Genomic DNA, 72,089 nt, shown 5'->3' on the forward strand with positions numbered 1-72,089 from the left:
GGGGAGTTGGGAGGATCTGGGAGATGTGGCGGAAGAGTGTCTATGAGTTTTCTATTAATGTCAGTGGGGATCAGTTCATTTCTGGGACCTTAGTGGATATTGCATCTACTGCTAGGGTACATATCGGTGTTGTGTATGCCTCAAATCATGTGAACGAGAGGAGGAACTTGTGGTCTCAGCTGATGGATGTGTGTGTCTCGTGGCAGTTTCCTGGAGTTGTTTTGGGGGATTTTAATGTTATTCGTCGTAGTTCGGAGGATTTTGGTGGTTGCCCTAGATTGAGAGAGATGGAGAAGTTTGATGGGGCGTTATTAGAGGCGAATCTAGTTGAGTTAAGTGTGACAGGTAATTGGTTTACTTGGACTAGTAAAATTCAGGGAAATGGTGTCTTGCGCGATTGGATCGTTGCTTGTCTAATAAGGCATGGAAGGTAGCTTTCCGTATTCGGAGGTTAGGGTTGGTCAGTGGGGAATTTCTGATCATAGCCCTCTACTAGTGTCTATAGGAGAGACGAGGAGTAGGCCGCCTCCCATTTTTCGTTATTTTTCTCATTAGGCAGAGGCTGAGGGTTTTATTGATACTATCAGGTCAGTGTGGAGAAGGTCTGAGGATGTGGCCTCGATGGTTAACTTTGTGCGAAATTTGAATGCAGTGAAGAGAGTTTTACGTGCTTCGTTTGGGAGACGTATCTCTGTGTTAGCTGATGAGGTGAGGGCGACTAGGCAGGTTATAGAGGTCGCTCAGGCGAAGGTAGGAAGGGATCCTAATTTAGAGTCGGTGTGTACAGAGGCGACTTGGGCCACTGAGGTGTTCTAGTCAGTGGCGAGATTGGAGGAGGCGTCACTCTGACAGAAGGCCAGGGTGAAGTGGCTGGAGTTAGGTGATATGAAAACAACTTTCTTTCATCGTTGTGTTCGTTCTCGACGCAGCTGTAGTAGTTTATTTACGGTCATGGATGCTAGGGGGACTTGCCAGACAGTGCATGACAGGGTAGTAGGGGTGGCAGTAGATTTCTTTAGGGGTTGTTTAGGGTCTCAGCTAGTGAAGTATAGGGATCTTACTGCCCGAATTGGGGATATTGTGCATTTTAGCTGGTCCGAGGAGGGGGTGGAGGCGCTTGGTCACCCAGTGAGTCAGGATGAGATTAAGAAGGCTTTATTCTCGATGAAGTCTGGGAAGGCTCCTGGGCCTGATGGGTTTTCGGTTGATTTTTACAGAGCTGCTTGGAATGTGGTTGGAGATGATTTCTGTGATGTTGTGCTGAATTTTTTTTAGACCTGTTACCTAAATGGTGGAGTTAATTCTACTGCTATCACTCTTATCCCAAAGAGGCGGGGAGCAGAACGTATGGAGGAGTTTCATCCTATTTCTTGTTGCAATATTGTGTATAAGTGTATCTCGAGGATCTTAGCTGAGAGATTACGGTTGTGGTTGCTTGCTTTCATCAGTGGTAACCAGTCTGCGTTTGTTCCGGGTAGGTCGATTTTCGAAAACATATTATTATGTCAAGAGCTTGTGGGGGGCTATAAGGAGGGCATAAGAAAGCCGCGTTGTGTGTTGAAGGTAGACTTTCAAAAGACGTATGATTCGGTCAATTGGGATTTTCTATTTGGTGTGTTGCTGGCTATAGGTACACCCCTTCAGTTTGTTAGTTGGGTGAGGGTTTGTGTTACTTCGCCTATGTTCTCTATGATGGTTAATGATTCCCTTGAAGGGTTTTTTTCCTGGTAGGAAAGAGTTGAGACAGGGGGATCCGTTGTCTTCTTTTTTCGTTTATGATGGTGATGGAGGTCTTGTCTAGGTTGTTGAATAATCCTCCTGTGTGGTTTAGGTTTCATGATCGATGTGAGCGTGTGGGCCTGATACGATTTGATGGTTTTCTGTGTAGCTGAGAGACATTCTTTGGAGTTTGTGAGGCAGGTTCTAGCAGATTTTGCAGGGTTGTCTGGGTTAGTTGCAAATGTTGGAAAGAGTTCCATGCTTGTTGCGGGTGTGGAGTCTGGGGAGACGGAGGAACTAGCTGTATTTATGGGTTTCTCTCTTAGTTCGCTGCCTGTTAGGTACCTGGGTTTACCTTTATTGGCGGGTCGGTTGAGGGCTAAGGATTGTACTCCTTTGATTCAGAGGATTACGGCTCGTATTAGAAGCTGGGCAGCGCGGTCCCTCTCCTTTGCTGGGAGGTTACAGCTTGTTAAGTCTGTCTTACAATCCTTTCAGGTGTTTTAGTGTAGCATCTTTGTGTTGCCTTCGTGTGTAACTCATGAGATTGATCGTCTGTTACGTAGTTATTTATGGAAGGATAGTGCAGTGAGTCGAGGTGGTGCACAGGTGGCATGGGATGAGTTGTGCTTGCCGTTGGGCGGGAGGGGGGTGTTGGGTGTGAAGCATGTGGCATTTTGGAACCAGGTTACTATTATGAAGCTGCTCTGGCTTCTCTTAATTAAATCAGGTTTATTATGGGTGACGAGGGTGGAGGCTTATATTTTGCGTGAGCGGTCTCTGTGGGCTGTTCGGAGTGAGGTTAGGAGGTCTTGGTGTTTGAGGGCTATCTTGCGAAATAAAGATAGATTCAAACATTTGGTTGTTTGATGGTTGGCGATGGTCGGTCTTGTTTTGTTTGGTGGGATCCTTGGCTGTCGGGGGGTGCGATTTTGGATTCATATGGGTCTACGGTGGTTTATGATGCAGGGAGTAGTTTGGAGGTGCGGTTGTCAGAATTCATGGATGGTGAGGGAGGTTGGAGTTGACCAACAGTGTCTTGGGAGCTTCTTGAGATCTGGGTCTTATTCAGGCAATGGGGCCGAGGGTGAAGGGGGAAGATTATTGGGTGTGGGTACCGAATGCGAGGGGTCGATTTTCTATCGCTAGTGCATGGGAGAGTTTGCGTCCTCGTCGTCCTAGGGTGTCTTGGGCTGGTATTTTGTCGACGGGGGGTGGTATTCCGCGTCACTCCTTCTGTGCGTGGTTAGCTGTGAGTGGACAGTTGGGTACAGAGATTGGTTGAGGAGCTGATTGTGTGTTGTCGGAGGGGGGGGGTGCCTTTTGTATGGGGGAAGTGTGGAGTCGCGAGATCATTTATTTTTTGAGTGTGGGTTTGGGAGAGAGGTGTGGTCTGGTGTGTTGCGTCAGTTGGGCTCGTTGCATTGGGTGGCGAGTTGGGATGTGGAGTTGAGTTGGTTGTTGTCGAGTGGGGTCGGGTAAGGGGGTGCCATAGTAAGTTATTCCGTGTTTTCTGGTGTGCTTTCATATACTACATCTGACAAGAACGTAATCGGCGACTGCATGGAAATAGACTGAGGTCGATTGTCAGCTCTAGTTCACCTTATGATCTCTACGGTTCGTGCTCGTGCTCTTCTTGGCGGGTTGATCTTCTTGGTCTTATATAGTGTGTTTACGGATGTTTTTCTTGTTGTACTTCCCGTTGTTCTTTGTTTTTGCTGTTGTCCCTTGTTTGTGGGATTTTGTTTTCTTTTCTCTGGCTTTCTCTCCAATGGTATGCGAATTTGTTTCCTTTTGTATTGGTTTTGTTCTGATCTTATCTTGTAGGCTTTGTTTTGGGTTTTGTTACCCTGTCTTTGCTTGTACTTTGATGCTATGATGTCGTGATGCCTTGATCTCGGGCTATGGGATCCCCCTTGTTGTTGTATAATAATATCACCTATTCTAAAAAAAAAATATTGACATGTTGACGAAAATTAAATACTAGGGCTATAACCATAGTATTAAATTTATGTCGATACTTTTATCAATATTTTCACGTTTCCATGAGTTTGATATCAATTTAAAGGTATATAATATTTCTATTATATTGTAGAAAAATACATGAAACATAATAATTAAACAACAAAATATCACTAATGCAAATATAATATACATAATAAACATGTTAACTTGTTTAAAAATCATAAAATATTTATTTATTAATTTAAATTTATTTTTGAATGGTTTGTTTTTATAATTTTTTCAAAAATATTAATTATTATCTATAGAAATCGAAAAGTTACCGATATTTTCTTTGAAATTTCCTTAAAAATTAAAACCAATTGGCATCCACCTTTTAAAGGTTGGCTATAACTTTGTGTTTCATAGGTCCTTTGAAAATGATCAATTTACAATTTTACCCATTTAAGGTGTAAAATTAACTAAAATTTGGAAGGGTTAATGAAAATAATTTTCTAAGGTTCAGACAAGAAGTAAATAGAAGGCTTTTGTGGAGGAGGAATTTCAAGCTTCCCTTCCAACATCTTCACCACCTTCCCCATCGACGGTCTCTTCTCCGGTTGGCTTTGAAGACACCACATCGCCGTCTGCACCATTCGATTAATAATGGCGAAATGAGCTCCACTCTCGTATTCATCCCTTAACCGAACGTCTAAAATCTCCTTCATCTTCTCCTCCACGAACGCCTTCTCAAACGCCCATCCTGGGAAGTACCAATCCGCGCTCTCCACCGTCGATCTCTTTATCTCGAAATTCCTCGTCCCACTGATTATCTCCAGCAGCACCATTCCGAAACTGTACACATCCGCCTTCGTCGTGATCGAATTCGAACCCAATTTCACCAGCTCCGGCGCCACGTAACCGGGCGTCCCTCTGATCCGAGACATACTCACCGCCGTCTCCTCGTTTTTCCTCAGTTTCGACAGCCCGAAATCTGATAGTTTCGGGCAGAAATCGTTATCAAGAAGGATGTTCTCTGGTTTTATGTCTCGATGTAACACCCATTCTAGGCATTCCTCGTGCAAGTACGCGATTGCTCTCGCGACTCCAATGGCGATTCGGTAACGGATGCTCCAATCCAGCGATGGGCTTTGTTCTTCCGTCTCTGTTCCGTCTTTCTCGGAATCGGAAGGTGAAGCTTTCACGAAGAGGAATTTGTCGAGCGATCCATTGGGGATATGCTCGTATACTAACATTCTCTGGCCCTTTTCTGCGCAGAATCCCCACAATCGAAGCAAGTTGAGATGGTGCATCCTGGCGATGATGGTGACCTCCGCCCAAAAGTCGCGGTCACCGCCGGCGACGTTTTTCAAGCACTTGACGGCGACCACGCGTTTGTCTGGCAGCTCCCCTTTGAAGACTTTGCCGAATCCGCCCTTTCCGATGCAGTTCGAGAAGTCGTTTGTGGCCGTTTTTAGCTCGGCGTAGTTGAACCGCTTTGGGCCGCCGGCGGGAAGTGATTCGAGACCAAGCGTGCGAGCCATGTCTCTGTATTTTATAAATCTCTTCAAGAATGCATAGAAGAAAACTGCCCCGGTAATTAGTTCGGCAACGAATATGGTGCTGATTATCAATATGTTTCTGGTGGTGTTGTCTTTATTTACAGGTGGTGGCCGGAGGGTGATGCGAACTGGACATGTGGTTTGGAGTTTGTACATCATTCCGGTGAAATTTGACTGATCTGTTTCAGAATTGTCGACCTTCACGAAGGCAGCTGTCTTCATCCCTGGCGACCACAACCCGTTTGACAAAATGTCTAGCTGAAGCACACACTGGGCGCTGCCGTCGAAGCTGAATGTATAACCCACGCAGCTCGAATTCTTTAAGCAATCTGCTTGACAGACTGAAATATTTGGGGTTTGCAGGGAGATTTGTTTAGCCCCACCTCTGAAACTCACAAAATCCAGTTGAAGAAACTTGGGTTTGTTCGATACGTTGAGTTTCCGGTGGCATCCTCGCCGTGCTCCGCCGCGAGAATCGGGGCTGAATCCGGGAGCGCAGACACAGTAAGTGGAATTGTAACTGCCACTACTCATACAGACAGAATTTGGGCCACAAGTATCAAAGATTTGACACAACTCTACATGTGCTTGCCAAACCACATCCCACCGCGAAGAATTGGGGTTGAAGCTGAAAATCTTGAGGTTCCCATCGTCGTCAACAATCAATTTCCGGAGGCGGGTCGAGTTAAAATCAGAAGGGGTAACTGGGATTTGATTGTTTATGATGATTTGACCTCCAATTAGGAAAGTCTGGAAGGGATTTCCAGAGGTCCAGTACCTCTCTGTACCAAACGTCAAATTAACAGAGTTCACAAACGAATATTTGCCGTTGTTGGAGACGATGGTGGTTCCATTCAATGTCTGATTAGGCAAGATAGTATTGGTGGGGAATCGGAAGCTCTCCCATGTCCCGTAAATCAAATCACCATCGTTGCGAAGGATTAATTTTGTCAAGTTTGGATTCGCAGAAACATGGTTGGAAGGCCAGAGGTTGCGACCGGAGCCGTCATTGAGACGGAGCTGGCCCGTGGCTGTGATGACCAGAGCTGCAGAACGGTTGACCGGAGAAAGACGGTTGGCGGACCACACGACGTTGTCTATTGAGATGTTGAAGTACCAAACGGAGAAGATGAAGAGATTGGAGTTGTTGGGTAGTGGGCGGAAGCCGGCGGCGAAATGGGAGTTGGGGGAGAGGAGAATGAGATTCTGAGTGGGCCGCCATGGGGATTGGGATATTGAGAAGGCGGAGAAATTGCGGGGGTTTGCCGTCGGTTGAGCGGCAGCCAGAGACGGAGGAGAAGTGAAGAAGAAGAGGAGAATAGAGAGAGGGGCGGCGGCGAAAAACATCGTTCCGTAGAGCTTTGGTAGCCGGGAACAATGGGGAGATTTAAAATATATGAAGGGAAGAATGAATGGGTCAATGGGGATGTTTCATTATTTCGTCAAATCAAACCATTTTGAAAGCAAAAGAGATTAGACTATGAACAGTGTGAAATTCAAAGTCGCGCACTACCACTAACTACTTTTTTAAATTTTGTTTGAATTCTCAATTTTCCTTCCTTCCTTCCAAGTTCGCGAATTGCAATTAAGGTGATTAGAGCAAAAACTATCCTAAAATCATAATAATCACCTCTTGTTACAATAATTTTTTCCTATTTCAAAACTCAAATTTGCTATAGATTTATTATTTATTATACCTTTTAGTATTTTACATTCATTATTTTTTAATTCTTTGCTATAGTATTTACTATTTCTTTCTCAAACTAAAATAATTTACACATCAAACACATACTAGTATAACCCAAGCTAAAATAATCTACGTCACAAATACAAACCATATTAACCTAATAATAACCAACTCCTTGTCTCAAATGCTCTCTAAGTTTTCAAATCTAATATTTATAGTATGATTTTAGTATTTATAGTTTGACATACATATTCTTCAAAATTTAAACTTGATTTTTAATTAGTTCCTAGAGTTTGAAATGATATAATAAGCATAACCAATGAAACAAATTTCTACTTCATAAAAAAAAAAAAAAAATACATGAATCGAGGGAGTAGAAATCAAGTCTTCAATAGTAATAATTTGAATCTCTATATTTTAAGGAAGAACACATGTCAATTAGTTAATATAACTTGTTTGAACTATTGCAGTAAACAAAATATATCTAACTTAATATGTATGCCATTAACATATTCATAAAAAGAATTTCGTAGAATTAAAACAACAATATATTACTTAATTATATTTAACAAAATCTGGAAGATTCAACTCCGAATCTGTATATTACATTTAAATATGAATAAAATACTCTTTGTAAACTTGGATATAAAAGTTGGATGGAATTATGTCACTTTAACTTCATTACATCACAATCCATTAGTCCCAAAAAAAAAAGAAGAAAAAAGAAAACAAAGAAAAGAAAAGAGAAAAGAAAAAAAAAAAAAAACGTAAAGAGAAAAAAAAAATTCTTCATTACATTTCATTCATCGATGTTCATGTTATCATGTACACATGCAAATTTTCACGCTCCAATCTCATTTTTAAGTACTAATCAAGCAACACGTGCAATATACGTAAAATTTCATAGTTCTAATTATTTTTTTAAATAGTGAGTTTTTAGCATATGATAAATAAATATTATACAATTTTATTTTAATTACCATCAATTTTTAAAAGTTAAATAATCTAACAATTTTTATTTTAACGTTCTCATATTATCACATTTTTCAAAAAAGAAAATTCTTATATCTAGTAAAAAAGAAATTTTTTTTATAGTAATTAAATTATCGAATTAATATATTAATATTTCAGTATTGTAATATATATATATATAATGCAATAATTTTTTCTTATGTTGTTGTATATTTATTGTAAAATCACATGAAATGATGCATTATTTTATCGTATTAATTATTACTTTCATTTAATTAGTCTTCTATTTTTCTTTTTTGTATTTTCTCTAAACTTTAGATCTCATGGAATTATTTTTTAAGAATGTAAATACAAGTATTTATTTTATTTTTCTTTTACATGTGCATCTCTTATATTGGAAGAATTAATGAACTAATTTGATGTATGTAATCATCTCCACCCCGAACAAATGTATCCAATTGGCATTATTGCATCCTATCTCGAAGAGTTGCATCTCATCAACATCAGTGCACTTATTCGACCTATGACTTTTATTTTTAAATATATAAATTTATTTTATAAGCTAAAAATGGAAAAAATCACATCCAATGTATTTCAAACAGACAACTATACTCGAAAAGTCACTACCACTCAATAAAGGGCAATATGAGAATTTATGAAAAATGTAAGAGCAAAAGAGACATTTAAAGATTCTTCTTACATAGCCCCTTTTAATATAGTAGAGATAATTTTTAGACTCTTACCTTCCTTACATTTTTAGTCATTTAAACTTGTGACTACTCCATTCTAAAACTACATATTGAGAGTAAAATTTCATAGACAACACACCAATTCAAAAGACAATTGGTTCTATACTTTGCTCTCTCTATTTTGCTCTCCCCATCACCTTTTTGTGTTGCTTTTATTAAAGTCAAGGGTGTTCAAATGATCCAAACACTCGAATAATTTGGACTACTCAACCCAAATTGTAAGGGTTGGGTTGGGTTAATTTTGATTTTGAGTTTGATTGGGTTGAATTTTTTATATTCTTTTCAGGTTGGATTGGGTTCGGGTAACACTTTAAAAATTCAGGTTAACACTTTTAATATATTTTTAGGATATTTGTGTTGGGTTTTATGTCCTAAAACTTGTAGATAGTAAATGTAATATTTGACCAATCATTAATAAATATTATTAATGTTTATTACAATAAATAGTTATTGTTTATCTTGTATTTATCTTGCCTAAATAACTTTAATCTAATAAACTAACATCCTAGACCATTGTATGAGTCTTGAACTATATGTGGAGACATACGGGGATCAGTATTCAAGATACAGCCTTAAGAGTCTATAGTATATGGATAAGGTTGGGTACCTTATATTGGTGGCACTATGGATACTCTAACACCCCGAATTTTCACTTTTTATATAATTTTCGTAATTTGGCTAGTGGAGGGCATTTTTGAAAATTTCAAAAATAAATATTAAAATGAGTAAGAAAAAATTAATTATTAATTAAGTTGATGAACTTTCTATTTTGTATCTTATAGATCATTGAATTTTAAAAATATCTAATAGATCTCTAAACTTTCATCTTAGCATGTTTAATACATTCTTGGCATATATGATTTTTTAAAAAAATTAATCAATCTATTAGAACAAAAAAGAAAAGAATTTAAAAGAATTGCATGTAGAAAGATTCAAGCCTAGCTATTAAAATGAGGTTAGAATTTGGAGTATCCTATCATTGTGTCATATAGTCAATTTGATAGGTAAAATGACTTTGTTTTATATTAATATAAAATACATTGAAATTGAGAGAGGCTTGAGCCACTAAACGTAAATTCACCTTGATTGATCTTATCCATTAGTTAAAAAAGAAAAATCGCACTTTAGAATCAATTGTTTTAAAACTATAAGCACTACTATTCAATTTCAGTTGGTGAAAATGACAAGATTATTTGTTTATATCTTTGTAAGTAATAATTTTTTTTCTTGTTTTATGAAAGAAAGTATTAATTTGTTTAATAAGACTACAATTTTACGTTAAATCATAAATTTAATTTACAATTTACTATAGTATTAATTTTTTTCTAATAAAGAGGGATGAAGCTTCTTTTGTCATTTAGGGAAATTCTAATCAATAAAGTCCAACTCTATTGTTTAGTTTTCAGAGTGTCAAAATGGATTATTGAGAAAAATAATGCTATTTAAAAAGAGTGGAATTCAAACCTATTTAGATGGAAGGATTTTTTTTTTTAATTATCCAATAGGATTTTAACCTTCCAATGTACTTTATATTGAAGATTAATTCATCATTCTATTTTTTTCTTTTAATTCACCAATAACATCTAACCTCTTTGTCAATGAAAAATATTTTAACCAATTTAGGTAAAATTGAAGATAAATTTATTTTAAGTTTACCTAACTATATAAAATGGTTATTGATGAGTTAAACCCAAAAGAGTTTGAGTCCCTTAGTGATGGTGTCTCTTTTGGGGTCACCATTCTTGATTGGATCACAATTTCTTTTTATTGTTCCATCTCAAAACCAATTGGCAATGAGAGAAATAGCTCATCTATCTAATAAGGAGTGTGAGGTCCTTTGATTTTTCCAATATGAAATGCTAGTCTATTTTTCCTGGTGTAGTGTTGAGAGTGTATAGCACAATGAAGACTAGCATTGAATTCTACGTCAATAATAATGGTACTGGACATCGTGCTTATTGAATTCAATAATAATGGTACTGGGCATCGTGCCAATAGATGAATTCAAATCAATCGTTTCATGATCGTGCTTATTATTAGATAGATGAATTCAATACTAGTACCATCTATCTACGTGAATTCAATGTTAGTCTTGATCGTGCTTACCTCTCAAATCAATCTGGTATAGTGTTGAGAGTGTATAGCACAATGAAGGTACCGTTTGTCGCAGAAAAAATTATCTCACGATCTGATTGATGCAACTCTATGGAAGCATAAAAGAAGGCTTATGGTCAACCAAATGTCTTAACCATCACGACAGTAATCAGTCGGTAATGACCAAATATCTTGCCTGTATGATATCAAATTAATTTCAAGTCTAGTAATTTCAAAAATCCCATGAGTTTTACACCGACATGTCTGTAACCTCCAATCGCATCCCACTACTACGACCAGTTGTAGATATTCTTTAGTGTCAAATAACATTCCTTTTTGTATTAAACTAGAATTATCTACATATTACTCCTTTCCTCCAATGTTGATCCTCGTTCACATGTTGAATTAATAATAGTAATGTCCCAATATATTTGGGTGAACATCTCTGACGGTACAACTCAAGATCACATTCTGCACTTCTATCGTTTTCAAATATTTCATCAAATTCTACGTCAATATCACTGTCTCCATCATTTCAATGTTTAAGAATGACTAAATCTTCAGGACGCATCGACATATTTACTCAAATCTTTACAACTGTTATAGTTGACAAAAAAAATATATGTTAATACTACTAACAACCCAATCTAACATCAATATAAAAGATACTTCAAACTCTATTTTATGACCATTCCAAAAAGTTTGATATTATTTTATGACCAGTTCAAACGGTTCAAATATTTCTTTTAAAATTAAAAAGAAAAAAACAACTACAGCCCAAATATCCAGTCCAACTTATAATATTAAAACAAAATAAATAAATAAATAAAACAATTCAAATCATACACAATACAAAATCTATGGAGCACAATCCAAATTGTTCCACCAAAATAGATCAAAACTCTAGTTTTCATTTAAATAAAATAGTAGATTTATGGAGCACAATCTCATATACTGAAAAAATATAAAACAAAACATTACCTACGATAGGCAATGGCAGGAAGAACGACGACGGTGGTGGACGGCGGACGGTGGACGTAGGGAACGACAAATGGAGTCGACAGATGACGACTCGGAGAGAGGCAAAAAGTGAGGAAGTTTGTCATAGGAAGAAAGTGAAGGGAGAAGTTAATGGAGCTACTCTTGAGACCATTAATAGTCGTGGACCCATCCACAATTACCTGGTCAATATTGCATATCTATACATGTGGCAGTCTACCAGGTCACTTCCAGGTGTGCCAGATTCACGTGATGCAAAGTAAGTTGTAGATCTCGTCCATGATTTAGGTGTAATCATGTATCGGTCCACGATTACACTACCTCATTTTCATCAATACTTTTGGTCCAACCCTATTTTTGTCAATAATTATTAAAAACTTTATTTTTAAAAAAAAAATCTTGAAAATGACAAGATTATTTGTTTATATCCTTTTAAGTAATAATTTTTTCTTGTTTTCTGAACAGAAAATATCAATTTGTTTAATACACAGATTACAATTTACGTTAAATCATAAGTATAAAATATAAATGTGTCATCCATCTAATAAGATGAATGAAACTTCTTTTGTCATTGAGGGAAACTCTAATCAACAAAGTCAACTCTATTGCTATAGTCTATATAAAGTCATATTAATTTTAAGACTGTCAAAATGGATTATTGAGGAAAATAATGCTATTTAAAAAAGAATTTGTGGATTTCAAACATAGAATGTTTTGTTTTGTTTTTTCTTTTTTCAAGTGATGCAACTATTTTATTTAAGGTTGATTTTCAAAAATAGAAAAATAACGAAAATTATTTATACAAAATAATAAAATTTAATCTTTTTTTATAGAGTTGATAAAGACTAATTGAAGTTTATCGGTATCTATCATGATAGAAAATGATAGAAGCCTATATCTAATAAACGCTGATAGAAGTCTATAAGTGTCTATTGGTATTTTTTTTTTCTCTCATAAAGTTGAGTTCATTTCTATCTTTTGTCTCGTGAAGTAACTTCACAGGACAATCTATTCATCTTCACAAGACGTTTTTATTTTTTCATAATGTTGTAAGTTTGTCTCGTTAAGTAATTTCACGGGACAATCTATTCATCTTCACGAGACATACTTATTTTTTTTCATAATGTTGTAAGTTTGTCTCGTGAAGTAACTTCATGGGACAAAAGGCAGAAATGAAAGGAAAGTTGCAAAAACCGCCCCTGAACTATGGAATTGATTACAATCACACCCTTAAACTTTCAATTTGATCCATTAACCTTTTGTAGTTTCAAAATGGTTGCAATTAGATCCTTTTATTAAATTTAATAAAAGGACCTAACTGCAACCATTTTGTCCTCAATGCAAAGTTATTAATAATAGATTCACTCAACTAAACAAATATAGAAACATAGAGTAGGTATTAGTATTACCATTGAAGTCTATCATTGTCTATCTGAGATAATATTCTATCTCTGTCTATCTCAATTCAAAGTTATCAATAATAGATCCACTCAACTAAACAAATATAGAAATATAAAGTACCGACGATATAGGAACTATAGAAACAAATATTGGTATTTACCTATCATTGTCTATCTTAATTCAAATGTACCAATAACAGATGTATTGATGTTAAAGTTTTTTATAAAATTCTTAAGATAGATAGTTGACATACAAGTAAATTATTAAATAAGCATTATTAAAATAAAAATAGAAATTAGTGTTTACTATATAGAAACATATATAGAGTGCAAACCATATAAAAACTATAGAAATAGGTATTAGTATTTACTATATAGAAATGATAGATGGTTATCATGTACTCTTTTATGAAGAAGAAGTCGTGGGAAGAGGATGGGTATCGAGCGTGAGCAAGGATATCGAGCCGATTGATGGGTAATCCGATTAATCGTAATTAATCGGCTGATTATCCGTGTGGGCTAGGGATACTTTTGGTATTTCACTACCGTGGGTTGAACTTTTCTTCAATCATTTTGGATTGAGTTCAAATTTTGCTATTCATATAAATATTTTGAGTTTTTTCTTACATTTGAAAAGACCCCTTCTTTCACAAAATATTAGCAACAATGTAGGATACTTCGAAAATTATTTGCAAAACTAGGGTGAACTTTTTGTCCTTACTAGATTAGACTCAACAAACAAAAAGACAATCTACATAGCATCCATTTTCTTTAATTCTTCTTTCATTTTTTAACTCATTTTATAAAAGAGTTCATATGGCATATTTTTTTAAATCATCCTCTCATTCTCTTTAATTCATCTTCTCAAAGTTAATATGCTATCATTATTTTTACTAAAAGCTAAGACATGACATTTTATAAAAATATTAGAAAAAGACTAGGAACTAAGAAATCTATTTGCTTCTTTATTGCATGTGAACAAAAGATGGTATTAGAAATTTAAAATGAAAAAGTGTAAGGATCTAAATAATATTTTAATTGAAAGTATACATTAGACAATGATCCAAAATTCTTAACTCAATAAAATGTACCAGATTTTCTATTGTGAAAATAATTTCTTATTTTATGTCTTTAAAATAAAAAGTGAGAAATAATTTGTCTTTTTAGAAAAAATAATTAATTAGGATTTAAGAATAGTATAGTCTTAAGGCGGTTTTTAACATAAAACTAAATATTTTCTATAAAAATAATTAAAGTTAGTTACATAAACTTTATGGAGGAGTTTTACAAACAAAATATTCTTATTCATAATTAGAATAGTTAAATTAGTTACACAAAGATTTAACAACAGTATATTCTTATTAATTAAAGTTAGTTACACAAAGATTTTATGGCGGGTTTTTACAAACCTTGACTAGTTGTACTTGGTTTTTCAATACTAGTCTGAAAAAATGTGAAAATAATTCAAGGTAATATTTTGAAATGATAGGTTTTTAAGGTTTTATTGAAGTACACAATTGTATTACTTAATTAAGATTTAATTTAGGTACGTTTATCAATTCGTAATAAAAATTGATGTAATCATAATAGAATTCCAAATGTAGTTATATTGCTTTTGATTACATTTACTTATAAATATGGATTTTGTCACACATACTATTTTCGTTACCATTACTTTTACCTCTAAGGATCAAACAATAATGGTAACAGTAACAATAAAAGTGTCAAAATTCATTATTTTTCCTTTGGGATAGTAAGAACAATGGTAATTATAACAATAACATTAACGATATGACGTAAATTCCATATACAATTGAATTGAGTACCCTTCACTCACCAATCAATTTTTGTTTTCTATTACAACTTTGGAAGTGGACCCATGTCAGTATGGGTACATAACACAAGTAAACAATAACAAAGGTAATCAAATGGAACTTACTTTTCACATTATCATTGATTTATTACGTTTTACTGAGGGTTAAACGTGGCCTTAATGTAAATGTTAAATGGTCAGAAAAAGTAAAAGAATACAACCAAATGTTGATTCACCCTATTCATTAATTGACCGAGTAGTTGTAATTCAAATTCTTTTGTAAAGACGCGGTTTAAGTTTTGTTGCAGTTTTTTCAAAAAAAAATAAATAAATAAATAAATGCAACACAATAAAGACAAAAAATTCACTCTATTTTTATAAAAAAATTTCGAAGTACTCTTTTTTTTAAATATAGAAAAATAAATCAAAATATTTACAAGATAGAACAAAATTTTAGAACTATCAATGATAGACACTGATACACTTCTATCAGTGTCTATCAATATCATTAATAGTTCTAAAATTTTACTATATTTTATAAATATTTTCAACAATGTTACCATTTAAAATATCCTTTTTAATTTTGCCAAAGAAGTCTAATTTAGTATATAATCCACAACCAACCAATAACACACCATCAAAAGACAAATCAAACTACTCCAAATAAGGGGGAAAAAAGAATAAACTTGCGATTCTAGGTCCCCTTTGCAAAGGAATGAGCTAGATAATTACAATCCTGCCTCACATGGGAACAGAAAACCCTCTCTATTACGTTCGTCAAGGATTTAACCTCTTCTATGAAGTAAGAGACCTCGGTGTGATCGATATCATAGTTTAATGATAAATTTTTTGAAACATTAAGAACAAATTACCTACAAATGTAGATCATTTGTAACTTCTACTTATTTTTATTTGTAAATGTTACCATCAAGTTTACAATAACTAGTGTGTATATTAACAATGAATACTGCTAGAGACATATAACGAATTTCAAAAACCATGAATTTAAATGGCTAAAGTTTAATCATGGTAAAAGTCCAAAGCTAATTGACATATAATATGTTAATGAAATATACACCATCCATTACATAGTAAAAATAAATTCATAAAACATGAAAAAAAAAAAAAAATAAGCCATTTGGGTTAAAAAATACTCTTGATTCCTGAATTTTCATAAAAGTAACCATTTAATCTCTAAACTTTGGTTTATAATGATTTAGTCCCTATATATTCAATTTTGTAACAATTTAGTCCCTTAACTCTACTATGTAACAATTTTGTCCTTATACTTTTAAATTATAACAACTCAATCCCTAACATTAATAAAAAATCATCAAAATTAGATGTCAGTTTTTAATACTTTATGATGTAAACTTTGTATTTTGTAAAAAAAAATATTAAGTCTCTAATTAGTTTAACGTTTTATTTATGCATGAAATCTCATTAAACCTTAATATTAATTTCTACACAATGGACTAAATCGTTACAAATTTTAAAATTTATGTTTGAACGGCTACTCAGCGAAAAGTGACAGGAACGGAAGCTCAAAATTTAACAGCAGTGAACAAAACCTGTGAAAGGCTGAGTCGCGGATCACACTCTCTTTAAGACGCTTCGCGGCTCTACCTTTGTGCAAATAGTTCAGAAAGAATGTCATGTCGTCTCCAAGTTAAAACAACCCAGATCAGATCTGTCTCAAAAAGAATGTCATGCTCACACCCTTCTAGACCATAATCGAAAGACATAAAAAAAGGAACATGTGAATGAGAAAGAAGATAGAACGAGGAAAGAGAGGAAAAACAGATGATCTGTTAATAAAAGAAATTATTATCCACCTCATCCGATCAAACGACAGCGATGCATGTATGGAAAGACCATCAAACCTTCATTTGCCTACCTCCTCATACCTTTTAAAACTTAAATACCTCTTCACACCCAAACCCCACGAGAAGAGGTAAAGGTAAACAAGGAGCATCTTCTTGTTGTACCAACAAATGTGGGATTCTCTACTTTTCTTTTCATTCAAAAATAAGAAATTTTTACTCAATGACTAGTAAAATTTAAAGACTAAATTGTTACAAAATTAAAAGTAAATGGACTAAATTATTTACTAAGGAAAAGTTTAAGAATTAAATGGTTAGTTATATAAAAGTTGAGAGATTAAAATGGATTTTTAAGCCACATTTCTGTAAATAGTAACCTCGAAAATTCCATCACATCGATTGCATAAAATTTCTTGTAATCGGAGCACTTGTGATTCCCCCAAAACTAAGAGATTATCAAACGGTTATTCGTTTTGTCAGATTGCATAAAATCAAACTCCTAATCCAACTTCTTTAAAAAAAAAATGCATTTACCATTTCATCTTTGTTTCTAAAAATCCTCTCTCTTAGTCTTAATCCATTCATACAATGCAGAGGAGATTCCGGCGAGTTCTCACCACTGTCAAAGAAAATTGTTCCGTCGGCTACGCCAAAATCGTCACAGCCAGTGGATATTCCGACGTCGATCTCATAGTCATCAAAGCCACCGCTTCAAATGACTCACCGTTGCCGGAAAAGTACGTTCAAGAGCTTCTCACAATCTTCGCCTTCTCTCCCCCGTCGTATCGATCCTTTACCCTCAGCTTTTCCCGTCGATTTCGAAAAACTCGCTGCTGGCGAGTTGGACTCAAATGTCTGCTTCTCCTCCACAGATTGCTCCAATCAGTCCTCGACAACACTGAATTCCGATTACACCTTCTTCGCAGCCGAGCTAATGGCTCGATTTCTTTCCATCAGCACCAAATCCGTGAGGATGAAGATTATTCCTCTTTCATCAGATCCTACGCTCGGTTGCTCGATGAATCTCTGAATTCCGATTTATTCTATTACACAAAAACACCAGATGATTCATCTGGAAACGAAGCGAACGGAACAATTTCGAGTAGAATCAACGAAATTAACAGAGTAATTGAAATATCGAAACCGATGCAGAACCTAATCGACAAAGTAATCGATTGCAAACCGGTTGGGAGAGCAGCACAAAGCTTCACAGTTCGATTAGCGATGAAGCACATAGTCCGCGAGAGCTTCAATTGTTATCAATCCCTCAGTCGGGAGATCGATTCAACCGAAGACAGTCTTCTTCAACTACCGTACCGGAGTTGCATAGCGGCGATGGAAATATACAAGAAGGCCGGCATTCAAGCAGACCGACTCTCGGAGCTTTACGATTGGTGCAAGTTGATGGAAGTGTGCAGCATTCATGAATTCCCTGACATCAATCGTATACCGGAAGCGCGGATCGAAGCCCTAGAAGCATCCGTGGGGAGGATGTGGCAGGTGACGGAATCTTCGTCTTCGTGTACCAGCTCGAGCGCATCAAAGTCGTCGACGACGGGTTCTCCGGCAACGGGGAGTGAGAATGGAGTGAAGGAGAGGACAAGGGGGAAGCCATTGATGGAGTTAGAAGAAAGGAGTTGGGAAGATTTGCTTGAGGCTTCTGCTTCGTTTACGTTGGAATGGGATTCCTTTTGGGAATGCAATCGAGAGGCAGAAAGAATGGAATTCTTCGACCCTCCTCTTAATCCCTTCCACCATCATTCTTTCTTTCCAACAAATACAACAAAATAATTAGGGAAATATATACCTCAACTCATAATTCCGTGCATGAAACTTATTATCATATCACTTTAATTTCTAAACACTTATGAATCCATTTATATTCTTAATCATAGTTTTCTTTGAGAATCGACCATATATTTATTCTAATCCCATTTATATTTAAATAAGTCACGTATTTAAGAATTAATGCATTAATAATTTTTAGAGATAACAGTAATGATTGATATTAAAAAAAACTACTATGTGAAAAATTCTCAATATATGTGATAATGACATTAATAATTTATGAAATTAAACAAATTAATAGGAATCAAAGTTAACTTTTTGAAATCATACCAACTAAATTCAAACCAAATCAAGGACTAAAATGGAACTTTTAGAGTTATATGGAAAAATGCAAATTAATAGTTTTGCACAAATCACAAGAACTAAATATATAATTTAATCTAATCATTTGATTCTTATCATATTTTGTTTTCTTGAGTATAAATTGTATAATACGTAGGAATGAAGAGACTAAAAGTTAAAACTCCTACCACTTTTCAAACAAAATCCTTTATAGAATTTTCATAATTTTTTTAGTTCAAATAGGGATATGAAATTTAAACCACAAATCTCGTTGTCACAACATAACTAGATGCTAATTGAACTATGTTCAATATATTTTCATAATTAACAAACAACCAAAAAAAAAAAAAATCTGATTTCGGTATTGAATATATCTCATTATTATAATACCATGCATAACTTTTGACATTCGATGTACTTAAAATCTACCTTGCTTAAAAAATAAACAATTACCGTTTAATGATAATTTGAGTGTAAAAATATCTCAACTATTAAAGTAACTGCATAAAATCGAAAGTTTGAATGCAATTATAAGAATACCTTTAAGTAAAGGACTTTAGAAACGTTCCTTATATAAGAAAATCAGATGGTTTCAGAAAGAAGCCTCGTAATCAATGTTTCAGAAATGGAAAAGCAGACCATAAGCAATGAACAGAGTGATAGAAATTGAATTAGTTGAGATCCTTTCCTCAAAAGAAAACCGTTAATGAAACTCATGAGGGTGATTAAATAGCACCCTGATCTAAATTGGGGTGAAAAATTTTCTAGAAAACAGGGCAGGGGGAACTATCATGGAACGGACGGGGAAAAATCCCTACGTTCACACTAATCTTGAATAACTCATACTACTCATGGCAAACAGAACAAATATACTCGGCGGGGGCCTAAAATATGATACACAACTTTATCCTAATCTAAATTTTAAACAAGTTATAATACTTCTCAATGGCAGAACACCCCAATGTCCTGTCCTGTCCGATTATGAATTGGTCGTCATTACGGGAGCATGCCATCTATTACCTCTCGGCAGGCTCACCGACTTTCCATAAATTACAACACCGTCTCCCTCTCCATTTATAAATTGGTCAATACATGATGATTGGACGCCTGGTCTCTGGGGCAGCTTATATACCATGTTTGCAGTGCTCTCCCCAACAAGGAATGATCAAGTGTAACAAGAGCTGATCAAGCAGCTTATTTCCGATGTCTCCGCTTCTGATCTGCTCTCATTCTCTTCTCATCATCCCATTCTCGATCATGCATTCTAAATTCTGGTTAAGGAGTAAATAAAAATTAACGAAATAGATGAAACTCAGACCACTAATAATAATGCACAAAGCGAGTTGTGATATAAAGGATACAGATCAGCTTCACGTCTTGTCATCTTGTTGACCACTTCTTTGCCGTGAATTCTCAAGCCTGGGTCATCCAGGTAACCAGCACGCTGCATCATAACTCCCTTCCGGTCTCCTCTTTCTCGTCCATCATAAGACTGAGACACACCACCACCCATGGGGGGTTGTGGTGGGCCAACAGGAGAATATTCACCAGCCTCAACTAATGACAGATGCTCCCTTTTAAGTTTTCGCCTCTTAGAGGCGGCAGACGCGTCCATGTCCTCCTTCAAAAGGTTTGCCTTTTCCCTCTCCCTCTCCCTGTCATCCACCTACATGAACGAGAATAAAACTTACAAAAATCATGACTACTAATTCCAGGTTGGCACACCTAGATACATTTGTTAGCCCAATTTAAACAAAAGAACCCAAGACCATCTCTAGAGGAAACTAAAGCATCTGTAATTCAGATCTAAAAAGAATGTTTACTGGGCTACATCTTTTCGGCTTTGTCACACGTAAAACTTGAGAGTTAAGACTTAAGAGTAATAAAACATAACTTTCCATTGACATATAGCCTGATTTCCTTACCATGATGGGAGTATGTTACGTATTACGATAAGAAGAAGAAAGGCATAAACCATCTTGGCCCAACCCAAGAAACTGCAATCCCTTTTCAAGAAACCACAACCCAAGAAATTGTATGCCCTTTTCTAAAATCGGTTCCTGTTACAAGTCTAGATAGATAAATGGAAACATTCCATAGTACTAATTAGGGTTTAGTGTTTGTCTATCAATTTTCTGAAGGCAGAGCACTAAACTAATCACCTTTACGGGGGTGTCAACAAAATACAAGATTAAGTAATATGATGTTAAGTACAAAAGGTTATATGACAAACCAAATAAATTGCAATGAACTTGAACAAGCATTACCTTCAATGACATCCCCACGTCTCTCTCTTCTCTCTTTCTTTCTCGAAATTCCTCTTCCCTTCTGCGTTTTGCATCATCCTGTGAAATTAAATTTTCCTCTGATCGTCTTCGTTCCTTCTCTTCATGCCTAGGAGAAAGCCTTTGAGCATGTCTAGTAGTTCCAAACCTCCTATCTGGATCTTCTTCTCTTCTCCCACTATTAACAGATTGAGGGACCATGTGTGGAGGCAAGGGTGGCGGAGGTGGCAAGCTCTGTCCGTGGAACCGATCATCAATATGAGACTTCTCTACAGTTGAATCACTGTATCGTAATTTGCTCCTATCGTCTTTATTTCTCTCATCCTTAGATTTTTCGGGATACCTATCAGAAACTCTCTCCACCTTCTCGACTGAGCGCTCTCTTCCATATCTTTCTATTGATCTGTCTCTTGTTCTTTCTACTGAAGGATCATCTCCACGGGACTTTTCAGGGCGCTCAACCCGGTCTCTGTAGTCCCTATCATACCTTTCATTTACTTTATCTTTTGTTCTATCCAAAAGTTTGTCTGAGCCTCTGTAACCACTTTGTTCATCTGTTCCTAATTTATCAACATCTACAGATCGTGGGTCCATGGATCTATCTTTGTCAGAGATACGAAAATCCCCATCTACATCCCTGATTTCACCATCTCCTTTCCGGCGTTTACCTTGTCTGTCTGGTTCTTCTGCGGGACTAGCTCTTTTTTGCAGCTTATCACTAGATCTAGAACCACCGGCAGAACTTTCATGCCTGGGAGAATGAGCAAGTCTGGAAGAAGAGGATCTGGCAACATCAAGAGCTTCAGTGCCATCATCCTTCACTGATGAAGCCCTAGCATCAGATGTCCTCCCAACCCCACTCTCTGCCTTCGATTCATTAGTGTGACTATCTGAAGCTTTTACCGATAAGGACGAGCCTTTAGTTAATGAACTTTGTGTATTACCGTTTGGCATAACGGAAGAAGGTGCATTGGAAGAACTTCCATGCCTACCACCATCTGTTGCATGAACTGGAAGCTCCCTTTCATTTGTCGAAGACCCAGGATTCTTGCCAGCAGCTTTTCCTGATCTAGTTTCATCTTTTGAGATATCTTGTTTTGGTGCTTTATTAAGAGACGCAACAGGCGCTGATCGTTTTGCTGGAACTCTTAACTGTTAACATGATAATATAAAAAGTCATAATTCAATAGGCACACACACACAATCGAATGCTCACTAAAACTATAATTTAATACTACCTCCGATTCAGAAGAGGTCTTTGAAACAACTTTTGATGAGCCCTCATCCAACATCCTACTTAAGTCATCACCTGGTTTCTGACTTTCCACCATTCTTAAGGATCCTGAATTCACAGAAGTTGAGGGTACCAGTGGCTGGGAATCTGGCCCGTTCAATGTTGTGCCTTTCAGTTTCCCATGCCCAAGCTCAGATTTTGGAACAGAGAGACCATCTATTTTATCCGTTCTCACATCAGTAGTTCTTGACCTCAATGAATGATCTTTGGCCATATTTCCAGAATCTGAATTAGGGTTGGTTAATGCAGTGGTCTTCCCTCCACCAGGTTCATTTTGGGAGAGATAAATGGAATTATTTTGGCTAGCAGCTAAATTACCAGCCGAAGGCTTTGATGCAAGAGATGGTGCAATCTTTAATTCAAGGTAACCCATGCCAAATTCTTCATCCGTAACCCATGAAGGCTGCAGAATGAAAGAACGTCAATTAAGCAATTAAGTTTGAGAAGGTAAACACACAACAGAAAAACCCAGAAAACCTTTCTAGCAGCCAAGGCTGCAGCAACGCCAGTAGCTAAAACCTTCAAATCTTCTCTTTCATCGCTTTTGATCTTGGCAACCTACATGAAGAGGAAGAATTCTTAGTTTTTTTTTTTTTTTTAATTCCAAACATAACTTTCATTATCGGGAGAGGAAATACAAAAGGAGGAAGAATTCTTAATTGACACTAACAAAGTGAAATTTTTCTTACCCGTTTCTCAAGGTTGATCCCACTCTTTCTAGTGACGGGAAACACATTGGAAATTTTTGTTAACATTATAAGAGCATTTCTAATTTCCATGTATTCAGTAGATTCCAAGCATTGTATCAGTAACCGTGTAATTCTTTGACTCCACTTCCAATGAACCTATAAGAAAAACAATTAACGGATTATTAGATAGTGACAGAAATATATACGTACGTAAAAGTTTAAACCAAATATATATATATATATATATTATACTTGAAATGGGACATTGGATCCCCAATACATTGAAAGTTGAATGATAAAGGAATTAAAATTGAAAATTCTCTATGAGTAGAGAAAAACTCAAGATCTATATGACCACAGAATAATGAAAGAAGCCAATCCTGGAGAAACCAAGCCAAAGAAGATAATCTTGCAAGGTAATTTAGATTACTGGAGTTACACTACAGAACTGACCGGAGTTACACCCCTACAGCAAATTAGTTATCTGATAGAGCGCTAAGAGGGGGAAGAGCGATTGCTTTTTACGTCATAATAGATTTATGTATAGGATATATTATTTTCCCACTAGTGCATTTCCTATATATCTCAAGAGATACAGTCTAATAGAACAACTTAATCCTAAACAAGAATTGGAAAAGAACTACATAATTCAAGCAACCTATTATCAATCTTCATTAAAATGTACATAGTATATGCAAAAAGCAATCAAAAGATGAAAATGGCAGAAATTCAAGTACCTTGATGAACTGGCCGTACGTTACTCTTTGGCTATTTGGATACCTATAATAGACAGCGAATCCAGGCATATTTCCACATTCACGTTCATAAATGGATTCATCACTCTGACAAAACGATTGATCAACATGAACAACTGAAGATGGGGAAGAACCCAGTAACAGAATTCAAGCACTTTGCTGAATGATGTATAACTTTTTTAACTTCATTTGGTCTTGATCATGATAAAGAAAGATTAAGTGATCAATTACCTTCCAATGATATGCTATCTTTAGTGTCTCATATAAAAACCTTCCAAGCCTGCCGGCTTCATATTCCGTACAGCAGCATATCATGGGTTGCAAGGTTTTACATATCAAAACATCAATATGGTTGACTGTATTGAAAAATGGTGTTCCAAGGGAATGAAGAGTGTGCACAAACATAGCACAGTAGACAGCGTCAGGCATACTGAATGTACAGCGAGGAAAAATACAACGCTGAAGGAACTCCATGTTAATTTTCAGAGTATCAGGACAGGAGCTCAACCACTTATCCTTTTCACGAGAAAGTCGTCTACGAACGGATGCAACATTTTCTTCATGCTTAACAAGTTCATTGGACAGGCGATCAAGAGATTCTTGAATTCTTTCTTTGTCTTTCTTCCTTTTGTTGATTGCAGAACTTGAGTTATCAGAGAGCTCTTCTAAAGCTTTAAGAGCAGAATGCTGCTTAGCAATTTCAGATTCATATCTACTCCGAGGAACATAAAGATCGTAGAGAGTGAGACCCCAAAATGTGGTATAGAGATCTGGAGACAAGCTATTCCAAGCTTTTGGAGGTAACATAGACTTCACAGTATCAAGCAGATCTGACCACCTATTGAAATAGAAGTTAAAGAAAATCAAACTATACCATCAAAATCACAAAAATGTTAAACTCCCTATTTCTGTACGTAATACATCTGACTAAAGTGTCAGAGTAGTGTGGCATTTCTGTACGTCAATGCTTCTGAATATCATTGATATATGAGAACAGGGATAAAACCCCCGAGAAAAATTACATCAGGGATTGCCCATTGCTCACTAAAAAGGATAAGCTAAAATGACTAAAAGGATGCTTATGAATATCTTACATTTAGCCAAACTAACAACATAACGTTCTGTGGAATGAGAATCAATATCTTGTATGATTCCTCTGAATGCAAAAAGAAAAGGACACGAGGAGAGGTTATACTTCTCAGCAGTTGAGGGAGAGATTACAACAGTGAAGGAGTAAGAAGTCGAAGGAGAAATAACACTTCTCAGAATCCTTAATATTATGTGCCCAATAATAATAATAATAATAAAATCATTTTAGTTCTAAACTCAGATCCTATCACAGTATTAAGGAACTACATGTTATCAATAGCCTTTAATTGTGCATAGTTTAATCATCAAAATATAGAATAAAGTGAACAAGCAAATCGAGTACATTTACGTCTCTAAAGCCAAAAAAGCAAAGGTCCAAGCATGTAAGAAAAGTGAGCTTCAAAAGAAATAGATCTCTTACCTCACAGGTTTCTGTAAAGAACCAAGATCCAATACAACATCAGCAGAACATTCTGCAGGTTCCAGATCAGAATTATTGCCTACAACATTTGCATCATTTCCATCCAGTGGCCAGAAGATATCAGAACCACCCTGACACTTAAATAGCCTCATTATTGGCCGAAAAATCAGGAAAGCAACCTACAAAAGGGAAAAAGAGTCATCCAGAAGTACTTTAAGAGCATGCAAAAGAACTTTAAAGCATATATATTGAGAATTTAAATCTCATAAATAAAGAATAGACAAATATCAAGAGTAGTTCAATTATGAGAAAACACACGCACACACAAAAAAAAACCCCAAGAAAACAGAAGCCATATGATAATGACACAAGCAAACGGACCTCAGGATCTAGATGATAAAGATGGGCAAGATCGTTGAGTGAGGGAATCAACTGAGCATAAGCCGAAGCAGGTGTAACTGCACTGCTAAGAAATTCCACATATTGAAGCAGAGTTCCATGACATCTATCAAACTGCTCGCTGACCATCTTTATATAAGGAGCATCTGCATTTATAACAACCCTGAAGGAAATAACTCATGTTAGACCAAAAAATTTGCTAGTTAGAACCAAGTGGTAGTGGAGGGGAAGAAAAGAGAAGAGAGACGAGACAAGACAAATAAATTGAATTACAGTTGCACAAGCATGCATAAAGAAGAACAGAGTAGTAGCAGGTAAATGTAATAGACATCTCAAACGATTGAATTATGATAATTTTACTGCAAGAGGATTGTTAATGGAAATCATAACTGAATAGCATGCTAGAAGGCACAATAATGACACCATGAGCAGCCAAGTCGGTAGTTAACTTATTCTAGGAGGTCACCGGGGTGGGGGTGGGAATAAGAAACAAAGTGGGTCAGGGTATGATCTTTTTCCCGTTAATCTGAAGTGGTTCAAGGGCATGTCAGAAAATTTAAAATATTTAATGAAAAATGGCATCAATCCCCCAACACCTACATAATATACCCCCAAATTGATGTATGAAATTTACATTTTACAAAAGAAAAAAGGGGAGAGAAAGGGCCCTTCTCGTTATCAAGCAGGAAAATACAATATCCTTATACTTCGCAGAATACAGTGAAAGTAATAAAGCATACAATGAACGGTGTTGAGCAATAAGTAGCAAAAGAGGGACCGCCAATTTTGGTTCATCCTTAGGAAGCAATGAGTCACGTAGTCTGTTGCTTGACTTGATCAACGCCTGCATTATTTAAGATGGGAAACAGCAAATACTGAAAGTTCTGACAGAAAAATGTGGCCATCATAGATCAAACAAAAATAGAACGATATAATAACTCTAAATCAATCAACAAACCCTCATGCTTTGTAGTTCAAATGGAATATAACTTTTAGATAACAGAGTGTAAAATAACAAAAAAGAAAAACAAATAAAATAAAAACAATAATAATAATAATAAGAGTGTAAAATCACAAATAGTACACAAAGAATTTGATTTAAAAATCTATAAATATGCATTAATCTGATGATAGGATGTGTCTAGGTCACATCAGTAAGAGCGTGACAGACTAACACACACTAGCTCTTTGGAGCTTAGGTACAAAGTGGAAAGTAATATTATACAATATCATGATAATGCTATAACGAAAAACAAAAGAAATCAGAGTTTTTGTAAGAAATGATGAGTCTTTTAAGAGCATTCATTGGTTTCCTAATGAAAATATTTAAGAAGTAGCTACTAACTGAAAACTCCTAGCTTGCTACCAAAACGGCAAAACCCATCAGGACTCAAGGTAGCCCTACAGTCATCGACTTTTACAACCTTCAATGATCAGTATCAAATTAACAACGGGTAAGAAGAAAATTATATTGCCAACCAGTCGAATACCTTGTTATTTCGAGTAACTCCAAAAGAAGTTGCTTGAAAACGAAGTGTCTCACTTCCTGCCATAGCATCCAACTGCTCCTCTGTTAGGTTTTCTGTGTATTGGACATTAGCCATTTGTTGGACAAGTTCCTGATTACATTACAAAAACATATCTCAGAACGTAGTAAAGTAACAAAGAATGGTGATAAAATATCTAAATATCGTGCCATGTGGCTAGCACAAAGCACCCCTTGTAGATCTGTACCTGCAGGAGAACTAGCTCAATTCCTTGGCCTTTTTTCAACTGATTAACGAGATACTGAAACAAACCCCTTAATTCCATAGATGGGTACTTCTTACACCTACCACCAGAAAAAGCCCAAGAAAGTCATCAATAAATTTATGGTATCTGTGGGAGACAAATGTGCCAAATATCTGCATACGCAAAAAGTTTTTGATCTACATTCTGATGATAAAACAAGTAAAACTATATAGAAAACTAATGTTCCTTTAAAAACTGTTAAAAAAATGACACGGGTTATACAACAGTACAGCACATCTTAAATCCAGTTTTACCATCAAATTTTACAAACAAACAAAAATAAATCAAATAAATAATGATAATAACCCAGTTTCACTATGGCACTGAGCATCTCAATAAATAATGCTGCACTGAATACATATACAAGTATGCAAGTTTAAAGCCAAAGAAAAATTTGACAACATGAAAATGCACGAAGATGTTCTGGAATAAGCATAGCAGAGAAAGATCACAAAACAAAAGCTCCTTGGTGATACATATGAAATTTTCAAAAAGAGGTAGAGAATGAAAGGCTACAGAAATCACCAATTGCTCCACATTGACCCATTGAGTAATTGCAACATTGGATTTCATCTAATAGACAAAAATATCATATTCTGAACTTGATTAACTGTATCCACATCATTAAACATGATTCTTATACATTCAAGCTAAATTTCTCAAGACAGTAGAAAAACAATTCAATCAAATGCTCAACCCTATCTTTCAATCTGGGGCCTCACAACTCTTCTTTTTTCTTTTAAGGAGAAACAAAATTTTCAACGAAAGATGAAAAGATAGAAAAAAAGTTCAACAATACCAACTTCTGAAGGGAGAGAAAGGAACAAGCAAACCAAAAATGTAAAGTAAAAGATCCAAAAATTAGAAAGTATTCAGAGGTAGAAGAAAAGGAAAATCAAATACTAAGATATGAAAAAAGCTACTCCATTGTGTAAGCACCACTGGAAATGAAGAAACAAATAATCCAAATATCCAAGTTCTTCTGTTCTTTCTTTTTCTGTTGCAAACACAGTACCAAATTGGGTAAAGGAATGTCCTGCGGTTCCTCCATGTTTTTCGGCTTAATCATTATCTATGCCACCTACGGGATGAGAGAACAAATAACTGATCTTTTTTAGGGATTTTCCAACCTCCACAGTACCATACATAATGTGGGAAGGACAAGATCACCTTGAAATTATTAACATACAACCAAAATATGTTTGAAATTTTAGTAACCAATCTGACATGATCTATTTTCCATTTTTTTCTAAAAGCAATTGAGATAAAAATGAAAGAATACACGGGCAGCTTGTATTTAAACTTTTAAGGAAGGAGACATGCATAACGATTTACATAGAGTCACATGGACAGCTTCCTTCAATGAATATTTTTTAGTATAAATGTTAAAGTTTTTCTAAAGAGCAATAAAAGGAGAAAGTCGAGAACAAGAATGTGGAAAATAGCCGACTTGATTAGTTCTTCTTTTCGAATAGGAGAATTTAAAACAATATGACAAATGTAAGAATTTGACACGTTAAGAAGAACTCTATGGGATTGGTTGCAATTCAAGATTACATGTAAATAGTGCAATCATTTTTTTTTTTGTTTTTAATATTGAGGATGTATATAACATGGTTCATGATTACTTTGACATAGTGCAAACGTACGTCTCTGCTTTGGTTAATATCAAGTATGTACATATCATGATTACCTATTCAATAAAAGAAAAAGAAAGCAAAGTTCACGTCCCAATTAAACCATTCCCACTCCTTGGACCTCTGACTCGCCTCAAAACCCTCAAAAGGATTCCAATAAGAAGCTCGAGTAAAAAATAGCAGCACAGAACTTCTGACTGATCCTACTCAGTTTCTGTTTTACTTCAGTTTGCTCCTCCAATCCCTTTTTAAATGTACAATATGCTATTTATCAGAAATCATAGCATACATTGAATGTAGGACCATGAAAGAACCCGACTTTCCATAGAGCTGCAATGAAAGTAGGCAAAGAAACTAGAATTTCCTTGATGAACGACCCTTTTGTACAAGAATTTCATGCTTCGACCAAGTCTGTGCCTAGCTGGAATGTGGAATTTTCTATAGGCATAGCCAGTACAAAATTTCAAGATCCTCAAAGAAATTGACAGCATGGAAAATTGAAGCAATCAAAACTGATAAAAATCTTCAAAGTGACAAACCCATTTGTGCTTTTTCAACTATAAGTTGAAACTAAAATCTTCATGTGATTCATTATAATTAAGGAACTCCATATCCTAATCAATTTCTGTACGTCAGGAAACTTGTCTTCACTAGAGCAGTTAATAGCACTTCTCTTTCAAGGTTCAACCACTCAGAAGCCAATGCACCCGACAAAATAACAATTCACCTCCCATTTTCACTGAGCTAGTTACAACCTTAGCCCCATTTACATGTAAGGTCATATAAATTACTCCCTTCCACATTACTGGATCTTGCAACCATCAAACTGTTTACTTTGTTTCTCTATAAAGTTTTTACCAATATCTTGATATTTAACATCTTAGCAGATCTTGAACAAAGGCAGCATAAGAGAGCCAAAATATCAACTTCGTCCTATCGCACCCTGTGTCTTGTCAATGAAGCAACAACTGGGGTCTTTCACCTCCCAATCGATTATATTATCATGAACTTGAGAAGGAAATTGAAACCCAACTTCAATCTCGATGGTCAAGTGACTGTCATAACCCAATTGAAATATTTCATCATATAACTGCGGCCCCCAAAAGCCATGTATGTCGTTCACAGAGAATATCCAGGAAGCAAGATTAGGTAGTTGAATAGATCTGAAATAGCTAATCAAGGTTCAAAAGTTGAGTTGTCCATAACGCCCTCAGTTCAACTAATCAACCTTTGCTGGGTGCAGCAACCTGGATATTAAAGTGTGGCATTCCAGGTATAACCAAGGACAGATATTATGAAAAACTCAGACAGTGATGCATGCAAAACCAACAATAGAAAATGATAACCGATTAGCAATTGCCTAAAGCAGAAAAAGAATTAAAACATCGAAACTCAAATATACCAGGAACAACCCAAACATTTTAACCAGCATTCAGCTAATTATTGTGGAAGTTCCCCTAGACCGAAGCCAGATAGACACATCTACTTGAAGTTCATCTCTTACAAAATTTATAGCAAGTGTCCTAAAACGTAAAAGCACATCCTCAACAGCAGAAATCAGCATAAAGAAAAATCAAATGCTTTATATGGGAAAGAAAAGAGAGACGTACAGATGACCCCAAAATGAGGCTAATGACTGGAGCCAATCTGAGAGATTAAGGCCATCATCCTTCAACTTATCACGCCCTCCTTGTGCCAAACGTTCAATTACAACATATTCCAATATGTCATACTCAAGCTGCAAAAAAAATGGGGGAAATAATTATTAAAACATCTTGAAAATTAATAGTTCACAATTTACATAATGTATCCATGAAAATACAGAATAGTTTATACCTGAGTCAAATATTTGAATGCATCTACTACCGGAGTAATCATATCCCTATATGCCTCAATCTGCACAGAATGTCATTTCAAGCATGACCTCTACTCTAAGAAATTGGAAGGCAAGATATATCTAATTGAATATAGATAAATCAAACAACACCTGGTGTACTATTGTCCGAAGGACAGTCATTGGATTAGCATGAGCAAGTTTTGCAACCATCCTACCCAATTGCTTCAAGTTCTCCTTAGCCAACCGCTTCAAAATCCTCCGGGTATCCAACTGAGAAGTAGTTGGTCGTGGTTTATATGATTCTGAACTATTATAGAGGAGAGGCCAAGAAGAAATATATCAATTAAACAGTACCTTTGCAGTTTGCCTTGCAGCCAAAACCATTGGAATCTTCTCATCATCTCTCTCCCATTCACCATATAAACGATATCGCACCTAGGAATGCACGAGATTTTATATCAAAAGCACTGATACAGATTTGGACTATAATACGAAAGAAAGGAACAGTTAAATTCTTAGGCTACAGAATCAAGCACATAGGATAAAAACAAAATAACATCAATCTCATAGAAAGTTCAAGTTTGAAGAGAAGTGGAGGTTTTCTGGCAAGCCGAGGTTTTGTACAATGTTCAGGTTTGTGGGAGAAAATGAACAGTAGAACCTTTAGGAGAGTGGAGAGGGACTATTGCGATGTATGGTCGCTCGCTAGGTTTTATATTTCTCTTTGGACGTTGCTGACGAAATCTTTCTGTAATAATTATTTGTTCCATCTCATTTTATTTGTTGGAGTCCCTTTCAAGTTTCAAGGTTTTCAATTACTAATAATCAAATTCTTTGATAGAAGCAAATGGTACTAACACAATGATTTACCTCATAAGGAAGAAGATTCATTACTTCCCATATTCCTTGACCAACAGCTGGATTGGCAGGTATCAACTGTAAAGAAGGAAGTAGGCATGTTCCTAAGGCTTCCTCAATCCTCAACCTAGCTTCCTTTAAGTGAAGATGAGGAACCCGATTTCCAGCTGGCATAACAAGTTCAAGATTTGGACCACTTTCCACACTGTTGACAAATTCAATTGCTGATGCATAATAACCTCTCAGCACCCTACAAACCTGCAAAAAATTAAAAATGTAAAAATAATAATTTTAAAAAAAAATAAGGTTGGAAAATTAAAGGGTAGTGATTGGCGAACGCATTACCTTCTGGAGCAGAATAGTATCACGATAGAGATAAGGTCCAGCAGCGGTGAGCATCTGGAAAAGTTCTCTCGGAAGATCTATAAAAGAACCACCAACTGGCAAATTTGTGGTATCAAAAGTATCAATGCTAGTTCCCGAAGAAGCCCCCAAGCTCTGATAAGGATTCTGACGAACAATAGAGTATGCAGAAGAGATTGATTCTTCAATGAGCCTAAGAAGACACCAAAAAAAAAAACTGATACTGGAATCCAGGCTCATATGCATGTTTATATAGATATACTTCAGCATCAAATCAGAATTACCTAAACAAGCTGTTACAAATTGGAAGATGTTCCACTGGATTGAGAGGTGAAAGCCGATCAAACAGTACATGTGCATGACACCTGCCAGGAAAAAAGAATAAAGCTAATAAAGTCTACATTCTGCTTGGTTAAGAGGCGAGAGCTTCAACTTTTCTTTCACAGGATAGGAAACTTGTATTATAGACTAAAGGCATACAAAATGATGATGAGCCATCTCAAAGAGCCAAAGAGATCACAAAAAGAATTCCCAAATGGCATGAAATCCTCAACCACCCAACTCTTGAAGGCATGGAATTTGGCATAATGTTAAAAGGACTCCATTTTATTTCTCACACATACAATCAGGAAATAGTTGATATGCTATATTAACATGTAATCAAATACATGTTGTAACAGAAAGATGGAAATAAAGAACGACCCAATCATCTCATGCACACGGATGTTCTTTTACAATTACTCATGCACAGACGTTGACTCAGAGAAGTGGATTTGAACATCAAAGTTGGACCTTCAATGTTACTATCAATTACACAGACAGAAGGAAGGCACAAAAAGTTACATCACCATCATATACAATGTTAAGGAAATTCAATTTTACGTACCAGTCACCCACAGAAAGAAATCCAGTAAGCAAGCCCAATGTTTGATTATTTTCCAGCTCTGGAGACCTTTCATTGACTGCCTCACTTTCCATGTCAAGAGCAGCAAAAAGATCAATGCTTACATCTCCTTGCTTTTCGTCATCCATTAGATCCTTTCCAGTTGCCGCAAGATTTATTTTACCTATTCTGGTAGCCTGTAGAAATTAATTCACATTCGTGATAATATATACATCGAAATTTTAAAAAAAATAAAAATTAAAAAAAGGTTAGCCCTTCTAAAACTTCTAACTTAAACTCACCATAAATACTGGAATTATAATTTCATTCACAAAGGCCCACAATCTATGTGTAGAAACTGCCACGTAGCCAACAGGCTACCCTAATAGAGTAATTAACAAGTAAATTGAATTTCGTCTACTGCTGAGGATGGTGTGGAGATTAGAGTCGGAGGTAACTGGTAAGTACTCTGCTTAATCAGCTTCTTCGAAATTGCATAAGAAAAGAAAGATTCTTGACGATCTTACTTGCAATTCTATATGGAAAGGAGCCACCCCAAAAAAAGTAGCTTTTCCTGTGCACCACCGTGCTTGAGAGCATTCATACTAATGACAAAGTTCATAGAAGATATCCTAACTTTGGTCTCTCTCCAAACATGTGCACAGGAAGTTCAGTTAATCTTGTCCAAGAAAAATGAAAAAACTTTGAAGTTCAGTAGAAGGGCTTGGGAGCATGTTGGCAGCTTGTTTAATTTGAGTTGGTGCATCCCTTGTTCTGTTAAGGTTTGGATGGTCGAATCCCTTGGTGGAAGAGGTTTGAAAGACAAAGTCAGCGTGCTATTAAGCAATGTGTCAAATGCTATTTCGTGGTTGGTATGAAACTATGGAAGGAGAGAAATTAAAGAATATTTTCGAATAAGTATAATTCTTTTAAGTATTTTTGTGAGCTTGTACAGTTTATGGCTTCTAATTGGAATAGCCAACACAAAATCTTTTGTAATTGCACCATTCGCTCTATCAACCTAGACTGGCATTTGGAAGGTCTTCTTGTAATCTCCCTTTTCTGGAGGGGGCTCCTTGTTCCCTGGCCTTCTAGATTGTTCTCTGTTTTTTTTTTTTTTTGAGGAATGAAATCTTTCTGATATTATCCCAAAAAAATTAAAAATTAATTAACTAATTGAAAATAACCAACCCAGCAAGGTGACAGCGAGCTATTTGCAGGTAAGTTATCTTGCTCTAAAAAAGAACACATTTCTGAGTTTAAAATGCACCAGAGGACCTCTAAAACTGCCAAGAAATTAACCCTTCCAAACAAGAATCAACTGAAATACATTCCATCTCATAAAAAAAACATAACATTAAGATTCTTCGAATCATTACATAATCAATGTATTGATTCTAAAACCTGGAGTTTATAATTCTGAACCTGATTTCCATAAATTTCAAGCCAACAAAATACAGAACATTTTTTCCTTTTGGAAACAATGGATGCATTGATGAAAGATAATCCCTCATAAACATAAAATGTATAATACATGATAAGACTCATTGTACACCTTTCATGATTATGATATCCCTATGGGCACTTATCGCAAATGAAGCCATAACAAAGGAATCCAACCTACTCAGATTCAATTGTAAAGATATTTTTGGGTAACCAATCAGATCGGGCATTGAATTTGCTGTGAACAATACCCAAAAACTGTGGACCACAATTTTATGTCCTTTGTGAAGAGTGTTAATAGTTGAGTTTCCTGAAAATTTTGGTTCTTGAAGAAATAACATTTCGAACAAAGAAAGAAGGCCGCCTCTTACTTTCTAGTTTCTACAAACTTTCTTGATCAAATAAAAAAACCATTGATAAGAGAGCCATGACGGCATCCATCGTGTCCCCATCGACAACGGATGAGAAAACCAAGTGATAAGCAGGAAAGCTCCCAAAAATGACAAAGACATCAGCCACAAAGTGATTCCAAATAGGGGTAAAATGATCTACCTCCACCCACTAACAAGAGATCAAACCTCAATAGATCCACTCTCAGACCCCCTAAACAACTCGTTATTCCGCTCCCCCCCACCCGCACAGAACCCAAAGAATAGCACACACCACGGCCATCCATAAAATGCACCATGGAGGAGGAACTTCTAATCATATAACTAGAATCTCTATGTCAAGCAGGCGAGAACCTACACATCTGAAAGAAAAAAAATCTCACATAGCTCGCGAAATCACAATACCAGAGAATGTGATCCAAGTCTTCCTTCACTTTCTAGCAAAGAATATAGCAAAACGAACCAAAAACCGAGGGAAGCTCCCTTGCAAGCCGATCCATCGTGTGTTAGCACGGCCGTGTAAAATTTGTCCAGTAAAAACTTTACTTTCCTCGAGATCTAATCGTCCACAACACCGAGAAGATCGACCCTTCTAGACCCTAGATTCTAGGAGAGAAGGGTAAAAAAAATACGAAAAAAGAATTTGCACAAGAATCCCTCCAAAAGATTGGAACTCCAGACCCTCAAATCCCTTCTCCAATGCCTAAAAGAGTAAACCTTCGAGTAAAGACAAAAGAAAGGCCACATCGATTGCTCCTTATTGGAGAGAAAACGACTAAGCTCAAAAGAGAATGAACACGAGCTCTCATTCCAAACCAAAAAATTAGACACGAAGATTTTAAGAGACAACAAGTGGTAAAGATGAGAAATAAAGAACGAAAGGGTTTATCCCCCACCCATTTAGCTTCCCAAAAGTACTTGTCATTCCCTTCTCCTAACCATGGTTTAAAATATCAAAGTGGACAAAAATATTGAGATCTTAATTTTACAAAAATTTCGAGGAAATATCAATAGAATTTTGATGTCAATGGATATTTCTGAAAAAAAAAAATTAAGGCTGTTAGGTAGAGAATTTGAAAATAAGGGATTCAATGAAAACAGAGTTGTATTTTATGTTTTCATATATGTGTTTGGTAGCAGATTCAGAAATTAGATTCTAATTTAAACAATGGTTTAAAATGTGTTTGATACTATATATTTATAAATCATAAAACTAGTTGTAGTTACCCACTAATATTTAGTTGACAATAAATTATTATTAACTTATTTATGAATATGATTTATCTTAAAAAAGATTATATAATAATTATTTTATAATATTATATAATTTATAATACATTACATATTACATATTACATATTATATTTTTTAAAAAAAAATGAATTGAGTTTATAACATGATATATTGTATTTCTAAATGTTTTTATCTTTATTTAATAGAGTTCTACATTTTAAAATTTAAAATTCAAAATCTGGATACAATGAAAATATAAAAATGTTGTTTTCAGAATTTGCATTATTTAGATCACAAAATCCAAAAACAATTTTCAAAAAAAAAAATCAAGGTTGTCTACCAAACACATATTTTCTAAACTCGATGAATCTAAAAACATAAAATAGAATTTGGATTCTCTACCAAATGTGCCCTTATAAAACCAAAAAAATGTAAAAATATATTTTTAAATTAGTAAATAAACATTTTATGATTTTTAAACAAGTTAACATGTTTATTATTTATTATTATATTTACATTGGTGACATTTTATTGTTTATTTTTATGTTTCATGGATTTTTTTACGATATAATGGAAATGACGATTCACTCCTCTTGTCGATGTTGAACCCATAGAAATGTGGAAATACCAATGACAATATTGTGATGTTGACAAAAACTTAATGCCATGACCCACCACACAATGAACAAGATGAACAAAAGAAAGGATCTCCTTTGAAATATCCTTCCACAAGTTTTTGGTAGGTGCCTTTAACCACTTTCATCAACACTCAAAAGAATGGGGACCATGTTTACTATCAATAATCTTATGCCAAAGAAAATTGGGCTCATGGTGGAACCACCACAACCACTTGGCTAACAAATCTTTGTTACAAAGCCTTAAATTCACGATCTCTAACCCCACCACCCCCCCTCCCCCCAAAAAAAACTCAATCAGCTTCTCAATGATCTCCCACCTAACCAAATGAGATCCCTTACCTTTTCCTTCCTCCTTTCCCTTCCCAAAGGAAATTATGCATCATCTTCTCCAGAAGCTTGCAAACCTCACTCGAGGCTCTGAATACCACTTCAACACATTCCTGAATAAGGCAAGTCTAACAAGTTTAGAAATAAACCTTTCTATGAGGTAGCGAGTCAATTGAATACCAAAAAGCTTAGGATTTAAATTACTACCGAGAGAAAGACCAAGGTAAGAAAAAGGCTGGCAACCAATACCACAACCTACCATCTCCATCCACCTCCGAAGCTTCTCGTCCTCATAGTCGAGACCTATAACACAACACTTGCTCCTATTGATTCTCAGCCCAAACATATCTTCAAAGAAGCCTAAGATATGATTTAAGATTAAGAAAGAATCCTCTTTACCGAGCAGAAAAACATCGTATCATCAGCAAATTGAAGTTGGACAAGAGCCACCTCATTATTTCCCACCCTAAAGGACTCGAGAATATTACCATCAACACATTTTAAAATGATTCTACTAAGGACGTCCACCACCGAAGGAAAATGGGGGATTGAGGATCTCCCCATCTAAGACCTCTCGTGGCCACCACCCGACCCCTAGGGATTCCATCAATAAGGAAGGAGATTGGATGGTTGTGATTGACCCACGATATTCCATTAATAAGGAAGGGAAAACTCACATTCCTCAAACATTCCCACATCCACATCCTCCACATATATCCCAACCCCTTTTCTAACGCCTTGTGCAGAAAATTCCAATCCACAAAACCGTAAGCTCTCTCAAAATCAATCTTAAATTTCACTTCATCTTCACCTTGAACTTCGTAATCCTCGATTGCTTCATTGTTTTTTTATGCCCATTAAAATTTTCCTTCCTTATGACCTCAGCAAAATCAAACTTGAGAAAATCTCTCTCTTCTTTCAAAGAGGCATTTAGAAGACCTTGAACTTCCATCTCATTGATCTCATTAATCTTGGCCAAGATCTCACGTTCCTTAATTCTAATGTCCCCAAAGACGTCTCTGTTCCAGATCTTAAGCACCCCTTTCAAAGATCTCAATTTTCTCATAAAGCAATAACCCTTCCATCTCCCCTCAATGGTCGAGTTCCACCACAAAGGTAACTGAGCTTTAAAAGAAGGATGCTTAAGCCACATATTCTAAAAGCAAAAGGCAACAGGCCCCCACTTCTAGGAACCTGAGGATAAAATAAAAAAACCTATCAATCCTACTTCTCACTCAACTATTAGACCAAATAGACATACGATTCAACAGAGGGGCCCAACCAAATACTACCCTTGATAAAATTATTAAAACTTTCAACCAAACTAGTAACCCGCCCCTAGGGAAACTTCTCACCTTGGAAACAGGTGATGTTAAAGTCATCGGACACACACCACTTCAACCCACATAGCCCAAAAAGGTCTCCCAACTTGTTCAAGAAATTACTTCTAGATTTGGTCTTAGGAGGACTGTAAACTCCAGTCACCCTATGAGGAGCCACCACCCAAATCCCGGAAGGAAATAGAAAGCAAGAACACTCCCAAAATAGATGTTGGATAAAATCCCATCCAAGAAGCTCCAGTCAACTTTATCTATTTTCCCCTATTTACAAAGTTTCATTCAACTTTACAGTGAGCCTTCCCAATTTCTAACTTGGAAATAAGGACTCACTTTTACTTCCTCCACTATCCATCATCTCGTCATCAAAAACAACATTTAGGATTTGTACCAAAAGAGTTGGCAAAAATAATTAACTATATGATTCAAATAAAAAGAGAAAAATTACATACTCAATACACAAAGTAGCCCGTCAAGATGCAAGAAAAACTAGCTAGCTCGTGGTGTCCTAATAAAAGTGAAAGAACAAGGTGACTATGGAAAATAATGCTAATTAATATTTACTCAATAGCAGTACCTCATCTAGTCGTTTGGATGAAAAGGAACCATAATGCTCAAATGCCTCATCCTCCTTGGGAAGTAGGTGCGCATATCTACAGTAAATAAAAATCCATATGAAAAAAATGACAGGTAGACTTTTCAAAATACAACTTCAAAACTAAAACACCAGATAATGCACAAGGGAGAGAAAATCAGATACAGATAATAAAAGAGACATTGGATGAAATGTTACTTGTAAAATATTGCCTGGATCAATTTCCAAACTAGTAAAAAGGAAGGTAAAGACGGCTGGGTATGCAATTCCAATCTTGATTCTATTTTATGTTTACAGACCCATTGAATTTTTTTAGAAAGAGATTCATTGGATCAAATGGATTTACTGAATATCTACTTAGAATAAACTTTTTTTTAGATCCTATGATCCAAATAGTAAGACTTTTGGAAACAACATTTTTATGTTTTCATCGTATCCAGATTTTGAATTTGAAGTTCTAAAACAGTCAATAAAGTATAAGATATTGGAAAATAATGATTATACAATTTAACAAAAATGGGGTTTAATTCCTTGAGAAAATGGCTTGTATTAAATTGAAACTAACATTTAAACGTATATACATATATGTATCTGTACTTACATGCTATCAAGATCAATAAACTTTTCCTTCACTAGTAACGCTGTAAGCTTATAAAGTCCAAATGGAACTGGTGAATTTACTTCAATACGCTGATAATACTGAAATTTGAACCCAAGGATTTGTGAAGCATGAGACTGCCCAACAAATACAACATCATGAGAAACTTTAAGAGTTCGCTTATATCAAGTATTAGCAGGATTAACGAAGTCACTTTTTCATGACTTGTAAGCATCTTTTACCTTGGGAAATATTGGTATTAGCTCCACGAAAACTCTATTTTCCGGCTGCAGTTCAAAACACTCCAAGACCTGATATAAACGCATCAAAAAATGAAAATTGAGCAGAGAATTTCTTTAGAAAAAATAATGAAGAGGTAAAAATAAAATCGAAAATCAAAGATTATGTAAAATAAACAAGAGAATGACTCACAATGTCAAAAACACGGTTTGGGTCCAGATCAAAATGCCCAATCAATGACTGCAGAAAGCTTAACGATCAATAAATCGGAAAAGTTTTATAATATACATAATATATTATATATTATATATTATATATTTATATAGAAGAATAGCTAATTTGATATCATTGTGCATGCGCATGTTAGAGATAATTAAAGATAAAACACGCAAAATGGAAGTTTACTACCAACCTTTATAATACCAATCGTTGAACCTGGAAAACTATTATCTGAAGCGTCGGTGACCCGGCAAAGAAGTGTTACCTAGGAATAAGTCCAGCACCACAGTAGATCAAGTACGAATTAGCAAAAATATAAATACACATTGAAAAAACTGAATTCAATTACTAGAATAAGAGTACAATGAATACGTCAGGTCCAAAAGTTTATGCATCTCATGATTTCATTCGCCCCATCATTAAATCTCTCTTTGTTCTATCAAAGACAAGTATAAACATCACGAAGACAGAAAAATACTGAATCCTACTTCATCTGACAAAGAGGTTAAAGGAAATACAATTCTCTTAAAATGTATAAAGCTTTAAAATAGACCAGGAGTTCTATCAAGAGGTCAGGGAATGCATCATTTTCCTGGATATCCCTATCAAAAATACTACTATTGCTCTCTAACCATAATGCCAAAAATTGAAGTAGTCACATAAATCAGAAAATTGTGAGTTGGAACTCTCAACTGCTCCAGCAAAAGAAGCTGCCCTCCCATTATTTATCTCCAAATAGATGTGCCCTGTGTAAAGGAGATTGGGAAGACCTTCAGCACCTTCTTTTTGACTGCTGCTATGCTCAAAATTGCTGGCATTCGCTATTCAAATTGTTCAATATCAGCTAGGTTTTTGGAAGAATATTCAGAGACAACGTTTTGCATATTTTGGTGGGACCAAAACTCAAGAAAAACCAGAAAATCCTGTGGAATAATGCAGTAAAGGCAGTGCTGGCAGATTTATGGTTTGAAAGAAACCAGAGAGTTTTCCATGACAAGGAAACTCATTGGTTTTCCGGATTTGAGACAGCTTGTTTGAATGCATCCATGTGGAGCTCACTCTCCAAGGCTTTTGCAGACTACTCCAGCCAAGATATTAGCTTGAATTGGTGCGCTTTCCTCTCCCCGGAGCACTAATGTTGCTGCCTCATATGGCTGTTTCTAGGAATCAGGGCTGGTTGCAATTTTCTCAGATGGCAGTAGCTTCTTCTTTTAGTATTTTATTTTGAAATTCCCTGTTTATTTGAATTAAAGTTATCTTAAGTCTTAAATTTCTTGTATTTGTATTGCTTTTTGATCATATACATCTGGGCTGTATTGTATTGATTATGTCCACAATTTTTATCGTTCTTCTTGGAGATGATGGTGGTGCTAAGGGAGTGTCAACCTAGTTGAGATGCATCTTCTGATCCTAAATCTTCCCTTTTATCATATCTCTTGTACATTGAGCATTTGTCTCATTTCATTATCTTAATGAATAAAGAGACTCATTTCCTTTTCCATAAAAAACAATGGCCCAAGAATTGAATAATTGGATCAGTTTTTTTCTTTAATAAATAACCAAGCTTTTGTTGAGGGGAAAAAAATGAAAGCATACAAAAAAAACCATAAAAAACGGAGACGACCTACAAGATAGGGCCTCCAAACTAAGATTACAGTAATGTGGCACAAGGTGAAAGTGGATCACAAAGATTTCCACCTAAGTGGATCAGTTTAGTTGAACAAGGTGAATGTGGATCATAATAATTTCCTGAAAAGCAGCAGGGATTAGGTGTTCTGATTAGTGATTACGACCCAATGTGGAATGATTCTCGTGCACCATCATCCTTATCTCTCTTATAAAAATGATTGTATTATTGCAAACTCTCCTTATCTCTTTATATATACATACATACATACATATATATATATGTTATGAAAACAACTTCCATTGAGAAAAAATAAAAGAATGAAGGTATAAAAATGAAAGAATTACCATTTCTCTCTCTCTCCTTATCTCTCTTACAAAAATGATTGCATTATTTCAATTATTATGAATAGAGTTTTCGATTGCTTAATCCAAAGATTCCGAACAAAGTAAGAGAGAGAGAGAGAGAGAGAAATGGTAATTCTATGCATGCAAGCTTTAGATGATTTGATGGTTGAATATTCTGGACAATTTTGTGGAATATTAGGTGTGTTCATGGCTTAGGTTTTGTGATATTCTAAGGAGGCGTCTGTGTTAGAGACGTGTAGAGAATTTTTCTGATAGAAGCAACTACTTTCATTGAGGAAAAATGAAAGAATATACAGACACATTGAGCTAGGAATCATCAAGACACCAGAAATATCTGACATTCTAAGAAATGTCTAATATTACAAAAGAAAAAAGACAATAATAAAACCTTTGTTTTAAATCTAATTTCGGACATAAACAAGTCTTGGACACAGCCTAAACACGACTAGGCAAAAAAAAATTATCCATCCATTCTCAATCCCAGGAAGTTAAACAATTAAAAATATATAGAGAGAGAAATTCTATAACAAATCTAATCCTTCTACGTTGATCATTCCTAAACTTTTAGGACACATCTTCCTCTAATCATAGCCAATCCTTCTATATCTTTAAAATCTTCAAATATTGCTATTTACAAGAACAGAACTCCATAGTGGGGGCAGGCTGAGCCAAAACGTCAGCCACCAAAACATTCTTCACTGCAGACAAGTGGTAAAGACAAGGAAAAGCAAAGCAAAAGGGTTTATTCCTCAACCACCTATCTTCCTATAAAGAAAGTATCCCTCTCATCCCCAACCAAGCAACAGAAAAATGGAGACAAATAACGAGCCTCTTCTGCAATACCTGTCCAAAGAGACATGTGCATGCCCAAACCCCATTCAAGGTCCATTCATAAAAGCACAGACCATATCTACTTACAATAACCACGTGTCTTGGGGTATCAAGTTTATAGTAAAAAATGTCAGAAGCCATTTAGCTAACAAGGCCTGTTATATGAAGTCAAGTTCCCTATGATTATATATTACTGTGAGGTGGGTTTGGTTGGTTCAACTTCGTACGCCAGAACTTAACCAAACACAAGTGCTTCGTAACTATCTACTTTTCTTATCAATCAAGATGGGAAAGCTTTTGTTTGACCCCAACTTAGGAAAAGGGACATTTAACATTTTGTCCCTTTTGTCCCTTTTGTCCATTTAGGTTATTTAGTTTTCCTTGAGCCTTTTTTAATTTATTTCTCTCGCTGTTCAATTAGAAGAAATGTTGTGAGAACTAAACCATTGAATAACCATACACCTTCAACATTGAGAGAACAAGTCTTCTAATTAATCAAGGCAACAATGAACTAACTAAGAAGAAAAGCACAAGGACAAAGCACTAAGTATTTAATTAATATCATACCAACTTGGCATAGCCCTCACTTTCCTCCCGCAGAAGATTAAACTTTGTTTGCTGATAAAGAAGACGAGTATTTACTCTGACCTGAAATCACCGATACGAACATATATATACATCACTTTTAAAGGTTTGGCCTCTATGCTAAAATGCTTTAATGCTTTATCAAACATGGACAGCAACTTAGGTTAATGAAATTACATAGAGAAGCTTCTGTATGTCACTTTTTTTAAAAACATTTCAACAAAAAATCTAAGACGCCATCGGCCATTCTCCTGCTATTATTATAAATGGAAAAATATTTAATAAATCAACAACACTATGTAAGTCTAAGATGTGAACAAGTTCAAAATTGAACGACCAAATGCTTGTACAAAAACTAAACAGATGGTAAAGGAAAATAAAATGCACATCAATATCCAAGTCCAGGTGGCATTATCTATAACGGAGCTTGAATCTTATTACAACTATCACTTACCTCTTTATTTTTCAATTCTTGCGCCTTAATCTTTATCATTTCAGCCTCCCATAGAAATTCTTCCTAAAACCAAGCAAATTCAGTTTAGAACTTCATTACTACAACAAATAGTGCAGCAAACATTGAGGCCCACAAATAAAAAGAGACTGGGTGGAAACAGTGAAACGAGAATGAAATACAAACAAGATTAATTTTATATATCAATATCACCTCACATCGCTCCTGAAAAAGCCTCAATGGGACAAATGCAGATTCAACCAGCCACTTAGCCTAGAAGAAACAAAAAATAAAATGCAATTGGTATTATGAGTTACAATTATTATTATTATTTAAATAAAAAAAAGGTAATGATGGAAAGGAAAATATATGGTAACGGGGAAAAGAATAACATTTCTAATAACTCACTTTACCAAATGTAGTACATCAAGAGGATAAGCAATGAAAAAGCATCAAATACCATCACAAAAATTGGTAGAGAGATCAAGTTTGCTTTTTAACTATTGACAGCAAAGTTTCATTATATGAAATGAAAGTATTACAACCAGAACCCAGGACAAGGGCCTCTACTACTAAAGAAGGTTATAAATTAGAACTGCTATTGATGATAGTTGTTGAGCAGAGTAATATAATTACAAAATGGTTTGGTTTAAGTTGTCATAGTATATATGTGTAGATTATCAGTCTTTTGTCCATCATTTTAATTTTATTATTCTTAGTTTGGGGATTCTATATATGTCTATGTTGCAGTTATATCTTATGTAGTTCAATCGAAGACTACATTCATCCTTAATTCATCTAAGGAGCCTTTGTTAATTTTGGAGTCAAGTTTGATAAATTTCAACCGTACTAGAAATCATCAAATGCATCTTCTTCATCATATACGCTTACTGCTATCACGACCATTGTTGGTTCAAGCAATATGCATCGTGTCTTTTTATCCTCATCTACCAAATGGGTCATAGCCCAGTGCTATTGCTATTGATCATAGGACAGATGATCATTTTCCACTCTTTTGTCATCTACTGTCTACATACCTCACCAATTTTTTTTATAGAAACAACTGCTTTCATTGAATAAAAATGAAAGAATACAAGAGCATACAAAAAATCAAGCCCACAAAAACCCGATAAAAGAAAGAGCTTCCAACTAGGAAGGATATTGCCTAGAAAATAATTACAAAAGGTCTTTGAAATTGAAGCCCAAAGAGAAACATAAAACCTCACCAAAGACCAAACCTCGCTTGGGTCCCCTCCACACCACAAAACACTCTATTGTTCCTCTCCCTCCAAGCACACACCCCTGCAAACCAAAGAAAACGACCTTTTTCTTTGAAAGACGGATGGAAAAGGAACTCCCAGATCATCAACCGCACATCCATCTTACGAGCAAGCACAAAATCAAACTCCTACAAGAAAACATTCCACACAGATCTTGCGAACTGATATTCCCAGAGAAAGTGATCCAAGTTTTCCTCCGCCTTCCAACAAATGTTATAACAAAAGGTCCCACTAACGAAGGCATATTTTCAAAAAACTATTCATCGTATTCACACAACCAAGCAAAACTTGCCACGAAAAGAACTTAACTTTCCTTGGAATCTTAATCCTCCATAAAACATCAAAGACCAATTCAACAACAGGAGAGGGATCCAATTAAATTCAAAAGAACGACTTACTAGAAAAGCCTGCCAAAAGGTTAGGACTCCAAATACGAACATACCTTCTCCCAAGCCTAAAGTCAAAACCCTCAATCAAGGAAAGAAAAGAGGACACCTCCGCCGTTTCCCTATTGGACAATGGCTAACGGAAACCGAAGGAGAAAGAAACAAAATTCTCTAACCAAACCAAAATTTTCGACACAAAACAATTTTTCAGAGAGGACAAATGACATAACCTAGGAAATGCATAAGAGAGGGGTCTATAACCCACTTAATGATCTTCCAAAAAAAATATGTCTTCTTACCTTCTCCCACAACACCAAAGACAAGATGTGAAAAAGAAGGTAGCTGAAAAGAAATATCTTTCAACAAATTTTGATGTGTCTTTTAACCCTTTTCGCCACCCACTCAAAAGGGTGGGGACCATGTTTGCTCACAATAATCCTCTGCTACAAGGAATCAAGCTCAAGGGTAAAATGAAACCCCAAAGCCATTTAGCCACAGAGCTTTGTTGCGTATCCTAAAATTTTCAAGCTCTAACCCCCTTATTCACAGCTAACCAACTACTATTGCAAAACTTTTCCCTTCCTCCACCCCATCCTAGAGGAAATCTCTCATAAGGTTCTCGAGTTCTTGCAAATCGAGAAAGGCGCACAAAAGAGAGAAAAGTAATAAATGGGGATACCACTCAGCGTCGACCTGATAAGTGTCAACCTCCCAGCTTTGGAGAAGAAGCTTTTCTTTCACAAAACTAACCGCTTCCTTATCTTCTCCATAGGGCCATCCCAAAAAGAGAGAGCTCTTGGATTACCTCCAAGGAAGAGGCCAAGGTAGGAAAAAGGAAAGGAACCAACCTCACAAGTTCACAACCAACCAGATTTGCCCATCTAATAAGCTTATCTTCTCTTTGGAACTAGCACAATAAACCTCACCCCATCTCTTTCTTTGTATATGTTCTACATGTATCTCAATTTTCTTCCAACTTGATCTTTGTTAGTAAACTCCCTTTTGACCTTAATCTTTATATCTCATTTTATCCTAATTGTTGTTTGTTTCGGTATCAAGATTATTAGGCGAGGACATGAATCTAAAGAACTTTTACACTTCTAATCATAAAGTACCAAAAGATTCATTTCCACTATTTCAATGAGGAGTTGTTTCTTGTTTAAAAAAAAAGTATCACAAGTTCCGGTTTGTTTTGGATTATTTCTCCTTTAGCTCCACTGTTATCTAGGTCATTCATCTATCTCAATATTAAGAAAGCTTTGTCCCTAATTTCATAATTTGTCTATATTGAATTGTGACTCATATAGTTTGCCAAGTTTCATCAATTTAGTTCAAGACCTAGAGTCGAAAACGAGCATGTTTTCCCTTCAAGTTTGTTCGTTTAGATATTTGGGGTCTTTGCCAATTGCGCCAAAGTTGGATTTCAATATTTTGTAACCTTCGTTGACAATTACTCTCATATGACTTGATTATATTTTAAAATGAATCATTCTTTCTGAGTTGCTTCCTCACTTTTTTAACTAGAGACTAGATTTTCATTAATGAAATGAAAAGAGACTAATGCTCAAAGACTCCACAAGAGAGATAAATAAGAGAAAAACAGCAACAAAAAGTAAAATATCATCAACAAGATTATTCAAACTCAGTTTGGTGTTTTCCTTGAAGTTTTGAGAAGTGACAATGTTGGTGAGTACTTTTCTAAAGCATTTAGGTCGTACCTATGCATGCATAAAATTATTCATCAATCAATCTTGTGACAAGACTCCATCTCAAATTGGAGTTCCGGAACAAAAAATAGGCATTTTCTAGAAACTAGAACAACATTAACCTTTCAAATGTATGTTCCAAAGTATTTTTGTGTTGATTCAATTTCCACTTCTTGTTTATTGATTAATAGCATGCCTTTGTCTATTCTCTTCTTCTTCTTTTTTTTTTAACAAGAAACGAGCGGCTATAATTCATCAAAGAATAAAAGAGAACAACCTAAAGGCAAGGGGTCAAGGAACCCCCCCCCCCCCCCAAAAAAAAAAAAAAAAAACTCTATTGAATAATAGTTTCCAATTGTTAAAAAAATCATGGAAAGACTATAGTTACAGAAGAATTTGGTGTAATTTGTACACCACTAAGAGGCTGTGTTGTACAACCACCTAACAAGAATCAAAAAGAGCATACTTCTCTTCAAAAATTAGCTATTTCTTTCTTTCCAAATGCACCATAAGAGCAAGCGAGTAACACATCTCCAATACCAACGTAGGCGAAACTATCAAGCCAATCAAGCATCCAGTCATCAACTTTGTTACAAGGCAGCAGAGCAACCCAAAGTTTCTAAACAAAAGAGACCACCCTTTATTGGCAAACTCATAATGAAGGAATTAGTGATTAAGAGTTTCCTCATCTTTCAAACAAAGGCAACAAATACAATGAGGGAGGAATTTTTAAGTTTCCTCTAAAGCTTCTCTTGAGTATTTAAGCTTCTGTAGGTGAGGGACAAGAGGAAGAACTTAACTTTTTGGGGGAATTTGAGCCTCTGCACTAGATTCACCAAAGGAAGTAGTGAAGGAGAGGTTCTTTTAAGTAAAATTCAAAAAGGTAGCTTTGGTGTAAACTTTCCTGAGCCATCTAGCTTCCAATTGAGGCGGCCAAGACTAACAAGGGGTGTTCAGAAATTTAGGACTTCCAAAATTGTCACCATGTCACTCAACTCTCTATCAAACACCCGGCTTCTGAGACCCAAGTTCCAAGATTGGCTAGATGCACACCAACAATCAACAATCGCAGCATTCATTTCAAGGGATAAAGTAAAAACATCAGGGAACTTCAATGCAAGGGGTTGAGAATCAAACCATCTATCCTCCCAAAATCTGATCATTTTCCCATTTCCAACAATGAACTCCATGAAACTAAAGAACTGTTCTTCATGCTTTAGAATATTAGCCCAAAGTCTAGATTTCCTTCCCTTCTTCGGCAGCTTTGAGGACCAGTCGAGAGCCTTAACCCCATAGATAGCAACAACGATGCATCTCCACAGAGCATTCTCTTCATGAAAATACCTCCAAAGCCATTTCATAAGGAGAGTGTTCTTTTGGCGAAGGGAGTCATTATCAAGACCACCATAGATAGTAGGAGAGGAGCCCAACTCCATTTAACAAGGTGTGAGGTAGGATTACAATAACCTCCTGTCCAGACGAAGTCTATAATGATTGTTTCCAAACGATTAATAACACAAACTAGAGCTTGCATGAGAGAGAATAAGTAATAAGGGACAGTGTTGAGAATCAATTGGGCTAATGTCAATCTACCACCTTTTGAGAGAGAGACCCCTCTCCATTTATCCACCTTCATAAACTTGCCCTCAAGAATTCTCCACGCTTCCTTGGCGCAGTGTCTTCCTCTGAGAGGGAACCCACCCAAGTATGTGAACGGTAAAGTTTCCACCTTGCATCCAAACCTCATGGCATAAAATTCCACATCCATATTGTCAAGATTTATAACAATGATAGTTGTTTTGAACGTATTAAGAGACAAGCCCGAGCCTAGAAGAGACAACGATCCACCAAGCCACAAAGGTCAAATTCCTTATCATTTCTATTTCCAACAAATTCCTTCGTCTATTCTTAAAGGTCATATTCCTTATCATTTCTATTTCCAACAAAACTTTTGTTCTTATCGAGTCAAAAATATTTGATGTACTTGTTTTGTTTAAGAAGTTCGCCCTTGACCTTATCATTTCTATTTCCAACAAAACTTTTGTTCTTATCGAGTCAAGAATATTTGATGTACTTGTTTTGTTCAAGAAGTTCGCCCTAATCTAATAAATCAGACCCTAAATCTTTGAAGTGCATTTTATTAGGTTATTCTCATGTTCAAAAAGGATGCATATGCTATTGTCCTATTTTGATGCTACTTTTCTTTAGGACAAACCTCTCACTCCATCCGAGCACAAGGTAAGGAGAAGATGATGAGCTTTTTATTTATACAATTGTCTCCCACCCTCTCCCAATCCATCTCCTTCAAAATTTGTCCCTACTCGTCCACCTACTACTCAAGACTATCCTAGACAACAAAAATCCAGACAAACGTCCTATCCCATAAGATTCTTCGCCACCAAATTATGAACCAAGCGATAAGCTGCCTATTACTCTTCATAAAGATAAGTTCATTCCTTATTTTTTCTCTCATCTCGTATGGCCACTTGTTATATTCTACATGTTCCTGTGTTGCATCCAACATTTTAAAAAGCGTTAAAGGCATAAGCCTTAAGGGCGAGACGGCAATATTGTGCCTGAAGGCTTATGCCTTCAACAAATTAAAAGAGACTTACACCTCTACTGAGAGAGGTATAAACCCTCGTGCTATGCCTCTAAGGCCATAGGGTGTAAGCCTTGGCTTTATAACATAGAAAATTGCAATAAATTTATTGGCATGCATTTAATACAAACGATGCATGTCTTCTACTTTGGTGGTGGGCCATCTGCCCATGTAGATAAAAAAGAAAACTGAAGAGTGCACCCACCATGAGAAGGAAAATTAGTCCAAGTGGTCATAATTTTAACATAGGTTTTGTGGGTGGCTGCATTAGCCAAAAAATACTTTTGTTTTCTTTTCATTTTTATTTGTTCACAACATGGTGAGTACATAGTGTTTTCCTTACTTTTGTATTAGTTTCATAGACTACCTGAGATTTTATTTATAATATGTTGGGGATGAGCTTCAAATTATTATTAACTCAAAAAGGTTAGACATATTGATGAAGACCGATGGACTATGGACACTTTTTCCTTTGTCATTACTAATTTTTTAGAATGTTTTGTATGGTTAAGAAATCTTTTAATGTTAAGAATAAGCTTTTATCCTACCGCCTCAAGGCTTACACTTCGCCTCTCCAACAGAGAAGACTTGGAGGCCGATTTAAGCCTTTTAAGAGTTAAAACATTTCTCACAGCTTAGATTTGTGACTAAATACTAAATAGTAATCAAAAGCAACATACCCTACCAAATCATCACTGGGTATTCTCCTTCAAGAAGGAAGTAAGAATCTTTTGATTTTATGCTGTGGTGGCTCTATTGTGGAAGTTTCAGCATGATGGGAAACATAGAGAAACTTCCACGGGAGGGACTCTAACCTAGAGACTTTACAGACATTTTATCCTCTACTTGGTGCACTCTTTAATTTTTGTAACAATAGTTTTTGGATGCACGAAGAACAAGGGTTAATTGGGTAATATTCTAGGTGAATTCTCTTTTTACCCCACTTGTATTAAAACTATATAAATAGGAGTCTTCCCCGCTTGTATGAAACAATTTTATCACTTTAATTAAAGATGCACAAGATTGATTCTTTGAGGTTTATTCCTTGAAGCTACATAGGCTACATCATCTTTCGCACATTTTTGCCCAATGGGACCATTTTGTAATCCCCTCGGCATGTTGGGGGTATCCCATTTGGCTTTCTAATGAATTTGGTTAGGTTTCTATCCTAAACAAAAAACAAATCTACCCTACATCATGAGACAATAATCATAATCTCTTATAGTTTATATACTCACCAATTTTAAAAGACGAGCACGATACTCTCCCGCTAATGTGATCTGCAAGTTAAGTAAATTTAGATCATTAAGCATAGATATTCTCACATTTGAATATATTATCTCCATCAGAATAATGAATAACATACAATTCAAATGAAGTAGTAAGAAAACTTTGCAAATAAGAGATTTTCAAGCTAACCAAAATTTCACAATTGTTTATCATCTTATATAGATTTAAGATGGAGAACTTCAAAACAAACAATTAACTGGAGCAAACTAGTGGGCAGAAAAATTTAACCATATTTTATGACGATGCAAGTAAGTATTCACGATCCTTCCTTCAAGGGAGAGGTCATGTTCTTTGACTAGTCGACTTCTTAAACAAAGTATTGCACTACAAAGGAACTGGAAAACAATTATGTTGGTAAATAAATTTGAAAAATAATGTTTGGGATCTTATGCAGATTAAACCATCTCTTTTGGGTGCTCAATTTCATTCTTTTTGTAATTATCCTTTACATTTCACTCAAAAAAAATGCTTCTTTATATTTTCCCCTTTTTATGGGCATAACCCCCACAATTGTCTTGGCCTTCTGTGGCCTCCTTTGTACACTTTCATTCGTATAAAAAGAAGTTGGTTTGCCAAAAAAAAAAAAAAGGAAAGAAAAACAAAATGAAGCTTGCTGTTAACGAAGATGTAATGTAAAATTGAATACTAACATCTTGAGCCAATTGCGTAATGACATCAGCCAAAGTTGATCCTAACTCCTCCGCAGACACTTTGTCCGAGAACTCAACTGAATCCAATGCTGCTTTACACTTCTGAAATGGCAATTCGCCTCGTACCTACATCCGGTAGAACCACATAAACAAATTTATATCAATAATGAAATCATTGGACCACTAGTATCCCCAAAAATTAAAAACAGTGAATAGTTACTAAAAACCACAACTTCTACATGTGCAAAATACCAGGCACGTGAAAATGAAAACATATGCTGATCAAAGAAATTGATAAATATATATCAATTTGAGTACGAACCATGGTCCAGCAGAGCTCGTAAAGGAAGCGAAGCACGGGGACGGGTTGAGGAACCCTAAAGCTCGAGTTCCCGGACTTCCATTCTCGAAGATTGCTTTCTACGACATACATACACTCAACCGGAGGGAGAGCCATTGCCGGGAGAGACTATACAATCCCTAATACACCCCCAAAAATATAACTGGGTTTTGGGAGCTGCAACAGCTTCAAAAGGGAAAATAAGAGAAAAGAACGATAATCAATGGGGTTCTCATGGGGGTTTAGTATGACTGTAGGAGAGAAATTAGGGTTTGAGATTTATGAAGAATTGTGGAGGAAGAAAGACAGTATAGGGGTTTGGGGAAGCTGGAAATTTGGAGGAGATGCTTGATGACGCAGTTGATCGTACAGGCGAGACGGAGATGGATTGGGCGTTGGGCGTTGGGCGTTGGGCGTTGGGCCCAGCTACATTGGTTGTAGCCCATGGGTCTTGTTTTGAGAAGCCCGATATTTAATTGGACTTTCTAAAATTATCGTTTATTTTAGTTGAATTGAGCCACTAATAATTATTCTCGATTAAATTATCAGTGAAATTCATAAAAATTATGCACCAATTATGTCGGGTGCACAGGACTGAGTTGAATTGAGTTAGGAGTATCTAATATAGTTTTTTTTTTGTAGTCTCAAAGAACTCTAATTTGAGCTGAATTGGGTGTGTATAATTTTTGTACTGGAGTTACATAAAATGTCCATGTTTCATAATAAAAAAAATTATAATGTTAAGTATTTTTTATATTTTCGTTAAAATAAGGTTTAATATGTTGGAATTAAAAGATATTTGCATTTAAAGAATTTTTTTTTTTTTTTTTTTTTTTTTAAATAGAGAAGCGGACTACTTTAATACCGTAATAACTTAGATTGTTATCATGGTTATCTTTTTTTCAGTACAACAACATAGTATAGAGATTTGACCATTTGACCTTCTTGGTTGACAGCACATGCCTAAACTGATTGAGTTTACGCAATGTTTTTTTACGATTTTCTCCATGTAACCATCGTACTTAATATATTTTTCATAAAATCGATAAGAAGACATGGGGTCGTCACAAGATTGGATTGATTTAAATCCAAGTGGAAAAACACACATGTATTTAGTTCAAAGAAGACAAGTCGAATTGGAAGAACATCAAGTCAAAAATAATTGTGTACTCTCGACTCCCCAAGCGTTTTCTTTCTTAGTTGTCTCGCAATCGAACTTTAGTTAGACCTCTAACTTCTTCAAAGCAAGTCGCCATGGTTTTCTTTTCCTCCTAAACCGCAACATTGCGAAGAATATTGTTGTCATGATGCTATTAGAGATTTTGAAAAAAATTTGGATCGATTTGTAAAGCTTTCGAGTTGAATATGTCTTCTTCCTCTCTTGATTTTTCTTCTTCTTCTACAATTAGGGTTCTAAATGCAGCCACTTCATTTTCTTTCTTGCTTTCAATTTCGTTTTCAGGTGGTGTTAATAACTCTCGCTTAAGTGAGTTATCTAGCCTTAAAACGTTTAAGTCGTTCAGTAAAAAGTATGTGTTTAATATCATATTTTATAGCTTTATGAGCAATCCTTAGCAGAGATAAATTAAGCATGTGTCTCGCCCTTGATTAGTAAAATCATGTAAAATGTTTGCAAAAAAAAAAAAGTCAAATTTTGAGTTATTCTTGTGTTTTTATGTCATTTGAAGAAAAGTATCAAAAATACGCCCCAAATGTGATTGCAAACCTTTATATGATAGAATATAGGGTAGCGGGAAGAATTAAAGATGTGTCCAGATTGCACCCAAGATGTGACTGTAATCTAAAAAAATATAAAGTTCCAGATTTGTTGGGGTTTACAGATCTTTCACAAATTCGACCCTAATCAAATAAAATCTCCATTACTTTTGTCCATACTGATTAAAAATTAGCTGTATGAGTTTTTATAGAAACCCGAGCCCTTGAAATTCTATAGAAAGCATTGATTCTCATCCCCAAAGCAATGATCATCAAGCTCCTCCTAAACACTTTACTCTTTTTCTGCATTTTTACTTTACTTTACGAACACTCTAAGGAGCTTCCATTTTGACCCTCTCTCATCGTACAAGTCTCTTCAAAGTTTTTGGTTTGAAATAACAAGTATAAGTGTTATTTTTCATCTCAAAAGAGTTGAACTTAGCTAGATTGAGAAGCAAGGGGTGGAAAGTTTTCTTGTATTTTATTTCTTTCTAATCCCTTGTATTTCTTACTTTACAGTAGTTTGGTATATGTTATTAACCACTATCTTACCTTCATTGACATTGGAACAAGTTTTGTACTTTTTTTTGTTCATTTGTAATATGAGTTTTTACATTCTTTATGAAGGAACTTGTTTACAAGAGATCCACGAGTGGAAGCGGATCGTCCAAATTATATTTTGATTGAAAACAAACATTTACAGTAAATAAACGGATTATGCATTTTAACAAAAATTACAGCATGCTTTTGAACAAGAAATAGAGTTCAGAGATTATACCTTTGAAGTATACTTATTCACATAAATCCCTCAAATTATCACGATCCTCGAATAAACAAAAACAAGAACTTGAAGACCCTCTTCAAGTGAATCACGAACCCAAAAGGATGAAGACACTATCACTTGGTATCCTCGGTATTCTCGGAGTGAGAATCCAGGAGTGGTGGGCTCTGACTATTTTGGTTAGGAGGAAATTTGAGAGTTTGGAGAAGGAAGACGATTAAGGAAGCTCTCTATCATATAGCAAAAAAGCCTCAATCGTATGGTGAAAAGCTCATATCATATAGGCTCTACAAATCGGATTCACTTACAAGTCGTGTAACTATCTTTTGGAAAAATAAAATCATATTTTATTTATTCCATCATGTCATAAAAATCAACTAACCACCCACTAAGGTGGTCAGAGAGAAAAAGAGACTAATTATCCAAAATAATAAATAATATAAATAAATATGATAACCAACTTACCATATTATATTTATAACTCATAGTTTTAAGATTGCATCACATACAATATAAACTATAGTTCTTTTTCTCTATTTTATGGCATTTAATATAAATCATATTTATATTGAATTTAACAACTATGAATCTCATTCATAGAAAATATATTTGAATCACATTCAAATATTTATTCCTCCAATCAAACTATAATGTATCAAATACATTATGTCAATTATATCATATATAATTGAATTAATTGAATTATATCATATATAATAAAATTCTCTCCTATTAATTTGAATAATTCAAATTAACCCAAAAATTGATTCTCAACTAAATCCTTTTGAGCTACCAAGGGGACCTTATGGATCTATAGCTTGAAGCTCCAACAATACGTGAATAATTAATTAAACTCTTTAATTATATTATCCACCATTCGTTAACTACCGGGCACTCCACTGAAGACCGACAGTTGCACTCTTCGCACTGAAAATATATTTCGGTGTCCATTGGATATAACTAATCAACAGTACAATGACCCTTCACAAATTGCTCATGAGTACAGTTGGACCAAATTACCGTTTTGCCCTTGTAGTTACATCTAACTCTTTAAGTACCACTGATCCCTCTAATGAATAATACATCATAGTTCCACTATGACCAAACCCTTCTCGGGACAAGAGAGGGTGTGACACCACATTGTTTAAGACCTAGAATCAGCCCTCAAGAGAGCAATTTATCTACTTACCCCTACTTCGGGGAATGAGTGAATTCCATCATGTGTAGCTGAGTTCCCAACTCCCCAATCAGACGAATCCCCAAAATGGTAGGCTTGTTGAGTCGGCGATCTGGCCACTCTCATCCATACAAATCAAAGAACCGCCCTCATAGGTAGGAGTTCATAGCTCACTCAGAATTAAGGTCATGTTACCTATGGTCATCCCAGTGAAATGGAAATCTCTATTATGAATGACGTTATATAATGAGACTAAACATTTCGTGGTCCAGTCTTATAAAAACTCCTTTGTATAAAATATCCCCGTTCGCATGTCTAATACATAATGATCAGGATCAGATCATTTATAGTACTTTACAACATTTGTAACATCTACAAAGCGGGCCATACTCGTAGTGTCACCAAGATAAGGTACCCAACTTTATCCATATACTACAGACCATTTAGGTTATCCATATGTATGTCTCCACATACATATTTAAGTTACAAGGATAACCTTGGATGTTAGTTTATTGGTTTGTGGTTAATGCAACTAAAATATCACATATTTCATAGAAAAAGTGAATAAAATATAAAATATTATCAATCACGTGTAAGTTTGTTCATACGAGGTTTACAAACTATAGAACCCTACGAGATTTAGGGTATCAACCCCAACAATCTCCCACTTGTCCTAAAGCTAGTGGCATGTACAAGAAAATAAAATACAAGTACATAAAACAATACACTATGGCATAACATGCTCAGTATAAGATCTCCCACTTGCCTTAGTCCAGCCGTGATATGTCTCATAGCCCCATACTCTACAGGTGACCCTCAAACACTGTAGCCATGAGAGCATTAAAAAACGGATCAGCAACGTTGTGCTTCGAAGCTATTTTTGTGACAATCACGTCTCTTCGATGCACAATCTCTCAGATGAAATGATACTTCCGCTCTATATGTTTGATGCACTTATGACTCCTAGGCTCACGGGAATTAGCCACAACACCACTATTATCACAATAAAGTGTGATGGGCTTTGACATGTCTAGAAAAACTTCCAAATTAGTCAGGAATTTATTGAGACAAACGGCCTCCTTAGCAGCTTCATAAGCCGCTACATACTCAGCCTCCATGGTGGAGTCTGTGATGCACCCTTGCTTGGTACTTCGCCATACTATTGCCCCTCCATTAAGAATGAACATTGATCCTGATGTGAATTTCTGAGAATCCCTATCAGTCTAAAAATCAGAGTCCATGTATCATGTAAGGATCAAATCCTTAGAACCATACACAAGCATGTAGTCCTTCGTTATCCCTAGATACTTGAGGATGTTCTTAACGGCTGTCCAGTGATCATATCCTGGATTAGACTGATATCTATTGACTATCCCCGTTGTATAGCAGATGTTAGGTCTAGTACATAACATTACATATATCAAACTTCCCACGACAGATGCATAGGAGACCCGTCTCATATCCTCAACCTCGTGAGGTATCTTAGGACACTGTTCCTTAGATAAAGTAACTCCATGCCTAAAAGGAAAAAGGTCCCTCTTGGAGTTATGCATCAAATACTTGATCAACATCTTGTCAATATACATGCCCGCGACAGTGCTAGTATTTTGTTCTTACGATCTCGAAAGATCTGAATACGAAGAACAAACTGAGCCTCTCCCAAATCTTTCATTTGTAATTGGGTCGCTAGCCAATTCTTAACCGTAGTTAGTAAACCTACATCATTCCCAATGAGTAGGATATCATCTACATACAACACTAGAAAAACTACTGAACTGTTGATAATCTTTTTGTAGACACAAGGCTTATCAACGTTCTGATCAAAATCATAAATTTGATTGCAGTATCAAACTTTATATTCTAAGATCGAGATGTCTGTTTCAGTCCATAAATGGACCGATTAATATTGCAAACCTTTTGCCCTTGACCTTGGACTATGAATCCCTTAGGTTGCACCATATAAATGGTCTTCTCAAGATTGCCATTCAGAAAAGCAGTCTTGACATCCATTTTTCATATCTCATAGTCATAATATGAGGTAATGGATAGAAGAATCCAGATAGACTTCAGCATGGCAACAAGTGAGAAAGTCTCCTCATAGTCGACTCCCTCTATCTGGGTATAACCCTTTGCCACCAGTCTAGCCTTGAAGGTTTGCACCTTCCCATCAGCACCACGTTTCCTCTTTTAGATTAATTTACAACCTATAAGTTTAATCCCATCAGGTTGATCTACAAGATCCCAAACTGAATTGAAGATATAGACTCCATTTCGAGATCAATGGTTTTGATCCATTCATTTTTGTCAACATCCTCCATTGCCTTATTGTAAGACAATGGATCATCAACCTCGCCATCAATTACCATAGCTAGGATTTCAGTTAAAGCCATATAGCGAATAGGTGGGTTCGCAACCCTTCCACTACGTCGAGGTTCCCTCAACACTTGAGGATTGATCAACAACTCTTGTTGAGGCAATAGGCTCTTCAACAACTCTTGTTGAAGATTCAGTCATTTCTTTAGAAAGTTCATTCAACACGATTTTATTTTTGGGTTTGTGCTCCCTTATGTGGTCCTCCTCAAGAAAAGTAGTGTTTATCTATACAAATACTTTGTTTTCTTTAGGATCATAGAAATAACCACCTCTCATTCCCTTGGGGTAGCCTACAAATAGGCATAACCTTGAACACGGTTCCAGTTTCTTAGGATTAGCCTCAAGTACATGTGTTGGGCAGCCCCAGATTCTAAAATGATGTAAACTAGCTTTACGATCATTCCATAACTCCCAAGGCGTTCTGGCAGCACTCTTGAAAGGAACACGGTTCAGGATATAAGCTGCAATCTCCACTGCATAACCCCAAAACGAGTTAGGTAAGGAACCGTAACTCATCATAGGAAATGTTATCATAGTGCTAAGTTCTTAAACAATGTTGGATTGCATTGATGAAATATATTACTTTGCGTCCATTAAGCATCAATTTCGTAATATTGCGGTCGCAAGCGTTCAGCACATTGGAACAATTGATTTTTGTATGTTTGTGCAGAATATGCGTTAACGCAATGCAAATATTGCGATCATAAGAATTCATTGGTCGAGCGCAACTTCACCGCAAGGCTTTGCGTTGATCGTGCTCGCAAACATTCGTCCAAGAAGGATCGCCGAAACTTGGTCAGCGTAACATGGTAGGCGCATCTGGGTGAAAGGCCAATTAAGAGCAATGGGACAGAAAGCTGATGACAGTCGAATCCAAATTAAGTTAACAGCCGATAACGATCACAAAGTACATTCAGCTTTATCGGTGATAATTATTCGACGCGTCAATCAGGAATTAAAGCTGTCCCATCTGTACAACCGAGAGAGAGAAGCCGCCTTTCACCATGGATGCTCTATAAATACCAAGTGCATTCTTCAGAAAAGGGGTTCACTATTTTTTACAACAAGTTGATCAGTCCGCACGTCTTTGTTTTTAGTTTTCTTTCATTTTAAGGCGAATGCGAAGGAGAAAGTTGTGTCGATAGATCGTTTCGATAAGCTTGGGAGAGCATCGAAAGCTCCAAAGACAAAGAGAGGGCCGACGCCTGCGAAAGCGGGAACATCTTGAGATCGGAATAGAGATTTCAGTGTAAAAAGCCTCAGTCAGCAAGGAATTGCTGCCAGACTCCCTACCTTTAACTTCCATTGGCATTTTGTACTCAACTCATTTATAAGAATGGAAATTCTTTCTCTATATCGGTTCATTCTCTGTGATTCACGCATGAGTAGCTAAATTAGTTGGATGGGTTGAGAAGCATTTAGCTAGCACAACTAGGGAATCTTCATTATTTGCGATTATCTTGTTTATGTATGTTTCATTCGTCCATTAGAGACACTCGGGAGGGTAGTGTAAGGATAGAATCTAGGCTTGGGAAGGTCAGGTTAGAATCGAGTCAGATTAGAACGCATGATACAAGAGATAGGCGCTTAGAAATGAGCACTATTTGTTATCAACGCATCGCATGCATCCTATAGATAGGATATGATTGTATGCGGTCACCTTGCTTTTATGCATTTTGCATCATCGCATAGGACAAGAGTAGAGACTTAGGGATGAGCTCTATGGACATTTTGTATTCAACACATGCGTCCTAGATTTAGGAGCATCGCATTTACATTGGAAAATGACTTATTGTGCATGGTAGTAACATGATCGCATAGTCTGACGCATTCTCGAGTAACGCTAGCTAAAGATCTTCTCAAACCATTCATCGCATACTCATTGCATCTATCAATGCAATTGTCTTTTCTCAAATCCGCCGCAATTATTTATTTCTTTTTCATCAACACAAACAACAAACCAAACACTTTATTTATTTACCCGGTTACCACAAAGTTTTCATCAAAATTACCAACGCAATCTATTTTCACAAGTCCCTGTGTTCGACCTTGGACTTACCAGGAAATTCAGAGGAATTTACACTTGAATTCCGCTAGGGAAATTTGAGTGCACAACGCAATTCCATCAATACATATCATCCATATTTCCACTTCATAAATACGAGCATCAAGTTTTTGGCGTCGTTACTGTGGACTTCGGCAAAATAGAGTGCTAACGGTAATTTTTGTTTTATTTCTTTGCAGAACTCTCAATCTCTAGCGAATTACGACCCGGAGATTGAGAGGACTTTTAGAAGAAGATTAAGAGACCGCCAACAACAACAAGAAGAAACACCAAGAATGGCGGAGCAACCGAACGCAAGGGTCCCTAACGCGAATAATATAATGGTCAACCCTATCCTTCTGGCGAATGACCGCAATAGACCCATCCAGGACTATGCGTCGCCTAACCTCTACGATTTCTCTCCAGGAATCATGAGGCCGGCGCTAGATGGAATGAGGTTTGAAATGAAGTCGGTAATGTTGTAGATAATCTAAGCTGCTGGGCAGTTTGGAGGAAGGCGTGGCAAAGACTCGCACACCTACCTCCGGAGCTTCATAGAAATCTACAACACTTTTGTGTTCCCAGATATCTCAACCGAGGAAGTTCGACTAACTCTGTTTCCCTTTTCTTTGTGTGATCAGGAGAGGAATTGAGCATATTCCCTCGAACTAGGAGAGATAACTTCGTGGGAACAGGTGGTGGAGAAATTTATGAAGAAGTACTTCCCATCAACTAAGAACGCTAGCAGAAGGAAACTAATAAAAAAAAAATTGAACAGGAAGATGACGAATCGCTCAGCGATGCTTGGGCGAGGTTTAAACGGCTGGTAAGAGACTGTCCACACAATGGCTTACTAGATTGCCTACAAATGAAAATTTTCTATCAAGGATTAAACCCATCTTCGCAGACCATTGCCAATGCGGCAACCGCTGGTGGTCTGCTCGACAAAACATATGAGGAGGCTAAGAGTATATTGATCGCATTTTTAAAAATCACGAGGATTGGAGGGAAAACGATCAGAGATTAAGAATTAAAGATAATGACGTAAACAATAGGGCCATCGCAACCCTGCAAAATCAAATGACTGCGATGATGAATTTAATACAAGGCATCATAATTAATAATACGAGAGCAAAGAAAGGGCAGGTCAACGCAATCACTCAAACGACCCCAAGTTGTATCATTTGCGGTGATGCTCACCCGAGGGAGGAATGCCCAACAAACCCGCAGTCGGTATGATTCACGAGAGATAATCCCTACTCCAATATATATAACCCCAGGTGGCGAAATCACCCAAATTTTACGTGAAAAAATCAACAACAAAACTTTCAACCTGTGGCACAAAAAGAAGGGCCACCCGAATTTATCCTGCAAAACAATGGTCTAGCACAAAACCAAGCTAGCAGCTCACAACCACCGCAATCTTCATCCTTAGAGAGCTTGTTGAAGCAGTATATTGAGAAAAACGAATCTATGCTTCAGAATCAAGCTACATCCATTAGAAATCTCGAAATTCAAATGGGAGAAATTGCGGGCGAGCTGAAAAATAGACCGCAAGGAGCGTTGCCGAACTCAACTGAGCTCCCTCGTAATGCTGGGGTAATGGGAAGGAACAATGCTTAGCAGTCTCCTTGCTAATTGACGACATGATTGCAGAAGTAGGGTAGAAGCGCATTGCGACCAACTTGAATGCGGTGATAACCGAAGACTCGCTGACCTATAGTTTGGAGAAGCCCGAGAAAATAGACCCTGAAGTCGCGTCCACCCTTAAGCCTTTAGATCTTGAGACAAAATAAGTTCAACCACTAGTAACTCCGCAAAGATTGAAAGAGGAACAAATTGAGGAAGAAAATATCACAATAGTGGCTGCAGCACAAAATGCTATGATCCCACCTAAAATGGGCGACCCGGGAATCTTCACGATCCCATGCTCTATCGGAGGGACCTTCAGTGGCCAAGCACTATGCGATCTTGGGGCAAGTATAAACATAATGCTGCTATCAATCTTCAAACAATTGAATGCCGGCACATTTACGCCTACAAAGGAAACTCTTATGCTCGCGAACAGATCTCGAATACAACCTGAAGGGGAGTTGAAAAATGTCGTAATCTCAATCAATAAATTCATCTTGCCGGCAGACTTCCTCATTTTGGATTATAAAGCGGACAAAGATGCACCCACCATATTAGGACGACCATTCCTTTCAACCTCGTGCTCAAATTGATGTGCGCAAGGGGGAAATTATAATGAGCATCCATGGGGAAAAACGCCGGATTAAGGTAGTAAAGATCTCAGAGGACAAAGAAAAGAGAGAAAAGCCACCATGGATGTGAACAAACCAGCCGAAAATAAGTGGACCCTGCCTTATCAAATAATCGCAACCTATCAGGGATGTAAGTTTTGGAAAGCATCAACTCTTCAATTCTTTTCCACTACTCGAAATTTTTCACTATATCTTTCTAATCCTGATCTATCCTTATTTTACTATTACTGTCTTTATTTCTACAAAAAAAAAACTTGTTGTTTTGTTTTAAATCATTTGACCCTCTCTTTGTCTATTTACAATGATTAAGGCACAGGATTGCGGAGATGTTTCAAGAAGAAGCAAATGATCTCACTCCATCACCGCAATAAATAAAACATAGATCGTCGCAAGGATGGATGCATCAATACAACGCGGGCGACAACGCAAAATTTGGGGGTGTACTATTCCTTATGTTTATTTCAAATTTTGCGCTATCACATCGCATGTTAGTTTTAAAAGTCTTATCACCACATCCTCTTTAATTACCACAATCATTTGACATAGATAAATTTGGTATTTTACCGCATTTTGTTCTTTGCCAAGTATGATTTCAATGATGAAAAATATGCTTCTATTTCTTTCGTATACATTAGAGTCAACTTAGTCTTAAGATAGTCACCCCATGAAATTTTTCTCGAAGTTAGGGGTTTGCTAGCTTTCTTTCAAACTCTCTTTACAATGCATTATATGACCATCGCATGACTTATTTTAATCTTTTGGCAATGAGGACATTGCCGCATTTTAAATTTGGGGGTGAGGTATTTATTTTCAACCTTGCTATTTTCTATAAAAAAAAAAGAAAAAAAAAAAGAAAAAAATCGAGAATAACAACTCCACTGTCAACGCAATGGGAAACCCATGTTGATAAGAGTTAAGTTGTGAAAGGCACTTACCCATAGTTTGATGTCCGTATGACACACGTGGGGGCAAGCCAAAACAAAGGCAAGACACTCAGATCAGCGTAAGGTCAGAGAAAAAAAATATATATCAATGAATAAAGTTTTTTGTGCAAGGATAAAATCATTTGACACCCCGATAAGAAAAATTTTCTTTTTTTGAAATAAATCATGCGATGTTCCGAAATTTAGTAAAGTCCTTTTGAAAGTTAAACTTGTAGTTCCTAGGTCTTAGAAATATTTTAAGAAGAGACTTGAATAAGACTTAAGGAAATTCTAGTATATAGGATTTGAATGAGGTATCCTTGAGAAGTCTAGGAAAAGAACTTTGCAGTTGACTTACTAAAGGAATCTTTAGCTTATGCTTGAGGACAAGCATTGTTTAAAATTGGGAGTATGATAACGGGCAGAAATGAACGTTATCATAGTGCTAAGTTCTTAAAGAATGTTGGATTGCGTTCATGAAATATGTTACTTTGCATCCATTAAGCATCAATTTCGTAATATTGCGGTTGCATGCGTTCAGTGCATTGGAACAGTTGATTTTTATATTTTTGTGCAGAATATTCGTTAACGCAATGCAAAGATTGCAATCATAAGAATTCATTGGTCGAGTGCAATTTCACCGCAAGGCTTTGCGTTGATCATGCTCGCAAACATTCTCCCAAGAAGGATCGTCGCAACTTGGTCAGAACAACGTGGTGGGCACATCTGGGTGAAAGACCAATTAAGAGCGATGGAACATAAGGCTGATGACAGTCGAATCCAAATTAAGTTGACAGTCGATAACGGTCACAAAGTACATTCAGCTTTATCGGTGATAATTATTCGGTGCGTTAATCAGGAATTAAAGTTGTCCCATCTGTACAACCGGGAGAGAAAAGCCGCCTTTCACCATGGATGCTTTATAAATACCAAATTCATTCTTCAGAAAATGGGTTCACTATTTTTACAACAAGTTGATCAGTCTACACGTCTTTGTTTTTAGTTTTCTTTCATTTTAAGGCGGACGCGAGGGAGAAAGTTGTGCTGGTAGATCATTCTGGTAAGCTTGGGAGAGCGCCGGAAGCTCAAATACAGAGAGAGAGTCGTCGCCTATGGAAGCGGGAACATCTTTAGATCGGAATAGAGATTTCAGTGTAAAAAGCTTCGGTCAGCAAGGAATTGCTACCATGCTCTCTACTTTTAAATTTCATTGGCATTTTGTACTCAACTCATTTATAAGAATGAAATTTCTTTCTCTATATTTGTTTACTCTCTATGGTTCACCCATGAGTAGCTAAATTAGTTGAATGGGTTGAGAAGCATTTAGCTAGCACAACTAAGGAATCTTCATTATTTTCGATTATCTTATTTATGTATGCTTTATTCGTCCATTAGAGATACTCGGTTGGGTAGTCTAAGGATAGGATCTAGGCTTGGAAAAGTCAGGTCAGAATCTAGGCTCGGAAGAGTTAGATTAGAATGCATAATACAAGAGATGGACACTTAGGAATGAGCACTATTTGTTATCAACGCATCACATGCATCCTAGAGATAGAATATGATTGTATGCAGTCATCTTGCTTTCATGCATTTTGCATCATTGCATAGGACAAGAGTAGAGACTTAGGGATGAGCTCTATGGACATTTTGTATTCAACACATGCGTCCTAGATTTAGGAGAATCGCATTTACATTGGAAAATGACTTACTGTGCATGGTAGTAACATGATCGCATAGTCTGACGCATTCTCGAGTAACGCTAGCTAAAGATCTTCTCAAACCGTTCATCGCATACTCATTGCATTTATCAATGCAACTGTCTTTTCTCAAATCCGCCGCATTTATTTATTTCTTTTTCATCAACACAAACAACAAACCAAACACTTTATTTATTTACCCGATTACCGTAAAGTTTTCATCAAAATTACCAAGCAATCTATTTTCACAAGTCCCTGTGTTCGACCTTGGACTTACCAGGAAATTCAGATGAATTTACACTTGAATTCTGCTGGGGAAACTTGAGTGCACATTGCATTTCCATCAATACATATCATCCATATTTCCACTTCATAAATACGAGCATATCAGGTAAGGAACCGTAACTCATCATAGACCGAACCATGTCCAACAAGGTTCAATTTCTCCTCTCTGATATACCATTCTATAAGGTGTACCAGATACTGAAAGTTGGGAAATTATTCCATGTTTTATCAAATAGTTCCCGAAAGATGAATCCAAAAACTCTCAACCTTGATCAGATCGAAGTGTTGTAATCATTCTATTTAATGTGTTTTCAACCTCAGCCTTGAATTCTTTGAACTTTTCAAAAGACTCAGACTTCTATTGCATTAAATAAACATACCCATATCTAGAATAATCATCAGTGAAAGTGATGAAATATTCATAACCTCCCCTGGCTCTTACATTCATCAGACCACGAAGGTCTGAATGCACTAGCTCTAGAGGTTCTTTTGCCCTATGACCTTTTCCAGTAAAAGACCTCATTTTGCCTTCAAGGCATGACTCACACACAGGTAAAGAATTTTCTTCTAACTCGCTTAGAAGTCCATTTTTCACCAACCTCTCAATCCTATTGAGATTAACGTGTCCTAATCTTAGGTGCCAAAGTTGAGCATTTTCCTTAGAAGAAATTCTAAGTCGTTTATTTTGAGCTATGACAGTTTTAAACATCTCCATGTTATGGAGGGCATTTATTGCTAACGGCCTTAGCACATACAAATTGTTTTCCAATTGTGCAGAACAAATATCAACACCATTCTTAGTAATAAACACTTTATTATAAGAGAAAAAGAGTTGATATTCAAATTCTAATAAACACTTTACAGACACTAAGTTTCTTTTTAAATCAGGAACTACAAATACATCATTCAAAATGATAAATTTGTACTGTAAAGTTAACCAGAGACCTCCCATTGCCACAATTGAGACGACGTGTTCGATTTCAATTCACATCGTCATCTCACCAGCACCAAGCTGCCACCAGGAACTAATTCCCTGAATGAAGAACAAACATAGTTAATGGCCTCAGAGTCAACAATCCAGGCAGAATCATCATTCTCCTCTAAACAAGTCTCCAAAACAAGCAAATCACACTTATCTTGTTTGGCCTTCTTCTTTTATGCCAAATATCTGGAGCAATTTCTCTTCCAGTGCCCGTCCTGGTTGCAACGAAAATATTTTCCTTTGTAAATCCACACTGGTGATTTACCCCTTGGAGTAGCAGGTTGTGGGTTAGCAGATGCCTTGCCCCTACCATCCTTCTTCTTCTTCAATTTTCTGGTGCCAGAAGAAGAAGGTGAAGACTTAGTTCCAAAGGTCGAACCTTTATGGAACTTTTTAGATGATGAGGCAACATTTGCTTCACCCTTCTTCTCCTTGCTTTTCAACAAGGATTGGAAAGTCTGCAACTTGTTGAGTAGAGTTGTAAGGTTGTAGTCAATTCTATTCAAAACAACATTGCTACAAAAGTGAAGGAAGTTATCTAGTAACGATTCCAGAATAATGCTAACCTGGTTGGCCTCATCGATGCTCGAGCCATTCATCTCAGCCACGTTGAAATGGATCATCATATTGAGAACATGTTCCCAAACAGATGACCCCTCTTGCATCCGTGAATTGAGAGATGTACTTTAGAGCGTCATGCCTGAGTTATGCGGACGGTTATCCGAACATTCCCCTCAGGGACTCCATGATCTAGTATGCAGTGACCATGGGTTCATGCTTCTTGGCCAAAACTTCGTTAAGACTGGCCAAGATGTACGCTCAGGCCTTCTTATTCACCCGTATCCATCGCTCGTATGCTTCCCGAATATTTCAAGGAGCAGTAGGAGCTAGAATAGGAGGACACTCCTCCGTAAAGACGAACCTCAGATCATCGATGATTAAAATCGTGTTTATTGTATTTTTTCAACTAGCGTAATTCTCGCTAGTTAACTTATTGGCGGCAAGTAAACTTAAGGTCGTAGTAGCCATAATAAAATTGTTGAAAAATGAACGAACTTAATTAAGTCTACTTGCATTAAACCAGTTTTAGAAAACGAATCAAGTTTTAGCAAAATAGTCTAGTGTACCCTAAGTGACATCTATTTTTTAATAATACTTTAGTGAGGCAAGACAAAAGTCACCGTAAGGTGATCAAGTGCCATTTCACTGAAATGAGACATTCTCAATCATTAGACAGAAACAACTCCTTGTAACTGAATCTAATAGTCACCATATTTTGGTCTAGAATTTGTTAACATCCTTAACAATTTTGTGTAAGTGTGACCCCTTATTTTAGGTCTTAGAGTCCTTCCCTAATGAGCCAACCTTAGGAAAAAGCCGATTAGGACAAGGGACCAAAGCAACCCTATTCATTTATGGAGATCAAATAAAGAGTTATGCAAAACTAACATCCTTTAGGGGGACACCCATGAGGCCACGAGGCGAGGCATAACACTTTACCCAACCTAATGAGAGAGACCGAGGAATATGTTGTCTCACGTCTCGCTCCCACTTACTATGAACACTCTCTCCGTTCACCTTGGTATTGACCTATCCTAATGCCACCCACAGGGGGACACCCATGGTGCTTCAAGCTAAGGATAAATCTCACGGTGTGAACTTTTAGGGAGAAATATGTAGAGGTTAAAGTGAAGTATCATATAATTCATTTTCCTCCCAATAAATGTTCTACCTAGGGTTTATTAACTTAGAAAATCTGACTATTGATTTTATCTAAGTGATTTATTTAATTTGGTAAAAACAACACTTGCTTTTGATGATTAAACAACTTTGATTCAAGTCTAACTAAATTCTTTAACATACTATCATCAAATTTGCATGCATGTAACAAATCTAACTAATTCATCTTTTCAGGTAGGTTCCCAGGTAGGGGTGCGACGTTTCCATCGTCTTAAGTAACCCAACCTAGCCAGAACCAACCTTAAACAAAAGATCCCTTATAGATACATTTGTTACATATCTAATCTTTTATTAGGAATCAATTTAATCCTATTAAATCGATTTAAAAGATTAAACTTAGATTTCTAATCTTATTAGAAATGCGATCTTAGGTCTATATCAATCAAATTTTAAAACACTTTTAAAAAATGATTAAAACCTAAGGTTTGCATGCAACTCATTATTATTGATTTTCATTCTAATTTCATTTATTATAACATTTATAAGAAATGAAGCAATTAAAACCAACTAACATTGCAAGCTAGACATACATAAATTATTTATAACAATTACAAATTAACCTAAGGTTGTGTCATGCTTCATGAAATGTTAATTCATTACTAATATATAACTTTTATACAAACAAGTATTGAACTAAACTATAGCATACATTCCATACAAACATTTAACCTTATATTATAACATTTATAATATAAATGATGCATGGATATGGTATAATGCATGCATACATATATTATAACTCTTATATTATATGGTGCATGAGCATGTTTTATGTAATTTAAATCATGCATACTAATATATTATAACACTTATAATATAAAATGATGCATGAAAATAAATGCATAACCTATGGTGGATTTTAAAACTATATGAGATACATTATGACATTTATAATAAACATACATCACATGCATATTTAATATAAGTTGATGGACTAGGATAGTAAATCTCAAAACCGGAAAAGAAAAGGCTAAACTATTACAAGAGTTGAGTCATCCGGTTCAGAACAAGTGAACCGGGTCTTGAACCGCTCATCTTGAAGCCTTACAGCTTGATCGTGTAGCAAATCTCCTGATCGTCGACCAACGTGCGTCGAGTATAGACAATCGTGTAACAATGATCGCGTAGTTTTGGACTATGCGATGAGCATGAAAATCCACGCGATCGTGCAATGTGCTTCGAGTAGCGCATTGAATGATCTCTTAATAAAGAGTTCTATGAGCGCGTTCGGATCGCTCCAATTTCACAGTGACCAAAATACACAATATACATTCAAACGCACAATAATGCAAACAAACATATAATTAGGAAAGCTAACCGATCGTTTAGACTTAGTGTGCAATCATTTAGGCGCTAGGTAGGTGATCGTTTAGGCGCGAGGTATACGATCGTTTAGGTGCTGAGCGACTATTGTATAGGCTCTCGAGTTTAAGCGATCATTTACGTTTTCACATCAATGCAAACCTTCTGATCTTTTTCCGAGCCTTTCAAAATGAAAACAAATTTCATTTTTATTCATCAGTTACAATAACCGACACTGCTGCTCCCATTAACACACGTTCGAAAGAGATTTTAGGTTAATTATCATATAATTAATCAATTAAATTATTAATAAATATAATCATATTATTTTTACCCTATAGTTTGATATCACATATCTACTATAGTAATTTCTCCTCTACTTGATATAAATCATATTTATATCTAATTTCCGCCAAAATAATGTATCTCATACATTTAGCCAATTATATCATATATAATTAAACATTCCAATTATATCATGTATAATCCAACTTCCTGTTGTCAATTTGAACATTTCAAATTAACTCAAATGCTGATCTCGACTTTATCCAAGCTACCCAAGGGACCTAATGGACTTGTGACTCGAAGCTCCAACGGTCCGTGAATAGTTGACTAAACTCGAGATCCACCATCTGTTAACTGCCAGACATTCCACTAAAGACCAACAACTGAACTCTTCTTACCACAGATATATTTCTGTGTCCATCGGATATAACCAATCATGAGTATGATGACCCTTCACAAATGCTCGTAAGTACAGCTGGGCCAAATTACCGTTTTGCCCCTGTAGTTACATCTCACTCTTTAAGTACCACTGATTCCTTTAATGAACAATACAACATAGTCCAACTATGTGTGAACACCTCTCAGGCCAAGAGAAGGTATGTGGCGCCACATCGTTCAAACCCTGGAATCAGCCCTTAAGGGAGCTATCTATCTACTTACCCCTACTTCAGGGGAAGGAGTGAATTCCATCTTTTGTAGCTGAGTTCTCAGCTCCCAAATCAAATGAATCCCCAAAATGGTAGGTTTGAATCGGCGACCTAACCACTCGCACCCATACAAATCAAAGGATCGCCTTTAATGGCAAGAGTTCCCAACTCACTCAAGATTGAGGTCATGTTACCTATAGTTATCCTAGTGAAGAGAAGTCTCTGTCATGAACAGTGTTATATAACGAGATGTTAACACTTCGTGGTTAGGTCTTATACAAACTCTTTGTATAGGACGCCCCCGCTTGCATGTCCCCAACACGAATGATCAGGATCAGACCATTTGTGACAATTTACAACACTTGTGACTATTCCATAAAGTGGACCGCATCCGTAGCATTACCAGAATAAGGTTTCCCTCCTATATCCTTATACCACATACCATTTTGGTTATCACTCAAGATATGATCTACCTGTATGTCACCACATACATGCTTGAGTTACATACAGATAACCAGGGATTTTAAGTTTATTGGTTTATGGTAAAGTAAATAAAACATGCAACTGATTAAAATACAAGATGTGAAGTAAAATATCATATATTATACAACACAAGCATTCGTACAAACTATTTACAAACTATAGGACACGAGACTTTAGGGCATCAACCCCAACACACATACCATGCGATTGTGTAACTAAAGACTATGGGATGAGCATGATAGTCTACACGATTGAGTAGCGTGCGTCGAGCATCGTATATTATGTGATCATGTGGCTACTGGCTATGCGATGAGCATGATAGTCTACACGATCGTTTAGCACGCATGCCTTGCATCGAGTATCATATATCGCGCGATCGTCTACCCATCGAGCGACTGCACGATCATACAACCAACGCAACACAATCGAGTAGACAACTCAACACGATCGCGTAACATTTAACTATGCGATCATTTACCAGATGTTATACGATCGTGCAGAAAGCTCTACACAAACGCACAGCAAAATCTAAATGATCGTTTAGCTCCAACTACATGATGTGCCCACCTTGTTGTCTTCTCCATCGAAACGCACTGCAACTTTCATGTCTGAATCTTCACGAATGACTGAAAGCTTAAACGAATCCAGACACGATTGCAAGATTAATGCCAAAAAACGTAATGCCCTTACAAATTAACTTTTGTAACTTAAACAGAAAGCCAAAACAAAGACAAATATCCCGTAAATATCCATCAACAATGATCCCCATACATTTAATAATCAAACACAATGCAAATTTTAAAACCCACCAAACTGTAAATGATTTCAATACAAAAATGGAATTTGGAATCAGAACTACTATCATGCTCTGATACCAATTGAAAGAACTTGTTTCAAGAGATCCATGAGCAGAAGCGGATCGTCCAAATTCCATTTTGATTGAAAACAAACATTTACAGTAAACAAACAGATTATGCATTTGAACAAAAATTACAACAAGCTTTTGAATAAAAAATAGAGTTAAGAGATTATACCTTTAAAGAAAACTTCTTCACGTAAATCCCT

The 72,089-nt window shown here is 36.1% G+C and overlaps 3 protein-coding genes across 3 annotated transcripts; 1 reads left to right on the top strand and 2 right to left on the bottom strand.

The window, feature by feature from the left end:
- Window positions 1–4,043: 4,043 nt before the first annotated feature.
- LOC120067749 (G-type lectin S-receptor-like serine/threonine-protein kinase At1g34300) lies at window positions 4,044–6,867 on the bottom strand. The gene has a single exon (XM_039019311.1). It carries the CDS (start codon window positions 6,567–6,569, stop codon window positions 4,176–4,178), a length of 2,394 nt encoding a protein of 797 aa, XP_038875239.1. The 5' UTR covers window positions 6,570–6,867; the 3' UTR covers window positions 4,044–4,175.
- Window positions 6,868–17,033: 10,166 nt separating this feature from the next.
- LOC120067831 (putative clathrin assembly protein At4g02650) lies at window positions 17,034–18,605 on the top strand. Its single transcript, XM_039019423.1, has one exon. It carries the CDS (start codon window positions 17,348–17,350, stop codon window positions 18,548–18,550), a length of 1,203 nt encoding a protein of 400 aa, XP_038875351.1. The 5' UTR covers window positions 17,034–17,347; the 3' UTR covers window positions 18,551–18,605.
- Window positions 18,606–19,530: 925 nt separating this feature from the next.
- LOC120093019 (THO complex subunit 2) lies at window positions 19,531–52,681 on the bottom strand. The gene is made up of 32 exons (XM_039051311.1): window positions 52,308–52,681; window positions 51,986–52,111; window positions 51,284–51,325; window positions 44,285–44,344; window positions 44,075–44,137; window positions 43,603–43,683; window positions 40,403–40,474; window positions 40,183–40,230; window positions 39,993–40,061; window positions 39,754–39,887; window positions 39,135–39,210; window positions 33,194–33,387; window positions 32,592–32,672; window positions 32,290–32,500; window positions 31,957–32,202; window positions 31,441–31,521; window positions 31,237–31,356; window positions 31,086–31,145; window positions 30,860–30,987; window positions 27,556–27,652; window positions 27,312–27,440; window positions 26,562–26,665; window positions 25,804–25,984; window positions 25,423–25,601; window positions 24,144–24,750; window positions 23,895–23,999; window positions 23,158–23,313; window positions 22,946–23,026; window positions 22,413–22,871; window positions 21,157–22,326; window positions 20,251–20,555; window positions 19,531–20,153 (listed from the first exon to the last, which is right to left on the bottom strand). Exons 1-32 carry the CDS (start codon window positions 52,440–52,442, stop codon window positions 20,084–20,086), a joined length of 5,670 nt encoding a protein of 1,889 aa, XP_038907239.1. The 5' UTR covers window positions 52,443–52,681; the 3' UTR covers window positions 19,531–20,083.
- Window positions 52,682–72,089: the final 19,408 nt, after the last annotated feature.

This window comes from Benincasa hispida, chromosome 12 (genome assembly GCF_009727055.1).
Source record: "Benincasa hispida cultivar B227 chromosome 12, ASM972705v1, whole genome shotgun sequence".
Taxonomy (NCBI): Eukaryota; Viridiplantae; Streptophyta; class Magnoliopsida; order Cucurbitales; family Cucurbitaceae; genus Benincasa; species Benincasa hispida.

Bases quoted from the DNA above. Each gene is read 5' to 3' on its own strand.
- LOC120067749 (XM_039019311.1), bottom strand. From the start codon at position 6,569: ATGTTTTTCGCCGCCGCCCCTCTCTCTATTCTCCTCTTCTTCTTCACT.
- LOC120067831 (XM_039019423.1), top strand. From the start codon at position 17,348: ATGCAGAGGAGATTCCGGCGAGTTCTCACCACTGTCAAAGAAAATTGT.
- LOC120093019 (XM_039051311.1), bottom strand. From the start codon at position 52,442: ATGGCTCTCCCTCCGGTTGAGTGTATGTATGTCGTAGAAAGCAATCTT. The intron at 23,314-23,894 runs GTACTTGAATTT...TTTTTCTTATAG, and splicing joins CGTACGGCCAGTTCATCAAG to GTTCATTGGAAGTGGAGTCA. The intron at 20,154-20,250 runs GTATCCTTTATA...ACCAGAATTTAG, and splicing joins ACAAGACGTGAAGCTGATCT to AATGCATGATCGAGAATGGG.